At 19.0% G+C, this 59432-nt stretch overlaps 1 protein-coding gene and 1 pseudogene across 1 annotated transcript; both read right to left on the bottom strand.

Annotated features, from left to right (window-relative positions):
* Window positions 1–12966: 12966 nt before the first annotated feature.
* Window positions 12967–44619, bottom strand: LOC128963661 (glucose dehydrogenase [FAD, quinone]-like). Its single transcript, XM_054310175.1, has 3 exons — window positions 44281–44619; window positions 39364–39553; window positions 12967–14282 (listed from the first exon to the last, which is right to left on the bottom strand). Exons 1-3 carry the CDS (start codon window positions 44617–44619, stop codon window positions 12976–12978), a joined length of 1836 nt encoding a protein of 611 aa, XP_054166150.1. The 3' UTR covers window positions 12967–12975.
* A 14556-nt stretch (window positions 44620–59175) lies between these two features.
* The window catches only part of LOC128963821 (glutamate receptor ionotropic, kainate 2-like), an 18569-nt pseudogene continuing 18312 nt past the window's right edge, over window positions 59176–59432 (bottom strand).

The raw sequence follows: 59432 nt of genomic DNA, 5'->3' as shown, positions 1-59432 counted from the left end.
TATATATATATATATATATATGAAAACAACTTTAAATATAAAATAATCATAGAATTTATTATTTATATAATAATAATAATATAAATTGATTTTATTTAGCATGCTATCTAATAATTAACATTGATGTCCCCTTAAAATACATATTATAATTAGTTTATAAGCTAAAAATAAGCTAATATTATCTAATTATTATTAAAATATGTTTTATACTGAAATAATTATTTCAGTTTATTGATAAACTAATTAAAAATTATTTTAATAAGATTATTGCACTTTATTTTTACGTTCGGAATATTATTCATACTATTTACTTAAATTAAATTGTTATGACCACTGTTTAAGGTTAGATCACTACTAAGCTGTCTGATGTTAACAACCAGTAAGTATAGTATCTGGGAACTGTAGGTAAAAAGGGATAGACGATTGCAAATACAATATTAGGACAATTGAAATACAATAACAATGCATACAAAATAGGTATATATATATACAGTATATAAATACTGCAAATTTTTATTAATTAAAAAATAATTTCAATATATTTTGTTAAGTTAATCTAATGGACACTACAATATAAAAGTAATATAAATATATTAATGTATTAATATATAATAATATATTATAAAATACAATATATAAAAAATCATAATAATTGAAATATATTTATAACTAACAAAAAATAAATTAAATAAATAGTTTTCTAGTTTTTTGGCTGTTATAATACAACAACTGTATACTACTATATAACAAATTAATATAATAATAATAACTCAGATAATAAAAATTAATTTTTTTATATAGTTTTCAAAATTATATAATAACTAAAAGACTAAATAATTTCAATAAAACTAATTTACACAAAAATTAATTATGTTTGCAATTAAATATATAATTAATTTTAATAAAATATCATATTTATTAATTCATACGACAATTTTATTGATTTATAAATTTATTTTAATTTTAATTAGAAATTATGTCAATAATCTTAATATTAAAGATTTAATTGAAAACTTTGAACACTATATTCAATGCAATTATCTAACATTTTTTTCATCAATTGATGATCAATACTATAGACGACCGTTTAGTTGGAAACGTGTGTCGATATTAATACTATTGAAATTATGTTGTATTTTAATAATTATTAAATTTCTAATAAATGGCTCAACTAATGATCCCTGGGTATTGGCACTGGTAGGTGATTGTACACACATATTGGGCAATCGTTATCTATTATCACAGATGTCGGCATTAATACTGATTAGTTTAACGATTATCAATACAAACTGGTTATATCAGGATTGCTATAATGAAAATTATTGGCATTTTTGGTCAATAATMTATTCATTGAAATATAGTCGACTAAAGTATCCATTGGCCGATAAATATTTTAAATATTATAAATTATTAATTAAATTATTAATTATTAATTTTTTCAAACTAAATTGCCCGATACTAATATTAGTAACTAATATAGTATATCTAGTTTTAATAATAATTACCTTATTGATTTACAATACAACTAATCAATTAACAATATCAATTTTGTTAACTAACATTGTATTTGCTATCATATTCCTATTAGTTATTATAGATTATTATCATTATGTTTTCTATATATTATTTATTACAATTATTTCATTGGTTTATTTGACGCTAAAATTTATGGAAATAGCCAACAATTTACGTCAAATTACCATAAAATTAGGACCAATTGAAAAACTATTGACAATTATTGATGAACATAATTATGTAACCAAACTAACTGTCCGGGTTAACCAATATTTATGTTTTGCCTGTTTTATCTATATTTATCTATATCTGACAACAATTATATTTATTTTGTACGGTTTGAGACACAATGAAATCAATTTATTGATTAGATTTTTAATGATATTAGGACTTATCGTACAGTTTTTGTTGGTATGTATACTAACCCTAACAGCCATACGATTGTATCGATTAGCTCACTGTCCACTCGGACTGATGCACTCGTATCTGAATCGTTGGCCACACCGACAACGTATATCACTSAGGATAGACTACATATTCAGGGATTTATTGAACGTTTATCTTCCAGTCCAAAGATTACTATTTATTGTTATAATTTTTTTCCGATTACTAGTTTTATTTGTTATAAATTTATCATATATTTTGCAAAAATGTATATGAAATTTGTAAAAACATTTAATTAGTTTTTTTAAATATTAATACATTAWTATAATCTAAATACTAATGTAAATGCATTAAACAAAAAATTAAACAATTTTGAGAAGTATATATACTGTATATATATATATATATAACAATACAGAATATTCTTTAGATAGTTATTGCCCTATAATTACATTATTTTACTTATTATTATATATATAAATAGATATAAATAYATATATATATTGTAATATAATATTTACTTATTTACATAATTAGATTATAACAATAATAAATATTATAACAGCCATACGATTGTATCGATTAGCTCATGTCCATTAAATAATTGATGTACTTTATTTAATCGTTAATTCACACCGATTTTCAAAAATATGTCACTCAGGAATATTATATATATATCTATATATAAAAATATTGAACGTTTATCTTCCGGTCCAAAGATTATGTTTATTGTTATAATATATTTCCGATTACTAGTTATATTTGTTTTCAATATATCGTATATTTTGCAAATATGTATATTTTATTTGTTAAAGCATTTAATTAATTAATTAATTAATTGATTGATTGACTAACTAACTGATTATTAATACAGTATTAATTTAATTATTAAATAAAATTAAACATAAACATGTTTTTTTTAAAAATTATTCATGCAATTCAACGATTAGTATATTTTTTTATAAAATATTTCAAATGATATATGAAAAATATATATTTATAATATATTTATTAATAAATAACCAGTTAAGAATGCTAGAAAGCATTATTAGAAAAAAAACTTGAATATCATAAATATGTTGAAACCAAATAGTTGGTATAATTATATAGTATTAATTTATATAGTAATAAAAATAAAAAACTGGTAAAATATACATAATTTAAATAATGTTATTGTTGGTTATCAAATGAATAGTCGGTATGACAAAATAAACTCAACCATAGTCATGTATATCAAATGACTAATGACAAAAATAAACTATATATTTAGTCATCTATTGTCGTATCAAATGATATTTATATATTAAATTAGTCATCAAAATAAACTAACTATAGTTATGTAATATTATCAAATTATTTATGACAAAATAAACAACCATAGTATGTATAAATCAAATGACTTTAATGACAAACAAAATAATCATAATCATAATATTAAATGATTTAAATGACAAAATAAACTAACCATAGTCATGTATCTCAAATTTTTGAATGACAAAATAAACTCAATATATAGTTATGTATGGTATAAAATGACTCGGTATGACAAAATAAACTCAACCATATTTGTATTATCAAATGATTAAATATACAAAATAAACAACCATAGTCATGTAGGGTATCAAATGACTCGGTATGACAAAAGATACTCACCATAGTCATGTAGGGTTATCAAATTATCTCTGTATGACAAAATAAACTCAACTCTAGTCATGTAGAGTATCAATGATTAATATAATGAAATAAACAAATATAATCATGTTTGGTATTAAATGATTTAGTATAACAAAATAAACAGTTAAAATCATACTTTTGCTGCCATTTTTTGAAAAAATAATATAATTTTGATCTATTATATCTTATTTTTAATACTATATACAATTCTAAGCGCTAAAATTTACCTTAATTTTTTATACATCACCATTTTTTTAAAAAAAATAATTTTAATTTATTATATCTTATTTTTGATGCTCTATACATTCTAAACGTATAAAATTTTTACCTAAATTTTTTTACTTTGTATTTTTAAAAAAATAAAAATAATTTTAATTTATTATATCTTATTTTTGATGCTCTATACATATTCTAAACGTTAAAATTTTTACCTAAATTTTTTTTTATTTTGGAAAACTATTTTCTATTATGTTCCTGAAGAGATATCAAAATTTTAATGCATATTTTTATGCTTGCTTTTGATGCTCTATTCAAATTTATACTTAAAATATTTTTTCTTAAAATTTTCTTTACTTTGGCCGCCATTTTCTATATGATCCCGAAGAGATATCAAAATTTTAATGCAACTTTTCAATACATTATTAGTAGTCCTCTAACCGAATCTGAAGTCAGAATTTCAAAATTCGCAAAAAAATTGCTACACACACACACACACACACAAAAAAGGCTCGTATAGATTTCAGAAAACAAAACTTTTCAAGTTTTTTTTGAAAATATTTGACTTCTAGTTGTATACCATTAGTATCTATTATGATAATAATATATTTATATATATATATATATTGCAAATTAGTTAATAAAATTAATTATAATTGAAATTAGAAATATATAATTAATATTATTAAGATTGTATATATATATATATATATATTATATATATGTATTAATTCATATGATAATTATTTTGATTTTTACAAATTTTTGTATTTATATTTTAATTAGAAATTATTGTCAACTATTGTTAATATTATTAAAGATATAATTGAAAACATTATATTCAATACAATTATCTAATATTTTTTGTTTAGCCACAATTGATGATTTAATATTTATGATTTTAGCTTGATAATTTACTATCCATTGGTTTATATAATATTTATTTATAATTCAAAACATATTCAATATATGTATATTTGTTATTATGTTTAAGTGTTAGGATCCATATATATATATATATTATATTATAAATATGTTTTTTTTAATATATTATTAGAAACTTTTTCATATCAATCATCTATTTGATGCAAAAAATTTTTAGGAAATAGCACAAACACAATTATATATATTTATATATGAATATATTGATTAACAAACTTATAGGATATATATATATATATTTATAATTTATTATTAATGTATGCAACTGTGTGTTATGTAATATTTAAAAAATATTTTTATATCTATAGATTTTAAAATATATAATATTATTATTGATTATAAATATATATATATATCGTTATAAAACCTGTATGTTTTGTAATTGTTTTGTGTTATTATCATTTATATTGTTTATTGAAAATATATATATATATATTTATAAATTATGAAATTTATTATATTAGACTAATAATAATATTTATTATTTTTAAAGTTACACAAAAAATATCTTATGCACACAATAAAATAATTATTTATAAATATATATAAAAAAATAAACTTAAATAAAAATAAACTGTKAGTTAAATTYAATTTTCAATAATCACCCAAGTACAAGTAGTATATTATTTTTATTARGATAACAATAATATATATATATATATATATATATATATATATATATATATATATATATATATATATATATATTTAAATATATTATTCATGCAACTAAATGATTAGTAAATTATTTTTTAATAAAAATATTTCAAAATATATATCTATTAATAAATATATATATATAATATTTATTAATTAATAAAAAAATATTTGAGTTCTAGTTATTATTATTTTAGTTATAATTTGAGTTTAATTGAATTTTTTACTAAAATATTATTATAAAACTAAATTATAGTATATAATAAAAACTTAATTTTAGACTCATTATTTATGCAATCTAATAATTAGTATTGTTGATTTAATTTAAATAATATTAATAGTCATAAACTAAAAATCTATTATTATTATTAAATAATTAATATTTAATAAACTAATAAATTTCAATATTAAATATATAAAAGGGCCTTACATTAATCTCGGGCATTTTTGCTATAATTCTTAAACGAACTGAGATATATTAATTTTGTAAAAAGTGTATTAAAAAGTGATTTACGCGTGATATTATAAATTATTTAATTTTTAATTTTGATCACGTGATCATATTTATTCTTGGACGTTTGCAAACCACTATGTTATAACCTATACTATAAATGCTAGAATAAAATTTCAATAGTAAGTTTGTAAAGCTTAAACTGAAAATTTATGGGAAAAAAAATTTTTAAATTAATACTATTGTTTATTCTGAAAACAATATTTTACTATGATAAATAATTTTTTAGATAATCAAATTTAATTAAAAATTGCATTATCGAAATATAATGTTGTGTTTTTTATTGTAATTTAATTATCTAAAAAAATATTTAACATAAAAAAATTTTGTTTTCAGAATAAGCAATAGTATTAATATCTGTCTAATAAGTGTCTACTGTTCATAAATAACGGCATTTTATTTTCCACAATTTTATATAATGTGTTTTTCCACAAGTTATTACAATTCATTATATTTATTTTGTACGGTTTGAGACACAATGAAATCAATTTATTGGTTAGATTTTCAATGATATTAGGACTTATCGCACAAATCGTGTTGGTTGCTATACTAGCCCTAATAGCTATACTATTATACCGATTAGCCCACTGTCCACTTGGACTGATGAATCGTTGGCCACACCGACAACGTATATCACTGAGGAATAGACTATATATTCAAGGATTTATTGAACGTTTATCTTCCGGTCCAAAGATTACTGTTTATTGTTATAAATTTTTTCCGATTACTAGTTATATTTGTTATCAGTTTATCATATATTTTGCAAATATGTATATGTTATTTGTTAAAACATTTAATTAATTAACTAATTTAACTATAATATATTATAATTACACATACATATATTTAAACACATTTATACACACACACACATATATATATATATATATACATAAATATAATTATTGTTTATTTTTTATTCAAAATATCATATATATTAGCACTGGTAGGTGATTTTACATATATTTATGGTTATGGCTGTATTAATATATTATATTATTTATTAAACAAAGTTAATAAAGCTATGAAATCTATTTAATCAATATTAGACTAATAATAATTTTTTATAGTTACAAATAAAAATTATCTTATGCACAYACACAATAAAATAATTAATTATAAATATTTATAAAATAAAGTTGAAATTATATTTTTTTTAGTGACAATTGTTAGTTAAAATTAAATTTTCAATATATCACCAAYGTAAATTAGATAATTAAAGGTAWATTATAAAWAAATTTTATAGTWAAACATATTTTTATTAAAYAATTATTCATGCAATATAATAATTAGYTTTATTGTTTTTAAATAATATTAATAGAGTCATAGCAAAAAATATTTTATATTATTATAAAATAATTAATATATTAATAACAATTAATTTTAATATTTAATAAGTATTTGACATTTTTTATCGTAAATAAATTTTTGACATTTTTATAGAGAATATATGTTTGACTTTTTTATTGTAAATAAATATTTCATATTTCTATTGTGAATAAATATCTAACATTTTTATGTTATAATAAATATTTGATTTTTTTTATTGTGAATAAATATGTATATAATTAAATTAGTTATGATTAAATTTAAAAAACTAATTAATTTAATTAAAATTATTTATGTATTAATTCATAYGACAATTGTATTGATTTATAAATTTATTTATAATTCAATTARAAATTATGTCAATAATAATAATAACATTAAAGATTTAATTGAATTATTTGAACACTWTATTCAAAACAATTACATAACATTTTTTTCATCAATTGATGACCAATACTATAGACGACCCATGAATTGGAAACRAGTTTCGATAGCAATAGTATTGAAATTGTTTTGTTTGTTAATTATTATTAAATTTCTAATATCGGTTTCAACTGATGATCCCTATCTATTGGCACTGGTAGGTGATTGTACACAAATATTGGGCAATCGTTATCTATTATCTAATATAGCGGCAATGGTAATTGCTTGYRTATTGTTTGTCAATACAAACTGGTTATATCAGGACTTGAATGATAAATATAGACATTTTTGGTCRATAATSTATKCATTGAAATATAGTCGACTAAASTATCCATTAGAYGAWAAACTATTTAATWATTATAAATTATTYATTAAGTTAACWATATTTTATTTATTAAATTTTTTTTGTCCGTTTCTAATTTTAATTRGCWATATATTATATCTAGTTTTAATAATAATTACATTRGTTAATTATAATTTARTTAACAATTTAACAATRACAMTATTGATTAGTAAYATTTTTATGGCTATTATATTTATGTTAGGTYTCAAACATKTTTATAAAYTTATTTTTTATCTATTATTTCTATTATTTATRTCGATTAWCTATTTGATGCTTAAATATTTGGAAATWGCYAAMAATTTTYGTCAAATTATCATAAAATTAGGTCCAATTGAAAAACTAATGACCWGTATTAGGGAACACTATTATGTAACCAAACTAACTGTCCGKKTTAACCAATATWTATGTTTCGGTATTTTTGTCTACAATTATATTTATTTGACAACAATTATATTTCTATTGTATTGYTTACAACACAATGAAATCAATTTATTGATYAGATTTTCAATGATATTAGTACTTATCGTACAATTCCTGTTGGTTACTATACTAWCCCTAACAGCYATACGATTGTATCGATTAGCCCACTGTCCACTCGGACTGATGCACTCGTATGTSAATCGTTGGCCACACCGACAACGTATGTCACTGAGGAATAGACTATATATTCAGGGATTTATTGAACGTTTATCTTCCGGTCCAAAGATTGCTRTYTATTGTTATAATTTTTTTCCGATTACTAGTTTTATTTGTTATCAGTTTATCATATATTTTGCAAATATGTATATGTTATTTGTTAAAACATTTAATTAATTAACTAATTTAACTATAATATATTAKTAGATTAATCTAAACACTACAAAATGCATTAATAAATAACACACATATATATATACACACACACACACACACATATATACACACATATATATATACACAACACACACATTACACACACACACACACACACACACACACACACACACACACACACACACACACACACATACATACACACACACACACACACACACACACACACACACACACACACACATTTCACACACACACACACATAAATATTTTTATGAAAAGTTCGTAAAAATTATGAAATTTTTTTATATTAAACCAATAATAATAATAATAATTTTTTATAGTTAAAAAAAATATTTTATGCACATACAAAAAAAATAATTAATTATAAATATATAAAAAAATAAACATGAAATTATATTTTTCAATAACAATTGTTCGTTAAAATTTACTTTTCAATATATCACCAATGTAGAATTAGATAATTAACGTTATATTATATAAAAATAAATAAATAAAATGTTAAACATATTTTATAAACAACAATTACTCATGTAATCTAATAATAAGCAGTCATTGTTTTTTTTTTTTAAATAATATTAATATAGTTATACATAAAAAAATTATTTTTTATTATTATCAAATGATTAATATCTAAATAACTATTAATTTTTATATTTAATAAATATTTGACATTTCTATTGTAAATAAATTTTTGACATTTATATTGTAAATAAATTTTTGACATTTATATTGTAAATAAATTTTTGACATTTATATTGTAAATAAATTTTTGACATTTATATTATAAATAAATTTTTGACTTTTTTATTGTAAATAAATACTTGATATTTCAATTGTGAATAAATATTTAGACTATTTTTTATTGTGAATAAATATTTAGATTTTTTTTATTGTGAATAAATATTTGATATTTTTATTAAATTAATTATGATTGTATTTAAGAAATTAATTGATATTTTAAAAATTATTTATATCTTATTTCAAGCGACAATTGTATTGATTTAYAWATTTATYTATAATTCAATTAGAAATTATGTCAATAATAATAATAATAATAATATTAAAGATTTAATTGAATTATTTGAACACTTTATTCAAAACAATTACATAACATTTTTTTCATCAATTGATGACCAATACTATAGACGACCCATGAATTGGAAACGTGTTTCGATAGCAATAGTATTGAAATTGTTTTGTTTGTTAATTATTATTAAATTTCTAATATCGGTTCAACTGATGATCCSTATCTATTGGCACTGGTAGGTGATATTACACAAATATTGGGCAATCGTTATCTATTATCTAATATAGCGGCAATGGTAATCACTTGTGTAATGCTTATCAATACAAACTGGTTATATCAGGATTRCAATAATGAAAACTATCGACATTTTTGGTCAATAATCTATTCAATGAAATATAGTCGACTAAAGTATCCATTAGATGATAAACTATTTAATTATTATAAATTATTCATTAAATTATTATTGTTTTGTTTTTTCCAAATATTTTGTCCGATACTGATTGTAATTTCTAATATAATTTATCTAATTTTATTAATAATTTCATTAGTTAATTATAATGCAATTAGCCATATAACWATATCARTATTRRTTACTAACATTTTATCGGCTATTATATTATGTTAGCTCTCATACATATTTATMATTATATATTTTATATATTATTTCTRAYAATTATATCAATTATCTATTTAATGTTGAAATATTTGATAATTGCCAACAATTTACGTCAAATTACCAKAAAATTAGGACMAATTGAWAAACTAATGGCTTGTATTMGKGAACACTATTATGTAACCAAACTAACTGTTTGGGTTAATCAATATATTTGTTTTGCTATTTTTGTCTACAYTTATCTTTATTTGGCAACAATTATATTTMTATTGTATTGCTTACAACACAATGAAATCAATTTATTGATTAGATTTTCAATGATATTAGTACTTATCGTACAATTCCTGTTGGTTGCTATACTAACCCTAACGGCTATACTATTGTATCGATTAGCCCACTGTCCACTTGAACTGATGCACTCGTATCTGAATCGTTGGCCACACCGACAACGTATGTCACTCAGGAATAGACTACATATCCTCGGTTTTATTGAACGTTTATCTTCCGGTCCAAAGATTACTGTTTATTGTTATAATTTTTTTCCGATTACTAGTTATATTTGTTATCAGTTTATCATACATTTTGCAAATATTTATATGTTATTTGTTCAAACATTTAATAAATATTAATTAATTTGATTGAACTATAATATATTTTTATTACACATACACATACACATACACATACACATACACATACACATACACATACACATACACATACACATACACATACACATACACATACACATACACACACACACACATACACATACACATACACATACACACACACATACACATACACATACACAYACACATACACATACACATACACATACACATACACATACACATACACATACACATACACATACACATACACATACACATACACATACACATCATATTATTTTATATAATGGCAGTATTACTATATTATATTGTTTATGAAAAGTTAATAAAGTTAATTATTTATAGTTATCAAAAAAATATTGTGCACACAATAAAATAATTAATTATTAACATATAAAATAAAATAAACATGAAATTATATTTTTGATAACAATTGTTCGTTAAAATTAACTTTTCAATATATCACCAATGTACAATTAGATAATTAACGGTATATTATTAAAAAAAATATAGTTAAACATATTTTATAAACAACAATTACTCATGTAATATAATAATAAGCAAAAATTTTTTATATATTATTACCAAATAATCTAAATAATTATTAATTTTTATATTTAATAAATATTTGACATTTTTATTGTATATAAATTTATGACATTTTTCTAATGAATATATGTTTGACTTTTTTTTATTGTGAATAGATATTTAACATTTTTATTTTAAATAAATAAATATATATATATATATATATATATTAAATTAATTATGATTATATTTAAAAGACCTAATTAATATTTTAAAAATTATTTATATCTTTTATTAACTGATTTTGCACTTATTTCTATATAAATGTAATTAGAAATTAGTTTAATATTATTAATTTTTCAATTTTTAATGTAACAAAAAATAAATGATTTATTGATCAAAAATAAAAATAAATTGTTGTTTTGTCATATAAGTAAATTACAGTATTATTTACAATTATTTATTACTTATATAATATATACAGTATATACTGTATATAATGTATTCAATATAACAATTCAATATTAATAGTTTTTATAATTTTATTTTATTTAAGTTTACAAATATTTAAAATTTATTATTATTTGTATTTAAATACGAATATAGTATTAAAAATTTATTAATAAACTTGTTTTAATAATAATGATAATGAAACTAATAATATAAATGTCTAACTAATGTATGGCACCAATTGACATAAAATTTTTATTTTTTGAAATTAAAAACAATTGTATTTTTTAAAAAAAAATATATGTAATAATAATTAAAATTATTATTAAAAATGTGATATTTATTATTATTATTATTATTGAAAAATATTAGACTTATGAAATTAATTAGTTAACACTTATATATAAAATATATTATTACAATACATAATAATAATAATAATAAATTATTATTACAATATAAATAACTTATTGTGAATTGTCATACTATAATGTAATTAATTTTTAGTTATTTTTTATATCTAACAACAAAAAAMATTTCTAATAAATATATATTTTAATGTAATCTCGAAAACAATGATATAAACAATATTTATTACTAATTATTTAAAACAAAAAAAATATTTATAAATTAATTTGTATGAAAAAACACGATAAAAATAATTATTGTAATTAATTAATTAAATTATTTTTTTAAAAATATTATTTATATAATATATCAATATATCTAATTGTAGTTATTTTTTATTGACTAAACATTTCACATACTAGTGTACAGTATATCTAACCTCATAGCCAGAGCTCATGTATGTTATATAATATATGCACAGAGAGACACCAATTACAGGTATAMAATACACACCCACACACTCAYACACACACACCGGTATACCTATAAAATTGCRGCCAATTTTAGATAATCGCTTGATTTTTCGGCTCTAATAAAATCAGCGGCCCGTTCGGCAATCATAATAACCGGTGCATTGGTATTACCGGATACAATCGTAGGCATAATACTGGCATCGACTACCCGCAGGCCACGTACACCGAGTACCCKKAGTCTGGGATCGACTACGGCCGTCGGATCCCATTTGGCGCCCATTTTACACGTACCCGACGGATGATAGATAGTGGCCGTATAGCTGCGGGCAACRCAGGCCAGGTATTCGTCGCTCAGGTAGGGATAGGAYTCGCAKCCGGGAAACATTGTCCKRAATAGTTGRGACCCGAACTTCCGAAATGGTGGTCCAATACCGACAGCAATGGATATTTTCATACCTTCGACCATCGAGTGTATGTCGTCCGGATCGGTAAAGTACTTCGGRTCGATAACYGGATGATCGTACGGATTGGGTGAYCKCARGCGGATATAGCCGCGKGATTTYGGCCGCAGTAGTACCGGATCTAACGAAAACGAGTGACTGGTCGAGTAGGGTTTGTATACCTGGGCGTAGACTTCRTCCGTRAGSCCRGCATAATGTGTYAGACCGCGACCGCCGTCAGTGGTTACCGTTGCSGAYGACAAATGTATTTCAAAGTCTGGCCAATCGTCGGTCAGATTGGCGTATTTGGTGCTAACAAATCCYAGGCCTTCGACACCGCCCAGTGATGTTAGCGGTCCRGTACCGGCCGTAAAATATTTGGCCATATTTGCACCGTTAAACGTACGYTCGTGGCTGAACGGTATSGGCTGATTGATTTTGAAGTGTATACCCCCGGCATAGATATGATCCTGTAGATTGTAGCCAACGGGCAAGTTGGCCACCACTGGAATGCCCATAGATTTCAGATGATCAGCCGGTCCTATACCGGACAACATTAGCAGCTGCGGTGAATTGACAGCACCGGCCGCTACCAGAATTTCGCGATTGGCGTAGACAATGTAGGACAGCGAGAAACGGTCAAATTGGACGGCCGTAGCCCGACGATGATCGTCCACAACGATACGGGTGACAAAGGCAAAGGCAATTACGTGCAAATTGGGCCGCGATTTGGCCGGTATTAGGTAGGCCTTGGCTGTCGAACATCGGGCACCCGATCGKAGTGTGCCCTGCGGTACGGCAAAACCACTTTGAACGGGTCCGTTGTAGTCGATGGTCGGATAGCCGAGTAGTTGGCCGGCACTGGTAAATGCATGGGCYAACGGGGTCAGGTAGGGTGGCAACGATACGGACAGGTAGCCGCCAGTTCCGTGATAGCCTATAGTATAGTATTTTGAATGGAAAATATATATATATATTAGAAATTAATATTATTTTATTTAATTAATTAATTATTCAATTTATTTTTTTTAATCTTATAATAGAAAATTATATCAATTATATTTGTTAAATACTGTATAATAAATACTATAGTTTTTTTTAATAAAAAAAATTTAAAATTATTTATAGATAAATATGATTTTTTTTTATTATTTTTTGTTTTTGTTTATTATAATTATAGTTAAGTAACTTTTTAAAAAGTGAAGTTTTTATTTATTTTTTTAAATGAAAATATATATATATCTATTTATTGCAAATTAAGTGATAATTTGTTTGTTTGGTTTTATCATTGGATGTATAGGACTAATGTAATACTCATCATATAAGTCATCATTAGTTTAATAAATTGTGCGCAACTGTACAGTGTGTTTACTGTACTTAATTATCTGTACTGGAGTTTGTCTATAGTTTTCAATAATAGTTTAAAAAACAAATTTTGTGTTAATTATTTATAATTATTAATAATTAAATATATATATATTGTATAAATCATATATTGTTTTGGTAATATATCATATAAATGTGTGTGTTTTATAATTTATTAAATATATAATGTAGTAAAATAAAACCTTAAAATAAATGTATATACAGTATATATAAGTTAATATACAGTATATTAATATTAGTATAAAAGTTTTTAACAAACAATTAGTATTTTAATTTGATTTAAGTTTGATTGTAATTATATTTAGTTTTTTTGTGAACATATATTATATATATACACATACAGATAAAATACTAATAAAATATTTAAATAATTATAAATATTATTATTTGTTGTTTTTGTTGCTGTTGTTGAATAAATTTATTTTAAATTGAACTTTCAATATATATATATATATATATAAACTAATAATTACTAGAAAATTAAATATATATATATATATATAAATTTCCTATAAAAATATTATTATGGTTAATTAAATATATTATTTTTAAATTACTATTGAAATTTATTTCTATTATACAGTATATATATATATATATATATATATAATAAATTTACAATACTAAAACATGAGCACTGGGTGTATATATATATATCAATACATTAATAAAATTAATTTATATTATGATTGGATAGAGAGAGAGAGAGAGAGAGAGAGAGAGAGAGAGAGAGAGAGAGAGAGAGAGAGAGAGAGAGAGAGAGAGAGAGAGAGAGAGAGAGAGARAGAGARAGAGAGGACTGGTATGTTTTCCATACATTGTTTAGATAGGATAAAATATTATAGTTTTTATAATAATTGAAAACCTGTACAGTATTTTCAGTTTGCAATTTTCAAAAAACTAAATAGTTTTCAAACAACTATTTATCTATCGAAACTAATAATAATTTTTTAGGCAAATAATATATATATATATATTCAATTATATATTCAATATATATACTGTATATATATATGAAAAACAAATATAAAATAATCATAAAATTTATTATTTATATTATTATTATTATTATAAAAGTTGATTTTATTTAGCAATTATTCATGCAACCTAATAATTAGCATTGATGTCTTAAAATATAATATTAATAATTATAAGCAAAATAAAAAAATATTATTTTATATTATCTAATAATTAAAATAAGTCGAAATAATTTTTTAAATTTTAAATAATAAAAATAGATTTATACTGAAATCTATTATTTCTACTAAAATATGATATTAAATTAATTATGATTTTTAGATAATTGCACTTTAGTTTTGAAAATTATTCATACAATTTACTAATTAAAAATAAATTATATTATGATTTAATAGAAAATAATTATAAAAAAAAATACTGTATAAGAAAAAACCAAAAAATTATAGTTTTAAAATTTATTTATAACTAACAATAAACTAGTTTTATATTTAGTCTGTTTAGACAATAGAAGTAAAAATTATTAATAATAATAATAATAATAAGTCAGATAACAATTTTATAGTTTTCAAAATTTATATAATATTAAAAATAAAAATACAAAAATTTCAATAAAACTTTAAGAGTTAAAACTTAAAAACAAAATAATAATAATAATTATGATTGTAATTAGAAATATAATTAACATAATTAAAATTACTTATGTTTTAATTCATACGACAATTGTATTGATTTACAAATTGATTTATAATTCAATAATAAATTATCTMAATAGTCTTAATATTAAAGATATATTTGATAGTTTTGAATACTATATTCACAGCAATTATATAACATTTTTYSAAACAATTGACGACCAATACTATAGGCGAYCATTGAATTGGAAACGTGTTTGGATATCAATACTATTGAAATTATGTTGTATTTTAACAATWATTAGATGTATTATTATTTCAAATACTACGGATCCCTATCTATTGGCACTGGTAGGTGATTGTACATATATACTGGGCAATGGAAATCTATTATCTTATATATTAGTAATAATATTGATATGTTTAATGTTTGTTATGATAAACTTTATATATCAATTATTTTTGAAACTATTTATTTTCAATTATTTCAAACTATATTATCCGATAACTTTCTTAATGGGAAATATAATACATTTARTATTATTAATAATTTATTTATCTAATCAAACAATACAATTATTATCTAATATATCAGTAATTATTATCATTATCACTATATGGACTAGTATTACTTATATWACATTCAAACATTTTATTAAATTTACATGCTATTTGTTTGTTATTTATATATTACCCATAACCTATTTGTTAGTAAAATTTTGGGAAATTTCTAGAAAATTTCGTAAATTAATTTTCGCATCAAAATATTTTGCTGGCATTAGACAAATCCAGGATATTATCCGTGAGCACCTGTATGTCAGCCAATTGACTGTTTGGGTTAATCAATAYTTATGTATTTTTATTGCCATCTATTTCTATATCTATTGTTCAATAATTGTATTTGTATTTTATCTGATCCGACACAACGATATCAATGTATGGATGCGACTGTTTATGATTGCAAGTGTTTTAGTACAGTTCAATGTGTTTGCATTAATAACTATAATGTCTATATGGCTGTACCGATTAGCCTATAGGCCACTTGAGATGATGCACTCGTATGTAAATCGTTGGTCACGTATGTCATCACCGATTGATAGACTACGTGTCCTMCGGTTTATTGAAYGTCTATCCACTGGTCCTAAGATTGCTATCTATTGYTATAATTTATATCCGATAACTAGTTTTGTTTGCTATSAACTTATGATTAATTTTGTTAATATTTATTTCCTATTTATTWMWACATTTGGTTAATATATATATAAATATWTACTATATATATACTTATTAATAGGCATTGAACTTATTATAAGWTTTTTTTAAAAAAAATTGTATTTATTATTTATTTCCACTTTTGATTAAATATTTGACTAAACAATAAACTATTTTGATTTTAATATTATAGACTAAAWTTCAATATTCAATAAACTAAAAATATTATAATATACTGTATATATATATAATATATATATATAAGTACTAAAATTTATATTGAAATGTTTTTAATTTTTTTGTAATAAATATAATTATATTTATATATATATATATATATATATAGAATATTAAAATAATTTTATATTTAATTAAATTATTGCATTTTATGTMTATTATAATTATTCATAGTATGAATTTCATAACATTTTATTAATTAAATTATAGTATAAGTAAAATAAAATTATGAAATACTATACATAAAAATTATGAAATATTTAGTCAAAACAATACAAGTAAATTAATAATAAGTCAAATAACAATATTATAATATTGAAAAATATTTAATATTATTAATGAATATATTTATTTTGAATAAAATTACTTAATTTTAATTTCCTAAAAGATAAGTTATAAATATTAAATTATTTATGATTGTAATTAAAAATATAATTAATTTTAGTAAAATATTTAATATCTTAATTTATACGATAATTTATATTAATTAATTTATAATTTACTGTAATTTTTATTATTATAAATCAATTTCTACTTTTTTGTTGTTGTTGTTATTATATTATAATATAATTATATATATATTTATATTATTTTAATTCATATATAAAATAAAAGTTAAAATAATCGTCTATTAAATATTATTTTGACTATTATTAATGCAATATAATAATTATAATATATTKAATAAAATCAATATTATTTTTTGAARTATTAAATTTATWACAATAAAAATCGTTATAATTATAGTCAACTTATTTTCGTTAATTAAAACTTAATATTTATTTGAAAAACATTATAAAAAAATATAGTAAAAATAATTTATATTTAATTCATTTTTTTAAAATATTAAATTAAATATTTTTAAATATGTTTAATATAATTAGTTTTTGCATCAATTGTATTAAATTAWTATACGTTTTACTAAAAACTTATAGTGTATTTGTTTATCTAATTATTTATKCATATATTAGAAACTATTTCAATAATCTCGATATTAAATATATAATTGAAACTATTGAACAGTTTATTCAATCAAATTATATAACATTTTTCAAAACAATTGACGACCAATACTATAGACGACCATTGAATTTGAAACGGGTGTCGATAGTAATTGTTTGGAAATTATGTTTAATCATAACATTTAGTAGATTTACAATAATTGGTTCAACTGATAATCCCTATCTRTTRGCACTGGTAGGCGATTGTACACATATACTRGGCAATGGCTATCTATTWGCCTATATAACATCAATACTATTGTTTAGTATWATACTATCGACACTRAACTGGTTATATCAGGATTGTAATSAAAATTATCAAAAATTTTGGTCAATAATCTATTCAATGAAATATAATCGACTAAAATATCCATTAGTTAAGTCAAAACATTAYARATATTATCTAATATTTGCMAAACTATTGACTATAATATTGTTAAAATTTTATTATTATTTAATAATTATCGAAATAACACTATTGCAYATTTTAATGTCTATTTATGATTACAATAATAATAATAATAATAATCAAAAAAACTTATCATGGTCAATTAGTTTACTATTAATTATATGGAATWTACAAACATTAGCCTGCTCAATTCAAATAGTTTCAACAATTTGCTATTCAATACTAATACAATTTCTAACAATTGGCTATTTATTAGTAAAATTTTGGAAAATTTCCCATAAGTTTCGTTTAGCCTATAAATCATTAGGTAATCATCGATTAYTRTTRAATATTWTWGTTGAACATCAATATGTTTGTCAATTAACRCAATGGATTAACAAATATATTTGTTTTTTCATTTATATTGTTATTTATTTGAATTTTACAATWTKTGTATTATTTTCTATAATACCAATCAATATAACAATCAAATTACTAGTCTATCGATACAATTATTTTCGCTAACTATTATGTTAAGTCAATTATCGTTGTTTTTCCAGTATTTTTTTATTTATATGTTTGAACCGTTTAGCCCACTGTCCACTTGGACTGATGTACTCGTATTTGAATCRTTGGCCCATCGACCTATGCCGTYACCGATTACCGACAGACTACWTGTCCTMMGATTTATTGAACGYCTATCMACTGGTCCTAAGATTGCTATCTATTGCTATAATCTTTATCCGTGTAATAGTTTKGTTTGCTATCAACTTATTGTCTATTTTATAAATAGTTATTTTTTGTTTATCAAAATATTTGGTTAATATTTTTATTGTTATCTAATAACTATTATCTATATATATATAATAATTTTTATTATACTATAGTTTCTATAACTGTTCGGAACTGTATTTACTAAATACTATTTAATATAATAAATAATTTTAATTATAAATTTATTTTTTGTTAGATATTTATCAATAATTTCTTTATTAATAWATAAAATAATTTYTAATTATTGTAATTATCAATATTTGTCTATTAATTATAATATATAATTATAACTAATTATAAATATATTTAATAATAATAATTGAGAATAACTATAATTAAATATTATATATGATAATTATTTTATATTATTATTATTATTATTATATTATTAGTCATAAAAAAYATTTGAAATTTTTAAAAAAYATTTCATTTTTTTTATTTGTTTTGGTTGTTATTGTATTATTACTAAACAATATATCAGTAATTAATTAATCAATATATTAATAAAAATATAGAATTATTTTTTATAAGTATTTTTTTAAAAAGCAAATTATTATTATTTTTTTTTGACTATTATTAATGCAATAATTATAATATACTGTAAATTAATTTGAAAATCAATATATTTAGCTAACTTATAGTTAGATAAACAWATTTATTTRTATAATTAGAAAATAATTTTTTTAATTTCATAATAAAAATCAATTACTATTAAATTTATTTTCTATTATTTATTAYGTACAATAAGTTTTTAAGTAATTAAATAATTTATTGTAGTAAAAACAATACTATAGATATTTAATTTCAAAAATTTAAAAAAAAATTTAAAGTTTATGTTTACTAAAAATATGTATTGTTTTTCTATATTAAAATTWAAACTATTTATTAATATTGTTTTCTGTGTAAACTATGTAATAAATCGGATTAAATTGTATTAATTTGTTATTGTATTGAAATTTTGACATTAATTATAGATTTGTTAATTAGTAGCACTACTGATRATGATTGGCTATCTATTGGCACTGGTATGTGATGTGTAGTACTAATATACTGGACAATAGATATTTTAATCATAGTATCAAATATTGATAATAGTAATATATATATATATATATAGTAATTATTATATTAATTTATTTAGTTACTATATATATATATATATTACTATTAACTAAATAAATTAATATAATAATTACTATAGTAATTCAATACTAATTAAATCATAAGTATATTTTCTAATAATATTTTTGTTTACAAATTAATTGCAGCAATTATAAAAAAAAAWTTTACCATAAAATAAAAATATCATACAATTAAATAATAAATACAAAAATAAAATAAAATTCATATAATAMAAGATAATATCATAATAGATTAATTACTAAATAATAATAATAATAAATATATTGAATTATTATAAATAATTTTAATGAAATTTCTATTTTGTTTTACTATATTTGTTGAATTATATTTTATATAATTTTTATTATATTAGATTAATTGATTAGTATTTTTAACAATTATAAAAAATTAGTCAAATTTAATACATAATATCATTAGTATAATAAAAAAATACTTTATTATTTCTGGCAATTATATAAATTGTGTTTAAATATTTAGAGAATAAAGTAATTAAATATATTAATAATGTATCGGATATTAAGTTAATTTTTGAAAGCATTGAACACTATATTCAATACAATTACATAACATTTTTTTCAAACAATTGAAGACCAATATTTAAAATTATGTATTGAATAATAATAATATAATTACAATAAAAAAAATTTTTTTTATCTGTTTACTGTATATCATATTATTATTTTTTTAAATTTTATTTTTGATTAACTTTCCAATATAAACAGGGTCTTAAATAGACTATTATGTTTTTTATAATTTATTTTGAAGTAACTGTAGTTTGAATAAACTAAAATAATTATTATTAATTAAAGATTATTATAGTTTAATATCTTAATATCAAAATCAATATTTTCAAAGTTCATTACTTGTATTAATAGTTTGCTAATTATGAAAATATCATGCAATTAAATAATTAAATTAATAAATATATAAAAATTATTTTATAGAGAAAATAATACAAATAATAATTTATTTGATACAAAGTGTAGTTAAATATTATAAATACTAAAATAATTATTTACAACAACACCACAAAAAAAATCATTTGTCATTTCTATATTTTGTAATAAATGTTTTATTAATATATTAAATATATAGTTAAACTGATTTTATTATAGCTATCTGATACTAATAAAAAAAATAATAATAACATTTTATCTTTAATTAAATCTTTAAAAATTTATTTGCTCAAAATAATATTATAAATATGTCAAATATAATACATAATACTATTAATATAATCAAAGCTATTTTATTATTTCTGGCAATTTATATACAAATTGTGTTTAAATATTTACAGAATAAAGTAATTAAATATCTTAATAATGGATTGGATATTAAGTTAATTTTTGAAAGTATTGAACACTATATTCAATACAATTACATAACATTTTTTGATACAATTGACAACCAATACTATAGACGACCCTTAAGTTGGAAACGATTAACGATTGTTATTGTATTGAAATTGACTATAATTTTATCAATTATTAGATTCATAATTAGTGGCACTACTGATGATCCCTATCTATTGGCACTGGTATGTGATGTAGCATATTTGTTGGGCAATGGATATCTAATATCATACATAATGATTATATTATGTTGTTTTATATTAACAATATCGACAAACTGGTTATATCAGGACTGTAATGAAAACTATCAAAAATTTTGGTCAATAATCTATTCAATGAAATATAATCGACTAAAATATCCATTAGTTGGCAAACATTATAGATATTATTTAATATTAGTCAAACTATTAAAGGATTTTGCGTTTAATATATTTATTTATACATTTGCTTTATATATGATATTATTACATTTAATGGCATCTATTTATGATTATTATTATCAAATAGTAAACATATCATTGATATCATTGATTATATGGAATATTCTAACCATAATATGTGTAATACATTCAACAACTATGATATTATATGTTTTAGTTATATGTTCTCTAATAGTTGGTTATTTAATATTAAAATTTTGGGAAATTTCTCATAAATTTACCCGAATCTATAAATTAGGTAACAGTAGACAACTATTAGATATTATTGCTGAACACCAATATATTACACTATTGACTGAATCGGTTAATAAATATATTTGTTTTCTGGTTTCGCTATTTATTTATCTATATTTTTCAGTTATTGTATTGATTTTCTATAGTAATAGTCGACATAATCAGGAATTAAACCAATGGTTGCCATTATTTTGCAATTTAGTTGCTTTCAGCCAATTGGTTGTGTTTTCTAGTTATTCATTGATTATAATATGGTTGAACCGTTTAGCTCATCGGCCACTACCAGTCCTACACTCGTATGTGAATCGTTGGCCAAACCCAAGTATGTCACCTATGGATAGACTCCGTATTCAGGCATCCATTGAACTACTAACTGATACTACGATTACTATCTATTGTTATGAATTATTTCCGATTACTAGTTATACAGTCTATGAAATTATCATATATTTTGTTAATATATATTTTCTGTTTATTGGCACATTTGGCTAAAATTAGAGTAAAAATGCCATAAACTATATATATATATATACATAATTAAAAAATATAATATTGTATATATATATATATATATATATATTTAACAATTATATATTGAATAATAATAATAATAATATAATTACAATAAATTTTTTTTTGTCTGTTTACTGTATATCATATTATCATTTTTTTTAAATTTGAATTTTGATAAACTTTCCAATATAAACAGGGTCTTAAATAGACTATTATGTTTTTTTTAATAATTTATATATTTATTAATTTACAATTTTTAATGATATAATTTCTTAATAGAAATTTTATTTTTATTACTTTTACTAACTAGAAAATTAAATACATTAACAAAATTATTATTATCATTATTATTACTATAGACTAAGTTTACTATAGACTCTAGAAAAAGTTGTATCAATTTTTATAGCCTGGATCAGTTTTATACATGTTTTTCAACAAACATTATATATTATATATTAAATTATAAAACTATTTATATCAAAGTTTATTATTCAATTATAATCAAAATTGTTATCTAATTAAAAAAAAATCATTTTTTATATACATTTTATAAATGAAATGTCATTTTTTTATATAAAAATTATAGACAATTATTAAGAAGATTCAGTGTATAAATCATAGTTTATTTATTATTATTGATAATAAACTATTGATATTATTAGTAGTACTGGAAATTAATTATTTTTTTTGTTGATAAAAAGTCAATGAAATTACAATTACTTTATTTTCATACAAAAAAATCTAAAATCAATGTTAAATTTATTACTTATAGTTTATTTGCTAATTAATTATAATAATATTTATTTATTATAGTTTCAATCTCTTAATAACAAAATCAATATTTTCAAAGTTCATTACTTGTATTAATAGTTTGCTAATATTTGATAATATCATGCAATTAATTAATTAATTAATTTAATAAATATATAAAAATTATTTTATAGAGAAAATAATACYAAATTTATTTGTTACTAAGTTTAGATATAAATATATTATAAATAATGGAATAACTTATTTACAATGGGCAAATAGAAAGTTTCTAATAAATTCCCCATGAGAAAGTTTCTAGAAAATTTCGCAAAAAATAAATTTCTATAGAAATTTAACTTTATTGTGGATACTATGGGATTCACAATATCTATTGTAATACTATATTAATGAGACGAATACTATACATATAATATTATACTACATGTACAAAACTACTATATAAAATGTGATATATATATATATAATAATTATAATTACTTTATAACAAAATTAACCATGGGAATCCTCTATAGATAGAAATTTCTTTTATAGAAACTTTCTAGAAATTTCTCTGATATTTTGTATATTTCTCTTTTTTATTTGCCAACACTAACAATAATACCAACAAAAAAAATCATTTCTCTTTTCTATAATTTGTAATTAAATGTTTTAACTGTTGTTTAACTATAATAATTACTATAAATATATTTACTTATTTAAATAATATTATAAATATGTCTAATTTAATACATAATACTATTAATATAATCAAAGCTATTTTATTACTTCAGTTAATTTATATACAAATTGTGTTTAAATATTTACATAATAAAGTAATTAAATACTTGAATAATGGATCGGATATTAATTCAATTTTTGAAAGCATTGAACACTATATTGTTTTAAAAATAATAGTAATTATATATAAAAAAAATTTAACAAAATCTAATAAATTTTAACTAATGATTTTTTTTTTGATTAATAAAAAACAAATCTATTAGAAATTTTTTTCTAAATAAAAAATTCAAATAATTTTTAATGATTTAAGAAAATATTTACCAGGCAATATTAATATCTAACTTTTAGACTATTTTATTATTTATTTATTTTTATTTTTAATTTACTGTATAAATAATAGCTTTAAACTATTGATTTAACATTTTATATTTTAATATTAATTTATCAATAATATTTTATTTATATTTTAATGACTTAATCTAAAATCAATATTCAAAATTTTTGTTGTTTACTTATATTAATAGTTTGCTAATATTTGATAATATCATGCAATTAAATAATAAATTTAATAAATATATAAAAAAATATTATTTTTTATAGAAAAATTATAAATACTAAATAAATTATTTACAATACAAAAAAATTCTCTCTCTTTTTCTATATTTTGTAATTTAATGTTTTATTATTAATATTTAAAATTAGACAGAAATATTTCATAATAACTATCTGATACTAGTAAAAAATAATAACATTATATCTTAATAATAAAATTTAAAAATAATTAATTTATTTGTTAAAATTAATATTGTATTATAAATATGTCAAATATAATACATAATACTATTAATATAATCAAAACTATTTTATTTCATCAGTTAATTTATATAACAATTGTGTTTAAATATTTACAGAATAAAGTAATTAAATATCTGAATAATGTATCGGATATTAAGTCAATTTTTGAAAGCATTGAACACTATATTCAATACAATTACATAACATTTTTTAAAACAATTGACGACCAATACTATAGACGACCCTTAAGTTGGAAACGATTATCGATTGTTATTATATTAAAACTAAGTTTAGTTATACTATTAATTAGACTCATAATTATTTGCACTACTGATGATCCCTATCTATTGGCACTGATAGATGGGATGGTGGACATACTGTACATGTATATCATATAATATCATAAAAAAATAATATATTTATTAGAAATAAAATTTTAAATAACTAAATCTAAAATCAATATTCAAAGATCATTATTACTTTATATTAATAGTTTGATAATATCGTGCAATTAAATAATAAATTAACTAAATATATAAAAATATATATATTTAGAGAAAATAATACTAATTTATTTTTGATACTTTGTTTAAAAATATTATAAATACTAAATAAATTATTTACAACAATAATATAATCATATTTATATTTTCTATATTTATTTTAGTATTAATATTTATAATTAGACATAAATATTTTATTTTTATTAAAATTAATTAATTTGCTCAAATTAATATTATAAAAATGTCAAATTTAATACATAATACTATTAATATAATAAAAATTATTTTATTTCATCAGTTAACTTATATAACAATCGTGTTTAAATATTTACAGAATAAAGTAATTAAACATCTGAATAATGGATCGGATATTAAATCAATTTTTGAAAGTATTGAACATTATATTCAATACAATTACATAACATTTTTTGAAACAATTGACGACCAATACTATAGACGACCCTTAAGTTGGAAACGATTATCGATTGTTATTGTATTGAAACTGACTATAATTTTAACATTAATTAGATTCATAATTAGTGGCACTACTGATGATCCCTATCTGTTGGCACTGGTATGTGATATCACACATTTGTTGGGCAATGGATATCTAATATCATACATAAATATGATATTATATTGTTTTTTATTAACAATATGGACAAACTGGTTATATCAGGACTTGAATGAAAACTACCAAAAATTTTGGTCAATAATCTATTCAATGAAATATAATCGACTAAAATATCCATTAGACTCAAAGCACTACAGATTTTATCTAATAGTTGTCAAACTATTAAAGGATTTTGTGTATAATATATTTTTTTATACAATTGTTTTATATATAATATTATTACATATAATGGCATCTATTTATGTTTATTATTATCAAATATTAAACATATCATTGATATCATTGATTGTATGGAATATTCTAACCATAATATGTGTAATACATTCATCAACTATACTATTATATGTAGTAGTTATAGTATCACTAATAGTTGGTTATTTAGTATTAAAATTTTGGGAAATTTCCCATAAATTTACCCGAATCTATAAATTAGGTAACAATAGTAGTAGACAATTACTAATTGATTTAATTGCTGAACACCAGTATATTACACTATTGACTGAATCGGTTAATATATATATTTGTTTTACAGTATTATTAGTTATTTATCTATATTTTTCAGTAATTGTATTGATTTTCTATAGTAATAGTCGACATCAGCAGGAATTAAGTCAATGGTTGCGACTATTTTTCTTGATAATTGTTTTCTGCCAATTGTTTGTATTTGCTATGTATTCATTGATTATAATATGGTTGAACCGTTTAGCCCATCGGCCACTGCCAGTCCTACACTCGTATCTGAATCGTTGGCCACAAAACCGACTGATTCATAGATTACGTATTCAGTCATCCATTGAACGACTATCTTATACAACAATTGCTATCTATTGTTATGAATTATTTCCGATTACTAGTTATACAGTCTATGAAATTGTTATCTATTTTGTTAATATATATTTTCTGTTTATTGGCACATTTGGCTAAAATTAAAAATGCAATCAAATATTTATGTATAATATATATATATATATATACAGTATATATTAATTTCTCTTTATGTAAATTATTTTTTAAATGATATTTTTAAATAATATTAATTTAAATAAAATTATAATTTATAAATAATCAATAATTATTTTAATTATAATCATATATATATATATATATATATAATATAAATAGTTGTATAGTATTAGCAATAAAGAGTTATTTACAAAAATATTAGAGAAATTTCTAGAAAATTTCTAGAAAATTTCTAAAAAATGGTTACCATGTTTAATTTTGTTACCTAGAAATTTATTATCTTGTAACAATGTATTTCTAACTTTATATGTATCCATCAAATATATAAAACAAAATATTATTTAATTATTTAATATTAAATTATTAAATATTTGTTTTTAAAAAATTATTAAATGTAAATTTTTAACTAAAGATTTATCACAAAATAGTAATAATTACTAATAATTTATTAATAATATTTATTATTATTATATACTAATTATTTGATTTGATTTATCTGTATAAATTATTTAACACTATTGATTTAATAGTTATTAAAACTTGGTTATTGGCACTGGTAGATGATTGGACATAAATACTGTACTAATGTATCATATAATAAAAAAGATAATATATTTATTAGAAATATATAATATTATATTTTAAATGACAATCTAAAATCAATATTCAAAGTTCATAATTACTTATTATAGTAATAGTTTGATAATAATATCATGCAATTAAACAATAAAGTTATTACTAAATATATAATAATTTATTTAATACATAGTTTAGAAATATTAGAAATTTCTCTATTTCTATATTTTGTAATTAATATTTTATTATTTAATATTTATAATTAGACAGAAATATTTTATATATAATACAAAAAAAATATTATTATACTTTTAATTAAACATTTTCATTTAAACTTATTTTTATTATTATTTTGATTTACTGTTTAAATAGATATAGACTATTGAATCTTATTGGCACTGATAGACGATTGACATGTATATCATATATAATATCATACAAAATAATATATATTTATATTTTTTATAGTTTCAATGTCTTAATATCAAAATCAATTTATTTCACAAGTTCATTACTTATATTAATAGTTTGCTAATATTTGATAATATCATGCAATTAATTAATTAATTAAATAATTATATAAAAATTATTTTATAGTGAAAATAATACTAAATTTATTTGATACTATGTTTAGATGTATATTATAAATACTAAATAAATTATTTATAATAACAACACCAAAAATTATCTCTATATTTTGTAATTAAATGTTTTATTATAAATATTTATAATTAGACAGAAATATTTAATAAATAACTGATACTATTTTTTAAATAATAACATTATATCTTAATAATAAAATTTAAAAAAAATTAATTTATTTGCTAAAATTAATATTATAAAAATGTCTAATTTAATACATAATACTATTAATATAATCAAAACTATTTTATTACTTCAGTTAATTTATATACAAATTGTGTTTAAATATTTAAAGAATAAAGTAATTAAATACTTGAATAATGGATCGGATATTAATTCAATTTTTGAAAGCATTGAACACTATATTCAATACAATTACATAACATTTTTTGAAACAATTGACGACCAATACTATAGACGACCCGTTAGTTGGAAACGGCTGTCAATTGTTATTATATTAAAACTAAGTTTAGTTATACTATTAATTAGACTCATAATTATTTGCACTACTGATGATCCCTATCTATTGGCACTGGTAGGTGATGTCACACATTTGTTGGGCAATAGATATCTAATATCATACATAATGATAATATTTTATTGTTTTTTATTAACAATATCGACAAACTGGTTATATCAGGACTGTAATGCAAACTATCAAAAATTTTGGTCAATAATCTATTCAATGAAATATAATCGACTAAAATATCCATTAGTTGGCAAACATTACAGATATTATCTAATATTAGTCAAACTATTAAAGGATTTTGTGTCTAATATATTATTTTATACAATTGTTTTATATATAATATTATTACATTTAATGGCATCTATTTATATTTATTATTATCAAATAGTATCCATGTCAATTATATCATTGATTGTATGGAATATTCCAACCATAATATGTGTAATACATTCATCTCCTATACTATTATATGTAGTAGTTATAGGATCACTAATAATAATTTATTTAGTATTAAAATTTTGGGAAATTTCCCATAAATTTACCAAAATCTATAAATTAGGTAACAACAGTAGACAACTATTAGATATTATTGCTGAACACCAGTATATTACACTATTGACTGAATCGGTTAATAAATATTTATGTTTTATGGTTTCGCTATTTATTTATCTATATTTTTCAGTTATTGTATTGATTTTCTATAGTAATAGTCGACATAATGAGGAATTAAATCAATTGTTGCAATTATTTTTCTATTTAAGTGCTTTTTGTCAATTGTTTGTATTTGCTAGTTATTCATTGATTATAATATGGTTGAACCGATTAGCTCATCGGCCACTACCAGTCCTACACTCGTATGTGAATAGTTGGCCCCTAACTATGTCGTCACCTATGGATAGACTCCGTATTCAGGCATCCATTGAACTACTAACTGATACTACGATTACTATCTATTGTTATGAATTATTTCCGATTACTAGTTATACAGTCTATGAAATTGTTATCTATTTTGTTAATATATATTTTCTGTTTATTAGCACATTTGGCTAAAATCAAATAATACAATCTAATATATATACATAATAAAAAAATATAATATTGAATATATATAAATTTATATATATATATATTTCAAATTGTGTATAAAATTTATTACTTATAGTTTGTTTGCTAATTAATTTTTATAATAATAATGATAATACTAAAAATAACTAATACATACATTTATATATAGTACTGTATTATATATAGTATTTAATACTAATACTAAAATAATTATTATTAGATTCAATATTAATAATAATAATAATAATAAGTACAGTAAAAGCATATAGTATTTTCTAAAAAGATTTTTTTATCATATAGTTATTGCATTAATTACAAAATAATTTGATATATATATATATATATATATATCCATCAAATATATAAAACAATTTATATTATGTACACAACAATATTAAATATTTATTTTAATAAATAGCAATTATTTAATTTTAAAAATGACAAAATCTAATAAATTTTGATTAAATTATTTTTCTAAAAATACAAATAATAAAGTATAAAATTATATATAATTATATATAAATTTCTATTTAATTTTATATTCAATATATGAAATACAGTATAAATCTTTTAGACTAATATTATTGTTGTTTTTGATTTACTATATAAATAGATATAGACTATTGAATCTTATTGTCGCTGATAGATGATTGTCATACAGTACATGTATATCATATAAAATCATATAAAATAATATATATATATATAAATATATATTTATTATAGTTTCAATGTCATACATTTCAAAATCAATTTATTTCAAAGTTCATTACTTATATTAATAGTTATATTAATATTTGATAATATCATGCAATTAAATAATTTAATAATTAATTTAATAAATATATAAAAATTATTTTATTGAGAAAATAACAACTATAATAATTTATTTGATACTAAGTTTAGATATATATTATGAATACTAAATAAATTATTTACAATACAAAAAAATCTCTTTGTAAATTTTGTAATTAAATGTTTTTATTATTAATATTTATAATTAGACAGAAATATTTAATAATAACTATCTGATACTAATAAAAAAATAATAACATTATAAATTTTTTAAAAATTAATTTATTTGCTATAATTAATATTATAAATATGTCTAAATTAATATAAAAAATATCTAATACTAGTAAAAAATAGTAACATTATATCTTAATAATAAAATTAAAAAAAAATTAATATTATAAAAATGTCTAATTTTCTACATAATACTATTAATATAATCAAAGCTATTTTATTATTTCAGTTAATTTATATACTAATTGTGTTTAAATATTTACAGAATAAAGTAATTAAATATATTAATAATGGATCGGATATTAAGTTAATTTTTGAAAGCATTGAACACTATATTCAATATAATTACATAACATTTTTTGAAACAATTGACGACCAATACTATAGACGACCCGTTAGTTGGAAACGATTATCGATTGTTATTGTATTGAAACTGACTATAATTTTAACATTAATTAGACTCATAATTAGTGGCACTACTGATGATCCCTATCTATTGGCACTGGTATGTGATGTAACACATTTGTTGGGCAATGGATATCTAATATCATACATAATGATAATATTATTTTGTTTTATATTAACAATATCTACAAACTGGTTATATCAGGACTTTAATGTAAACTATCAGAAATTTTGGTCAATAATCTATTCAATGAAATATAATCGACTAAAATATCCAATAGTTGGCAAAAATTACAGATATTTTTTAATGTTTTTCAAACTATTAAACGATTACATAATTAATATATATATTTATTTATGTGATTCATATCTAATATTATTACATTTAATGGCATCTATTTATATTTATTATTATCAATTAGTAAACATATCATTGATATCATTGATTATATGGAATATTCTAACCATAATATGTATAATACATTCATCTACTATACTATTATATGTAGTAGTTATAAGCTCTCTAATAGTTGGTTATTTAGTATTAAAATATTGGGAAATTTCCCATAAATTTACCAAAATCTATAAATTAGGTAACAATAGACAACTATTAGATATTATTGCTGAACACCAGTATATTACACTATTGACTGAATCAGTTAATAAATATATATGTTTTCTGGCTTCTCTATGTATTTATCTATATTTTTCATTAATTGTATTGATTTTCTATAGTTATAGTCGACATAATGAGGAATTAAGTCAATGGTTGTTATTATTTTTCTATTTAATTGCTTTCAGCCAATTGATTGTGTTTGTTAGTTATTCATTGATTATAATATGGTTGAACCGTTTAGCTCATCGGCCACTGCCTGTCCTACACTCGTATGTGAATCGTTGGCCAAACTCAAGTATGTCACCGATAGATAGACTCCGTATTCAGACATTCATTGAACTACTAACTGATACTACGATTACTATCTATTGTTATGAATTATTTCCGATTACTAGTTATACAGTCTATGAAATTATCATATATTTTGTTAATATATATTTTCTGTTTATTAGCACATTTGGCTAAACTCAAAAAATACAATCAAATATATATTCATAATAAAAATATAATATTGTATATATATTGTATATATATATATTGATATATATAAATATTTAAAATTGTGTATTGAATAATAATAATATGATTAAAATTAATTTTTTTTGTCTATTTACTATGTTTATTATGTTTTTTAATAGTTTATATATTGTTTAATATATAAAACAATTATACAAATTTTAAATTATATATTTACTTAATAGAAAAGTTTATTACTTTTGCTAACTAGAAAATTAATTGCATTAACAAAATTATTATTATTATTATTATTATTATTATTATCCATGTCAATTATTGACTCTACAAAAAAATTGTATCAATTATTATAGCCTGGATCAGTTTTATACATGTTTTTCAACAAACATTATATATTATCAATATATATATTAATTTATAAAAATATATATCATATATCAGAGTTTATATAATCAAAATTATTATCTAATTAAAAAAATGCATTTTTTATATACATTTCATAAATCAATTGTCAATTTTTAATATATATATAGAAATTATAGACAATCATTAAGTTGATTCAGAGCATTATTATTAGTAGTACTGGTAATTAAATTTTTTTGTTGTTGATAAAATGTCAATGAAATTATAATTACTTTATTTTCATTAAAAAAAATCTAAAATCAATGTTAAATTTATTATTTATAGTTATAGTTTGCTAATTAATTTTTATAATAATACTAAAAATAACTAAATTAATAATTATTAATTAAAGATTCAATAATAATAATAAGTACAGTATTTTTATGTATCAAATAATTATTACATTAACTACAAAATAATTTTCATATTTTTTCAGCAAAAAAAATATCATACAATTAACTAATAAAAAAATCTATTTTTTATTATTTATATTTAATTTTTATATCTAAATCTAAATCTATATATTAATACTTATTATTAGATTTAATAATTAATATAAATAATATTAATACATATGTAGTTACAATAAGTAAATGATTATTTTTTTTAAACATATATATGATATAATCAATATATCAATATATTGATAAAGTTTTCATCAAAAATATTTTTTTTTAAATTAACAATTATAGTTATACATTTTATACTTAACATATATATACATATGTATATATAGATCCATCAAATATATTATATACACTACAATATTAAATATTTATTTTAACAAATAGCAATTATTTATTGTAAAAAATAAAAATAATTACTAATAATCTATAAAATTATAAATATTAATTTCTATTTAATTTTATATTCAATATTTTACAGAATAAATCTTTTAAACTAATTATTATTATTTTGATTTACTGTATAAATATATATATATAGACTATTGAATCTTATTGGCACTGATAAACAATTGACATACAGTACATGTATATCATATATAATATCATATAAAATTATATATATATATAAATATATATTTATTATAGTTTCAATGTCTTAATATCAAAATCAATTTATTTCAAAGTTCATTACCTATATTAATAGTTATATTAATATTTGATAATATCATGCAATTAAATAATTTAATAATTAATTTAATAAATATATAAAAATTATTTTATTGAGAAAATAACAACTATAATAATTTATTTGATACTAAGTTTAGATATATATTATGAATACTAAATAAATTATTTACAATACAAAAAAATTATCTCTTTTTCTATATTTTGTAATTAAATGTTTTATTATTAATATTTATAATTAGACCGAAATATTTCATAATAACTATCTGATACTAGTAAAAAAATAATAACATTATATCTTAATAATATAATTTAAAAATAATTAATTTATTTGTTAAAATTAATATTGTATTATAAATATGTCAAATTTAATACATAATATTATTAGTATAATAAAAGCTATTTTATTACTTCAGTTAATTTATATACAAATTGTGTTTAAATATTTAAAGAATAAAGTAATTAAATACTTGAATAATGGATCGGATATTAAGTCAATTATTGAAAGCATTGAACACTATATTCAATACAATTACATAACATTTTTCAAAACAATTGACGACCAATACTATAGACGACCCGTTAGTTGGAAACGAATATCGATTGTTATTATATTAAAACTAAGTTTAGTTATACTATTAATTAGAATCATAATTATTTGCACTACTGATGATCCCTATCTATTGGCACTGGTAGGTGATGTCACATATTTGCTGGGCAATAGATATCTAATATCATACATAAATGTGATATTTTATTGTTTTTTATTAACAATATCGACAAACTGGTTATATCAGGACTTGAATGAAAAATATCAAAAATTTTGGTCAATAATCTATTCAATGAAATATAATCGACTAAAATATCCATTAGATTCAAAACACTACAGATATTATTTAATATTTATCAAACTATTGATGGATTTGATGACTAATATATTATTTTATCCAATTGTTTTATATATAATATTATTACATCTAATAGCATCTATTTATATTTATTATTATCAAATAGTATCCATGTCAATTATAGCATTGATTGTATGGAATATTCTAACCATAATATGTATAATACATTCATTTACTATATTAGTCTATGTTATAGTTATATTCTCACTAATAGCTGGTTATTTAGTATTAAAATTTTGGGAAATTTCCCATAAAATTACTAAAATTTATAAATTAGGTAACAGTAGACAACTATTAGATATTATTGCTGAACACCAGTATATTACACTATTGACTGAATCGATTAATAAATATTTATGTTTTCTGGCTTCTCTATGTATTTATCTATATTTTTCACTAATTGTATTGATTTTCTATAGCTATAGTCGACATCAACATGAATTTAATCAATGGTTGCAATTATTTTTCTATTTAAGTGCTTTTTGCCAATTGTTTGTATTTGCTTTGTGTGCAACAATTATAATATGGTTGAACCGTTTAGCTCATCGGCCACTGCCAGTCCTACACTCGTATGTGAATCGTTGGCCAAACCCAAGTATGTCACCAATCGGTAGACTCCGTATTCAGGCATCCATTGAACTACTAACTGATACTACGATTACTATCTATTGTTATGAATTATTTCCGATTACTAGTTATACAGTCTATGAAGTTGTTATATATTTTATTAATATATATTTTCTGTTTATTAGCACATTTGGCTAACAGTTTTTAAAAAATTCAATCAAATATATATATATTATATAATATATAATTGTTTTTAATTATATTTATAAAAATTATTGTTTAATTAAAATAATAAATTTTCTGTGTGTTTACTTTATATATATATGATTTTATCATAATTATAAAATGATTATTGTTATTTTTTAATTTTCAATTTAATTAATACTTTTCAATATAAACAGTGTCCAATTAGACTATAATGGTTTTTATAGTTTTTTATATATATATATAAATTATACAATTTTAAATAATATATATTTTATTATAGAAAAAAATCCATTACTATTGCTATATTGTAAATTAAAATTGTATTAACAAAATTAGTAGTATTATCTAAAATTAAATTAAAACAATTTTTTTATCAGGGTTCATTATTCAATTATAATATAAATTATTTAGTAATTTATTATTAGTTTTTATTATTGATTTTTTTAATTAAACATATGTCAATGAAATTATAATTACTTTATTTTCATACAAAAAATCCAAAATCAATGTTAAATTTATTACCAATAGTTTATTTGCTAATTTATTATTGTAATAATACTAAAAATAACTAATATATTTATATATACAGTACCTGTACAGATATACAGTATATACTATTATATATATATTTAATTAAATTATCAATAATAATAAGTTTAAATGAAAACATACAGTAGTTTTTCAAATAATATTTACAGTGATTAGAAAATAATTTGATTTATTTCCATAAAATAATATCAGAAAATTAAATAATAAATCAAATAAAAAATATATTCAATTTATATTCAGTAAAAAATAATATAATAGACTAATAATTATTAATTAACAATATATGAAATTGTTATAAATAGTAAAAAATATAATAAAATCTATTATATATATTATTATTATTATTTTGTTAGTATTTCTAAAATTTTTATATTGATGAAATAAAAATCATAAAATAATACTTTTAAAATAATTACTATAAATATATTTACTTTATTTAAATAATATTATAAATATGTCAAATTTAATACATAATATTATTAGTATAATAAAAGCTATTTTATTACTTCAGTTAATTTATATACTAATTGTGTTTAAATATTTAAAGAATAAAGTAATTAAATATATTAATAATGTATCGGATATTAAATCAATTTTTGAAAGCATTGAACACTATATTCAATATAATTACATAACATTTTTTGAAACAATTGACGACCAATACTATAGACGACCCGTTAGTTGGAAACGATTATCGATTGTTATTGTATTGAAACTGACTATAATTTTAACATTAATTAGACTCATAATTAGTGGCACTACTGATGATCCCTATCTATTGGCACTGGTATGTGATGTAACACATTTGTTGGGCAATGGATATCTAATATCATACATAATGATAATATTATTTTGTTTTATATTAACAATATCTACAAACTGGTTATATCAGGACTTTAATGTAAACTATCAGAAATTTTGGTCAATAATCTATTCAATGAAATATAATCGACTAAAATATCCAATAGTTGGCAAAAATTACAGATTATTTTTAATATTTTTCAAACTATTAAACGATTATATGATTAATATATTTATTTATACATTTGATTCATATATAATACTATTACATCTAATAGCATCCATATATGCCTATTATTATCAATTAGTAGTAAACATATCATCATTGATATCATTGATTGTATGGAATATTCTAACCATTATATGTATAATACATTCATCTACTATACTATTCTATGAAATGATTTTAAGCTATCTATCAATTAGTTATTTAGTAATAAAATTTAGGGAAATTTCCCATAAATTTCCTTTAGCTAACAAATTAGTTAACAGTAGACAACTACTAATTGATTTAATTGCTGAACACCAGTATATTACACGATTGACTGAAACGGTTAATCATTATCTATGTTTTACTGTATCAATGATTATTTATCTATATTTTTCAGTAATTGTATTGATTTTCTATAGTAATAGTCGACACAACACTGAATTAAATCAATGGTTACGACTATTTCTATATGTAATCGCTTTCAGCCAATTGATTGTATTTGCTATAAACTCATCGATTATCATATGGTTGTACCGATTAGCTCATCGGCCACTGCCAGTCATGTACTCCCTATTGAATCGTTGGCCAAACCCAAGTATGTCGTCACCGATGGATAGACTACGTGTTCAGGCATTCATTGAACGACTAACTGATTCAACGATTACTATCTATTGTTATGAATTATTTCCGATTACTAGTCTAGCATTATATGAAGTTATCATATATTTAGCAAATATGTATTTACTGTTTATTAACAYATTTGGTTAAAATTGACTGATTATTGTAATACTATATTGTTATTTAAATATAATACAGTACTATATATATATATATATATATATATATAAATTTACTATACATATGTATATATATATTTTACTTGTTAATATGTACTGTATATTCATGATACTGTTTATATCAATAAATTAATAATATTTATTATAATATAATAGAAATAGAAATTTTAAATTATATTTTATAGATTTTTTTTATAAATTGTTTTTAATTTCAAATATTATTAACCAGGTTCATTTTAAAAAATTAAATTAATTACCATAACAACAACAGTGATTTTTTATATTAATTTATACATCAAATTGTGTTAATTATTTAATTTTTAAAAATAAATATTATGACTATAAGTAGTTTTATACTTGTGATGATAAATCATAGATATTATTTTGGGCACAGGTAGGTTATTGGCATATAAAGTACATATAGATTTTTATCAATGACTATTTTATTTGCTTAATTTGCTTTTAATAATGTTTTGATTTTATATTGTTTTCAAACCGCGCGCCAAACAAATTAATTAATTAATTATAAAAAAACTAACCGTTTTTCATGAGATGCGGATCGGTTTGGTCCTCGGATTTGATAAAATAGGGCATAACTTCCGGCCAACTCCACCCGTGGGCACCCGATTTGGCCCATTGGTCATAATCACGTTTGTTGCCACGGGTATAGATGTTGGCGTTTAGTACACTAGACCCGCCCAATACCCGTCCTCTGGGCCATAGGCTTCTCTATATTTACAAAAAATAAATAAAAATAAATTATTAATATATTTAATTTTTAAAAATAAAAAATAATTGTAATTTAATGTACAGTAAATTAATTGTAATTTTATAATAATATATTTTTTTGAATTATTAATAACTAATTAACTAAATATAAAATTATAATTGAAAATATATTTATGTATTATAAACTTACTAATTATTATTAAAACTAATTTTTTTAATTAAAAAATTATTAATAGTTATAATTATTATTATAATTAATAGCTATTATTATTATTGTTATAACTAGTTATAAATAAAACACACAAACAAATAGCACAATTAAATCATTAAAAAATCACAATTAATTTATTAAAAAAAATTAAATGTCTATTAGTTAGTGGGAGTTAATATAGAGTTGCACTTATAGCTACAAAATACATTATATTGAGCACAAGTATGTATAAAAAGTCAATGAAATTTAGTTAGGGTTACAAACTTATATTTTTTTTTATTTTAATAAATTATAATAACAATTTCAAACCTTGGTTATATTTATTATAAATATATAATACATTACAGTTTATAAATATTAGAAATTATAATTATTAATTATACAATTAACACAATATGGTTAACCAAATTAAATACTAAACTAAATTTTTAAGATAATATATTAGTATTAATATTATAACCATAATTAAAATAATAATAACTTAATTATATATATAAATTGTTTAATAGTATTTTCTTTTAGTTAATAAACTTTAATAATAATAATTAAGAAAAATAAGTAATAATAATAATACAAATAATATTTTTTATTTTATTGATTGTAACCCAATTAGAGACAGAAAAAATATTATATGATATATTAATAATTAATAAACAAAATAATTTTTTTTATTAAAAATAAAATATTATAATTTATAAATTATAAGTTCAATAGTTTTTTAAATTCAATGTCAATACACTAATTATATACAATTGTATAAAATTATTGATTAAATAAATATTAATAGTTTTTTTTAATTTTAAATATATATATATATATATTCATATTGTTGTTGTTGTTATTGAATATTTAAAAAAAATATTTAGCATATATTTAGCTACTATATTATTGAATAGTTTTTTGTATTTATTTGTTTTTTTGTATTTATTAATAGATTTATTTTTACTTAAATACATTTAAATAAATAATCAATAAATTTTTTTTTGAAAAATATGTTAATTTAAAAAATGTAATTGAAAAAATATATTGATTATTATTATTATTATTATTATTATACTGTAGCTAAATAAACTAGAAATTGTTATTTTTACATAAAATATAAATAAATAAAATGTTTATATAAATGCATAATAATAAAAAAAATTACTTATTTCAATAAGTGTCCTAATTATAAATTTAAATAAATATTTTGATTTTATTATAAATATTTAAATAAATATTTTATTTTATTAAAAAAATACTTATTTCAATAAACATATACTGAATACACTATATATTGAAATTAAGTATTTTTAATAAATAAAAAATATCAAAGTTTTAATAATTGTTTTTTTTCCTAAAAAACTTGACTTAATTTAATTTAATATAGATACTATATATCAAATCTACATGCATATAAAAACATATATAAATTATATACATATATTTATAGCTTTTTAAAAATAAATGTGTTAAACAAATTTATAAATAATAATTATAATTATAATAAATTGTTGACCGTTTGATAATCTTTTTTTTGTTGAATTTACCTATTGTTTAACTAATATATATTATATATATATATATTATTTATCTTTATAATTGATGTATAACTTAATAATAATAATAATTATGATTATCAATTGATAAACAAATATTTTCAAGAGTGCCCACATAGTGTACTAATTTTTTTTATGCATACTAAACATATATTATTTATTATTATTATTATTATTATTATATTAATATATTATTAAATTAGTGCAAACTTTAATTTTAACGGTTAATCAAATAACAATAGCATAGGAAAAAAAATCTTAAGATAAATAATTAAACTTATTTTTATAATACCAAAAAAATATAATACAAATAATATACTGTATAATTGCACCCAAAAATTATTAAAAAAAAAACATTAATACAATCACACATCAAACTGATTTTGATAACTGTAACTGATTTTAATCATTAACTTAAAAAATATGTGTGTATTATATTTAAAATACATATAAATAACAAAAAAAATATTTAAAAATAAATTTCTAAAAATACTTTATTTGAATTATTAAAATAAAAATTTAATCCTATTTTTTTCTGATACAGTTTTTTATTTTAATAATATATCAACAAAAAAATTAATTATTATTAAAAAACAATTTTTATGTTTTGTTTCACTTACTATAATAATAATTAAATGAGAATTTGTATAAATTATTTTTTTATAAATAAAACATTTGACAACTAATATGATTTTAATTAATTATTTTTAAAAATTTATTTGCATATTATTAATATTGTATTATTACTATAATAATTATATATCTATTATGTCAATTTTCTAAATATATTATATATAAATTTTGACAATTAATTAGTAAATTGCGTGCAAATATCATAAATAACTTTATTTTATTGATTTAAATTCATGATATAATAGCGCAACAACAAAAAAATAATATTTTTGCATAAATTGTATTAATTATGTGAAATAATTATGTAAAGAGATTTGCATATAAAATGTATAATAGTTTACAATATAAATAAATTATAGTATTATTTAATTATATCATTTCATATATCTATATATTATATACGATTTTAATGATTGTGCGATAATATTGTAAATAAATAATTATAATTTATGACAAAAAAGTATATTTATTATTATTATTATATTATACTTAAAAAATAAATGTTGCTATAAATAAATAAATTTCAAATCTAATACTACAAATAAATTTATGAGTTTTATTATTTGTATTAATTGTTTGTATTTTAAACTATTATATTATACATTACTTAATTTTTAAAAAAATTACCAAAATATATACATCTATTATCAAAAAAAACTTAATAACATATTTTGTCCTAATAATATATATTAAAAATATTAATTTTTTTGTATACATGACTTATAGTTAAATATTTATTATTTTTATAAATAATATTTTAAACTAAAATATTATTATTATTTATTTTTGTAATATATAAAAACGAGTTAAATAAATTAAAAATGTTTTTATCTTATAATAAATACATGTAATATACATTTTTTTATGTGATATCTAATATCAAAACAAATAAAAACAAAAATAAAAACATTAAACATTATATATAAAAAAATATTACTTTAGATAAATCATATAAAACGATGTCATGAATTTTGTCTTATATTTTTTATTTTTTTATTTTTTAAACTTAATAATAGTTTTATGCAAAAATATTTTCAAGATATACGATATTATATTACAGTTATTATAATATAATTTATTATAATTATGTAAAAAAAATTTTGACACTCATATAACATGCATATAAACAGTGAAAATCTACAAATTAGTTTATGACAATCATATTTATAATAAATTTTTTTTATAGATTTAAATATATACTGTTATGTGAAAAATACTACACAAAATATTATATTATAATAATATGTTATATACGGTAATATCATTGAAAATTTCTATAAAAATAGATATTACAATACATTGTACATATAATTTTTTTATCAATTGTTACCATTGTATTGTATATTATAGTACTTGTAAGATAATAATAATAATTTATAATAAGACATATAATTTAGTAGACTATGTCCACCGGCATGAGTGGGTGAGTGTGTGTGTGTGTATGTATGTGTATGTATGTGTGTATGTATGTGTGTATGTATGTGTGTATTATGTATCTATTATGTGTGTATATATGTGTGTATGTATGTGTGTGTGTCTGTATGTATGTATGTATGTATGTATGTATGTATGTATGTATGTATGTATGTATGTATGTATGTATGTATGTATGTATGTATGTATGTATGTGAGTGTGTGGGTATGTAATGATATGAACAGTGGGTCTCTTATTATTTATAATATATATATATATATATACTGTTTTATGAGTTAACTAAATGCATGGCTAAGCTATTAAATAATCCAATGGTTATCCATTAGTGGTCATTGAAATTGAGAGCTATTTTTGTTTAGACATTAAAATTAATATATATATTAAACTACTGTATTGTTATCTCATATATATTACTTTAAATGAAATAATTTATTACTTTATAAAAATATAACTCCCTTTTGTTTGTGACAAAAATAATTATATAATTATATATTTTATCTTAAAACTAAAATCTTGAAATAAATTTACTTTTAATTATAATTATTTTATTAGATTAAATTAAATAATACATTTAAAAAAATATTGTTTATATAATAAATATTATATATATTTTAAGTACATTGATATAATCAAAAATTTTTTGAAAAAAATAAATAAAATGTAATTATTATTATTATTATTATTATTATTATTATTACATAAAAAAATAAATTAATTTCAAATTAATTTCTAAAAAAATATACAGTATATTATAGAATACTATTAAATTTATTTCTAAATTATTATTATATTTATTTTTTAATATATAAATAGATTTTTTTATTAGTAATTTAATTATTTATATAAGTTATATAACTAATTATATATATATATTATAGTCATATATATATATTGTTAGAAAAAAACATACCTTTTCCTTATGTCCAAAACAAGCGGCCTCTTGAGGTTCGGTACGATATGACCAGTCCATGGGTGTCTGCTGTAGGCTCTGGTAGGCAATRGGTATATCACTGATTAGATTTTCACTGCCGCCAGCCTCCAGCAACAGTACCCTAACCGTTGGATCTTCGGACAGTCGACTGGCCAGTACCGAACCGGCACTGCCAGCACCGACAACAATATAATCGTAGTCCCGGTCCCACGAGTCCCGTTGGACGGGCATTATATTGTCGGCCCGTTTCATAACAAACAGTGTCATCAGCGGCAACATTGCCGGCATTGACAGCGCAACCATCGATGCAATACCCATATTGTGTATATATATATATATACCAGTGTTTAATATATCACTTTTAAAAACAGGGATAAAATTATATATATATATATATATCAATCACTTAATCCCAATATCCAAATGGCTTAACACAAAACAAAACAAAAAAATAATTTAATCCAATGGTTAGTATAATAGATGGTAAGCACCGGTAGGTTGTTGTTGATGTTAAATGACATTAAGTTTTACATTATGTAATAGTTGTTTAAAAATGTTTGTTTGTTTGTTTGACTATCTATTATATCTATCTATTTGTTTGTGTTTGTTGTGTTATAATAATCACATATTTGTTACCATAAATTATTTAATTATTATTATTATTATTATTATTTTGGTAAACACTTTACAACAAGTAATAATTAAATTGTTAGAAAATTTTTTTTTAATAATAATAATAAACTTTATAATTAGTTGTTTAAAGTAGTAATAGTTGTCATTAATTGTTATACAAATATATACACACAAAAAATCCGGTAGTTTTTAATAATAATTATAATAATAATAATATTAATAATATATTTAAGTAAACGCTGTTTTAAAACACACACACAAAACAAACAAAAAATTATTACAATAATTGTTGTAAATATCTATCAAATAATTAAATAAACTAAATAAACAAACAAAACACTGATTATGTGATTATTATTATTATTATATAATATAAAGTTTAATAACAATTGTTACACACAAGTACTGAATATATATATATATTATTTATTATAACTTTTTTTGTTGAAAATAATTTTTTATATAAAATAAAAGTTTTGTCACAATTTATTTATTTAAAAAAAAACTTTAATAAATCTTTTATGTTTGAGTTAACAAATTATTTGAGTTTCACTAATATTTATTAATATTTTATTTAAATCATTATTTTTAATGGACAATAAATTTTTAAAAATTTATTTATTAAACTAAAAAAACAGTCACCGATATAATAATAATAATTATAATAATAATAAAAACACGTTTTTTTTATTTAAAATAAAAAAAATAAATGACTCGCGATATCGTCAATACATATAATATTTTTTAGAGTCGATCGCACATTTGGGAGCACAGGTACCTAATACCTGTCCATCAAAACTAACTATAAGACCAGTTGTTTGTTAAGGGAGCTATTGTTGTATTACTTGAGGGTACGAAAAATAAAACTTTTTTTAGGCACAGTTATGTCTCTTAGTTATCTATTAATGATGTAGTAGTAGTCGTAGTGTTGATGGCCATATGTGCCACAGTTTTTATATACAGTCAACTAACTAATCATCAAACATATACATGGGGCTCAGGTATATACACACTGTATGTACAGTATATCTATCATAAATTGAGTGTACAGTTACACTAAATACAACTACATTACTACTACTAAAATGTTGAACTTGACCGGACCCACACTGGAAAAAATAGTTGTTTTTTAGAGAGAGAGAGAGAGAGAGAGAGAGAGAGAGCACACCTCATACTACTACTAACATACCTGTGCTCATGAGATGCTAAATGTATGTATATATATATATATATGTGTGTGTGTGTGTGTGTGTGTGTGTGTGTGTGTGTTTGTATGTGTGTGTATGTATGTATGTATGTGTGTGTGTATATATGTATGTATGTTTGTATATATGGAAGTGTGTATATGTATGTGTGTGTGTTTGTATGTAAGTGTATATATGTGTTCGTACAGTATGTATGTGTAAGTGTATGTGTGTTTGTATGTATGTGTGTGTGTGTTTGTATGTAAGTGTATATATATGTGTGTGTACAGTATGTATGTGTAAGTGTATGTGTGTTTGTATGTAAGTGTGTGTGTGTGTATGCATGTAAGTTTGTATGTGTGTTTGTATGTAAGTGTGTGTGTGTGTATGCATGTAAGTTTGTATGTGTGTGTGTGTGTGTGTGTGTGTGTGTATTACTTAAATAAGTCGGTTAATTGTATATACAGTATATATATATGTTATATAACACATAAACTGTATATATATAAGTCCTGTCATATACATATATATTTTTTGTGAAGGCATTCAATTGAGTGTTTAATTTTATTTTTCAAAAAATTTTACTGTAAGTCAGATAAAATAAAACCAGTCCTCTCTTTTAGGGTACAGTTATATTATATATATATATATATATATTATATAATATTATATAATAGTATATAACCAAAATTGATTGAGAAATATTTAGTATAATTTCTTATTGATAATATATATATATATATATATTATTGGTTCACTAAAAACTATTTTGTTAAGTAAAATATATATATATATATATATATATATATATATATATATACTGTATATATATATATATATATTGATTTAGACCTGTTTATAGCATAGTTATAAAAATATATACATAAATTATATTAGTGTATATAATACTGTATATACAGTATATTTAGAGCACATGTAGTATGTATTTGCAATTTTTTATGCATATCCCAGTTGTCATCAAATTTATTACATTACAAAAAACATATATATTATATATAAATATATTATATTGTTGTAAATATATTAACACATAAATAAATAATAAAATAAAACTTTGTGTGTGTGTGTCTTCAAAAAATTGTTTTCAAGTGTTTATTATTTTTTTCAATAAAATTTATTTTTTAGTATATTATCATATATTATATTATACAGTATATTATACAGTATAATAAACATAGTAAACAATAACAACAACAAAATTTAACATTTTAAACTTTTATATGATAATATACAAATATGAAACCTAAAAAATTATTATTTATATTCAAACAATAAAAATAATACATTTTCTTCTGTATAGTATGTATGATATGCATGTAGTGTACAATAAATTAATTAAAACTTTATTATTAGTATTATTATAAAACTTGAATTAACTTAAAAAACAGTTTTTATTTTGTGTAATAATAATAATAAATTATAAATATATAATAAAACAGTTTTTTGTTGTTTATATAAGTAAATTACATGCAGACAAATACAATGGAGTTTTTATTTTCAAAAATGTTTTTAATTGTTTATAATATTTAATAAAGAAAAATAAAAGAAATATTATTATGTATTATATACGCTGTTTTTATTGTATATAATGTATACAATGTATGCTTTATTTTAGGCATAAAATATCTAATATATATATACTACAGTATAATACAGTATAAATTTATATACGGTATATAAAAAAAAGTTATAAATTATAACAATAAAAGACTAGTTTTACTATAATATTATATATATATATAAAAAACTGAATTATTTAAATAATAATTGTTTAGCTTTTTTTCTCTCTCTTTCCTCTAGTTTTGTAATATATTCAGTGAATTATTGTATTATTATTATAATAATAATAATAAATATATAGTTTTTATATCTCTAAGGCGTTGACATTACAGTATTTTTTTCGGAAACTTTATATAAATTATATATATATATATATAAACTTTATTTACTGTATTTTTGTATATAGTTTACTGTAAACTACAGTATCATATGATATCATAAATTATTAACAAAAAAACAGTTTTTTTTATAAATAACTCATTATATTACTGATTGAATGTTTGTATATATATATATATATATATATATATGTATATATGTATGTATGTATGCGTGTGTGTATGTATTATATGTGTGTAAGTTAACAATTTAAAAAACTATATATTAAACTATGTAATTGATATCAATTTAAATGTCAAATTATGGGCTAAAATACTATATATTATTAACTGTATATTTGTTTTTTTTATTAAAAGTTTTAATAAATTTTCACAATTTTTTTCCATAAAAATCCCATTTAATAGAGAGATAGACTCAAAAAACAGTTTGATTCCGGTTTTTAGTGTTTTTTATTTATTTACTATAATTATACAGTAATTTACAGTATATACTGGTATATACCTGTAATTATTTATTTATTTTGTTTGTTTTTTCACTTTAAAAAAAATAATTTTCCGTTTAAAAGCTATTTATTGCATGTATGAGTAAAATGTAAATTATTTTTTTGAAACACATGAAAAATATATATTAAATTTTTTATTTAATAATTTGATTAACAGTTTAGATAATATTATAATATAGCGGCACTTATATGTACTGTAGATAATTGTTTTTTAAAAACTTTTTTTTTTTATTGAAATAACTTTATTGAAAAATTATCATAAAAATCTATTAGTATAGTCACCCAAATTTATTTATTATTATTATTATTATTGTTAATATAATTTTTAATTCAATCATCCATTACATCATATTATTATTATAAAATACATATAATAAAATTATTTTATTATTATTATCATACATTAGATGCTATATTTGTAAATTAAATGGTATTTTTTATTTTATTTTATATCATATATTGTTTGATAAACTAAACTAAATTTATTTATAATTTTTTTACATTATATTACTATAGTATTATATCATAGATTTTACACACAAAAAAAATATAAATAAAATTTTATACACGGTTTTGATTGTTAAAGTTAATTAAAAAATTTTGTAATTATAATTGCATTGTATGTATAAAAAAAATATGTTATAATAATTATTATCTTATTTTTTTATTAAATATATTTGTATTAGTAAATTACAAAAATCATAGTAATATAAGTCATGGAAAAAATCTTAATAATCATCTTAAATAAAATGTGTTAATAATAATAAAATAATATATTATTTAAGCAAAACTAAAATAATATTGTTTATATATTATATAATAATTTTAAAAATAACTAATTTGTTAAACAATTGGTGCCAAACAAATGGATAAACTATTTATTTATATTTATCTACATTTTTGTGGTATTTATTTTTTATTTAAAACTTGAATTATATATATGATATATAATTGCCATTTTAGTAAAAAAATATATATAACTTATCATTAAATCAGATAATCTTTATAATAATATACATAATCTTTATAATAATATACATAATCTATATAATAATAATATAATAGATAAACAAAAATAAAAATTAATTTCATATTTCACTTAAAAATAATATAATATTTTCGACACTAATATAACACACAAAAAAGGGTCAACAAGTGTAACACAAAAATAGTTTAGTTTATATTTTTTTTATAGAAAAATATACTTAAAATACTTATAAAAAATAATAATTTCTAAAAATATATATTAATATAAACACTTAATGTCTAATCTATCAAAAAATAATAAATAATTAAATAAATAGAAATTATTTTTTATTAAAAAAATTTTATAATCAGATATACATTATTTGAATACAGATATTAACTAATAATAATAATATTTTTTTTAAATAAAAAGTTATATACCGTTACTTTTTTTTATTTGATGCATAACTAACTGTCCTCCCATTTAATATAATTTTTTTTAAATGATATAAACTATTTACAGCAAAAAAATAGTTTTTAAATAATCTATAATCTTTTACTAATTTTATGGGCAATTATTAATAATATATATAATAAGCACTTATTTTTGTTGTAAAATATTTATATATCTAATAAATGGGTTAATTTAATAATATGCTATATTATTATTATTATTATTGTTAATATTATTATAATAATCATAATATTTATATACATTTTTTTCAAAAGCGATGACTAGTCCTAATACTAGTATATGTGTGGCTCATACCTACAAAAAAAATTAAGATCAATCAATGTGTGTGTGTTTGGGGGTCAGTCATGTTTAAAATAAATTTATATTATATGTAATTCAATAACTAAATGAATCCAATCACTCATAAAAATAAACAAATTTTGTTTTAACCTCAAAATAGCATAATATTTAATATACAATAATATACTAGTATTTATATAAATTATAAAAAAATAATATATTTTTTTCTAATGTGTTAAATTTAATTTGATTTGATTAACACTAATTACAAGTGTATAATAATAATAATAATAATAAAAATATGAGAATAAAATAACAAATTTTTTATACACCAAAAAATAAGTGATGAGACTTTTTTGATGATTGATTATCCATTGAATTATTATATTTATAATAATAAAATAATAATAATAATTGTTTATACATTTTTTTATCATAAAGTTATTTACAGTACAATCAACAACAAAAAAAACCCAATTGTGTTAATTGGAAACACTATATAAAATAATTATGATTTTTATATATATAGAAAAAGTTGATATAAAAATTATTTTTTTATATATGAAAAGTTAAAATATAAATTATTAAATCTATTTTTATTATTTTTTTGGTGTCAATAAGTGATAAAATAAAATGCCCACAAAAAAAACTGTTATTTAGTTAGTTATAGATTAACTATATAATTGTTATATCTATAAGTAATATCATATATATATATATATATATAGTTATTATCCAATATTATTTATTATAATTATTTTTATTACTCTAAATACCAGTGCACTCATTAATTAACAAAATTATATATTAATCTCAATTTAAATAACTGAAACTTAAATATAGTTTTTTTTACTTCAACAACAAAAAAGGGAGTAATTATGTTAATAATTGTTAATGACTTTCAATAATAGGGTGTCAGTCATATACAGTCTATTCCCAAACTTCAAACAAAAAAAACTTCATTTATTATATTATATATATAATTGTGATATTTTTAAAAAAAAGATAGATATCTAAAAATATACCACTTATTTGTGGGAAGCCATGAAAAAAAATCAATGGGTAATGTTGTTTAATAATACTAAATAAAAAAAAACTCAATCACTTATAAAAAATAGTGTATTTTTTATATATAATATAATATAAGTTTTATAAATAAGTTTTATTCATTAATTATTTTACATATAGTCTATATATTTTTAGTGTATATATATTGTATATATTTATAAACTTTTCCCACAAAATAATAACTGATTAGAAACTAATTTTAAATACAAAAAAAAATTCACTTTCGGCTAAAAAAAACTTTTGGAGTATTAAACAAAAATTATTTTCAAAAACTATTATTAAGTAATTAATAATAATATTTATTGAATTGTACTATTAATAGTATAAATTATTTTTGTTTTCTCAAATAAAAACACTTAATATTTTTTTTATTATCTAAAATAATATTTATTATTTAAAAATTTTGTATTTTTAAATAAATTTAGCTTTAAATTTGTAAATTATTTTAAATATATATATATTTTATTTTTTACTAATAAAAATCATATGATGCTATTTGTAACCAATTAAAATAAATGGTTAAACACAAAAAATAATTTATTTTATTTTTTTAAATTTTATTTAAGATAACAAAAAAAATAAGATATAATTTGTTCACTCATTTGATACAAATTTTTTATATATATATTTAAGGAAAGTCATAATAAATTAACATAACTGTGCTCTGAATGAGGATAGTAAATAAGTTAGTGAGTGAGTGAGTTAGTTAGTTAGTTCAGTCAACTTTTATATATATATTATTTTAGCATTAATTTTACTGTATTTTTTTTTTGGTTGTCTTTTTTTATATTATATCAAATGTGATGGTTATACTGTATGCTATACACGTATGACATCCCCAACAACAACAACTACTACTACAACAACAAAAGTATAGCAATTGGATGTCAAAGTCATTAATACAGTTTTACTTAAAAGTATAGACACACACACGCACTCACACACATACATACACACATACATATACACACATACATACACACATACATATACACACATACATACACACATACATATACACACATACATACACACATACATATACACACATACATACACTCATACATATACACACATACATACACATATACATATATACACATACATACACACACACACACACACACACACACACTGCATATATATAAATATATATATATATATACAAGTGTTTTAAGGTTTGGTTAGATATTTTTGTGTCCAATTTCTATGAGCTTTACTTATATATATTATTGTGAGTTATATACATACATATATTACAGTATCTAATCTGACTGTCATTATTATTAACTAACAAATAAAAAATATATATATAAATAGATACATATATTAACTGATTATTATTTACTCCACATATGCAAAAAAAATTAAGATCATATTTAACACATATAAAGAAATTTATTCATAAATTATTCATTGAGTTTTTTTTAAAAAAATAGATATTTATATATTTGCATATATTTTGTTTTTTTAGTATGCATTTTGTACTCTTAACAAAATATATGGATAATAATAATAATAATAATAATACAACTACTATACTATTACAAAGTGATATATTGTTTTTTTGTTGTTAAATAGCATAGTATAATCATATATATATATATAGTATAGTCACTAGTGTGTATGTATGTATGTATGTATTTATGTATGTGTGTGTGTGTGTGTGTGTGTGTATGTATGTATGTGTGTGTCTGTGTGTATATGTATATATATATATGTCTATGTATTGACAATACAATGATTTGTATTGTTTTAAACAAACAAACAATAAAAATAAAGTATATATATATATATATTTGAATGACATTATGTATGAAAACTTTTTCAAAACCTATAAATATATACTGTTTTATATATATATATATATATATATTGTATTGTTGATTATTGATATACAATATTATAGTATTGTATTAGTACTTTATTTAAATATTTTGTAAATTTTATTTATTGTAGACTAATAGTTATAAATTATATTGTTATAAATGTATTGTATATTTATTATATAGAGAAATCAAATTTGTTTAGATTATTATATAAACAAAATATATATAATAATTGATTGCTTGAAAAATATCGTTTGATACTAAATTTATGCAAACATTTATCCGTTTGAATAATAATAAAAAAACAATAGGTTTTATTTATTTATTATAGCTAAAAATAAATTGGTATATATTTAGTATTAGTATTATTAATACTAATAATATTGGATTTTAAAAAACTCATTGTCTCAACAAAAATATAATACAAAATCTAAAATAATAGTCTATTTTTTGAATAAAATAAATACTGTATTAATATTAGACAACTTAAAAATAAATATAAATATAGAAAATAAATACATATATTTTTTTTTGTTTAAATCGATAGCTTAAATGCTTATTTTTTTAAACTATAATTTATTAATATGTACTTTTTAAAAAAATATTAGTAAAAGTTATAAATATATATATAAATATTTTTAAAAAAAACTAAATATAAGTAATTTATATTGTATTGTTTAGTGATATACAGTCTATACATAGTATAAGATAAAAGATATTATTATTATTTATCATTTATAATACTTTAATAATAATACAGTAGTTTAATAAGTAATCCTAATATTTGTTTCAAATTTAAACAGTTATATTATCATATATTAATATAATGTATTAAAAATTTTTAAAACCTATATTTATGAAAATCTAAACTAAAAATAAATATATTGTATATATGTATTAAAATTTTACTTTTTTGATTATATGTAATTTATAATCTAAATTATGTTATGTAATAATTTCTATTTTATTTTATATTTATATACTATATATATATATAGTAAACTAATTATATATATATATCGATAACATAGTAACTGTATATTTATATTTAAAAAAACATATTATATATAATTAGCACATAATTCCTATGCAATTATATATATATTATTTCAATTACTATTATATAATATTTTTTTTAAAAAAAGTTTAGTTTGCATTTAATTTAATGGTAGACTGATTTTTAAATTAAATTAATGTAAATGTTTTTATTTTCAAAAATAAAAATAAAATAAAATTTACCCTTAAGTATAAATCAAAAATGTATTTTATTATCGAAAATTATTATTATTTTTTTTAATAGCATTTTGTTTATATAAATAGATATTTTATTTTAGTTATTTATTTTTTGATATAGGGTTAGTCTTATTAAACATTAATTTATTCAATATTTATTTATAAAAAGCAATATTACTTTCAATGTTATAATATATATATATATATATATATATATATATATATATATATATATATATATATATATATATATATATATATATTGTTGTTGTAGTTATAATTCAAAGTGATTTTTTTAGTATAATTTATGCACAAAAAAATTATTTTAAGAAACATTTAAAAATAAAAACTTATCGATGAATCAGATCTGATAAGTGATACTTAATTGATTGACTAAATTAATATAAAAAAAAATATCAACTAATATAAAAAATAATATAAAATTTATAGCAATTTATTTATATATATATATATATTATCTGATTGTTAATAGTAATACTGATAATTAAAATGACAGTAATATTATTACTTAAGTTATTACTGTATTTTTCTTTATCTATAATTAATATTTAAATATATAATAATTATTAAAATAGAAATTAATAATATTTTTAATTACTATATTAAAGTATAATATTAATGTAATAATTTGTTTGTTTTATTTTGTTAATTAATAAAATTATTTATTTAAATTTATACTAAAATAGTTCATATAAATTAATTAAGTAATTTACTATACATTTATACATTAATACAAATTAGTATTTAAAATAATTTTTTACTTATATTTATTGAAAACATTTATTACTTGTTATTAATAATATTAAAATAATAACTCAACTAAAAGAAATATTTATTAATAATAATAATAAACATAAATAAATTAATATAACTTACAAGATATATATATAATTACAAATTATTATTTAAAATAATATTTTACTTATATTTATTCAAAACAATTAGAAACATATAGAAAATTATATTAAAATAATAAAATATTTATTAATTAATTAATTAAAAAAAATTACTAATAATTAATTAACCAAATGTTCCGATAAACAGTGTATAAGTATTTAGAAAATAGACGATAATTTCATAGCATTCATAGCTAGTAATCGGAAATAATTGATAACAATAGATACCAATTGTCGGTCCAGTTAGTCGTTCAATGAATACCTGTAGACGTAATCTGTCTATCGGTGATAACCTAACTGACCAGCGATTCATCATCAATGAGTACACCAATGGCAATGGACAGTGAGCTAATCGGGTTAACCATATCATACACATGGCATATGTACTAAGCAAACAAAATTGAACCAGTACATTTGCTAAATTAGATGTACGTAACTGAATATTGATTTCCTGGCGCCGATTACTATAGAAAACTAATACAATAATCGTATAGTATATGTAAATACCTAAATATAGACTAAAACATAGATATTGATTGATACGGGCAGTCAATTGCTGAACATATTGATGTTCAGCAATAATTTCGTGCAATAGTCTAATGTTTGGATTAATTTTGAAAACTAGTTGTCGACGAAACTTACGGGAAATTTCCCAATACTTGAAAATCAAGTAAACAATTGTTAGATATTGTATGACTAGTGTATAGCTAATGATTGCTATGTAATGTTTCAAACATATTAGGCTTAGAATATTCCATATAATTATTATAATATAATTATAATAATTATTATTATTAATAATTGACATTGATAATTTTTCATGATAATCATTATAAGCAACATAAATAGATGCTATAATATGTAATAATGCCATTTGTAGGCCAAATATTATATAATAATATTTCATCAATAAATCAATCAATAGTTTTGAAAATATTAGATAATATCGGTTAAGTTTGCCAACTAATGGATACTTTAGACGATTATATTTCATTGAATATATTATTGACCAAAATTTCCGATAGTTTTCCCTACAGTCCTGATATAACCAGTTAGTCGATAATAGTTGAAAACAAATCAATAGTATGGCCATTATGCTGGACAATAGATAACCATTGCCCGATATGTGTGTACAATCACCTACCAGTGCCAATACCCAGGGATCATTAGTCGAGCCACTTATTGTAAATCTAATAAATGTTATGAATAGACATATTTTTCTGGCAATGGATATTATCAGTCGTTTCCAACTCATGGGTCGTCTATAGTATTGGTCGTCAATTGTTTCAAAAAATGTTATGTAATTATTTTGATTAAAACATTCAATATTTTCAATTATTTGTTTGATGTCTAGATTATTATTATTGTTGTTGAAATATTTTCCTATAAAATAATATAAAATTTTAATAATTTTCCTAATAATTAAAGCGTATAGTATTTTTAAAAAATTAATTATAATCTTTAATATATTCATAATTGCCAATAATTATTGCTTATTTAGTGAAAAATAAATTATATATTAAATTATATTTTTATGATATTATTGTATTATTAGTGTACTGTATATTGTTTTATATATAAATGAATATTAAATTTCTATAAATATTTTATATAAATTAAATATTTTTAAAAAATATTAATTTATAATATAAAAATAGATTACTATTTAAGTAACTTATATTTATTTATTTTTTGCTAAATATTTGTTTAAATATATAAAAATATTATTTGTTTGTTAAGTTTGAAATTAATTAATTGTAGTTTTTATTTGTGACTAATATAATAATATATTTATACAAAACATATACTAAAATATTTATAAAAAAAATTGCATTTTTTTTAATTACAATATTGCATGATCTGTATTATACATTACAATATGTATAATACAAGTAATTTATCATATAATGTCAAGTGTCTTAAAAAAATATATTATTTTTTTCAATTTGTTATATTTATTTTACTAAAATTTTAATAATTAATTATGTCTTATATTTTTAGAAATTTTTTATATTAAACTAAGTAATATTATTATTTTTTTTTTAAAAATTAAAACAAAATTTTTGATATTAAATTTCAATTTATTTAAATAATTTGTTTTTATTATTATTATTATTAGTAATAAATTAATCTAAATATTTTACAATTAATTAATAAACATTAATGCAAATAATTTTTAAATTTTTTAAAACATAATAATCAAAATTACAATTATTAATAATAATAACAATTCTATATATATATATAAATTGATGAAAATTGATTGATTTTAAATTATTTTATATACAAAATGATATAAATATCAATATATTTATTATATTATACAGAAATTTAAATCAATTATTAATGTTATGAATTATTTAAATAAATATTTATAAATTATAAGCAATTTAAAAAAACAAATTAATATCAAACACTCATATTTATGTTATGCATTCAAAAGTTTAAGTCGTGATTATATATAATAATAATTAATTATAAATTCAAAACTTTATTTATATTTAAAAAAAATTGTTTTATGTTTTATACTGTAATTACATTACATTACATATTAATGTGTTTATTGTGAAATATTTATTACTTAAACATATTTTGTATAATCATTTACATAATATATTACTGACATAGAAACACAAAATAAATAATAATTATCAATATATATATATATATATACCATTGATTTATATTTATGATTTATATATATATATATATATATATATATAAATTATTAATGATTTAAACATAAGTGTGAGTTTTAACAATAAAAATCAATTAGTAAATTATTTTATRWTTTTTTTCTCTTTWAATTTTTTTTCGATGTATATAATTATTTGTGATTATAAATTGTGTAACAATTTTGTTGTTGTTGTYGTTRTTGTATAAACATGTTATTGAATTAYAGTAAATACAGTACAATATTAATATTATTATAACAATTCAAGTTTTAATCAATTTAAACACTGTATATATATATATATGATAACAATTGTAAAAAACAACAAATATTATTTATTTTRTGGTAACATTTTTTTCTGGTATCATAAAAGTGTTAATATTAATTATTTAAATATTAATTGAGTTTTTTATTTTAAAAATTTGAATRTGATTTAAATAACAACATTAACAAAATAAAACATTTAGAAATAAAATTAATTATTGATTTAATTTATTATATTATTATTATTACTATTTGATTGCCAAAAATGAAAATAATTTTTTATATATTATTATTATTATTGAATATATATATTGAATATATGAGTTTTATTAATATTATCAAAAAAAATTATTGTTTTTTTTAAATATTATTATTATTATTATTTGTTTTGTTTGTTCCTATGGCTCGATGTCAGTCACAGTTAGCTAATAATTTTGACTAAAAGTTTTTATTTTTTATTTTTTAAAATTATTAATAAATTGAAAATTATTTTTCATATATATATATATATATATCTATATATATATRATATMTATATMTATATATATATATGATAGCAAACATACGGCACACACACACACAAACATAAMATAAAATYAATGCATAATAAATTATAATTAAAATTATATATATATATATATTTACATTATTTATATTATTTTAAAAATTATTAATTATTAATATAAATATTAARGTATAAAGAARTTTTATTATATATATACATTGAAATTATTGTTTGTTTGTATCGGAAATGTTTWATTTGTTTTATTATTTTGTTAATAATTGATTTTTTTTTTATTTTAAACATCCGATGCCTTATAGTTTGAGGACCGGTAGCTGTTATCTATTAGGTTATGATTATCAAAAATGTTATTATTATATTTGTTGATATCATTGACACCATCACMWCACTATAGACATACTTGTGCTGYTGTTGTTGTTGTTGTTGTTGGTGATGACTATACGGATCATTAGTATAGATATCGGCGGTCATTGATTTTATAGTACCGGTGCCAGTAGTAGTAGTAGTGGTAGTGGTAGGGTTGAGCTTATTATCCTGTTGTTGWTGTTGTTTGATATACAGAAGCTGCTGCTGCGACTTTGATAGTCAAGAGTAGACCTCTTTGTTCATATCCTGGTAGCCGGTAAGCGGCATAAACGGTAGGCCATTGCCCGGCTGTATAATA

The sequence above is a fragment of the Oppia nitens genome, unplaced genomic scaffold (genome assembly GCF_028296485.1).
Source record: "Oppia nitens isolate AA-2021 unplaced genomic scaffold, nextdenovo-longstitch-racon4-pilon3 scaffold7_pilon_pilon_pilon, whole genome shotgun sequence".
In the NCBI taxonomy this organism is placed as follows: Eukaryota; Metazoa; Arthropoda; class Arachnida; order Sarcoptiformes; family Oppiidae; genus Oppia; species Oppia nitens.
Note: the sequence above shows the minus strand (reverse complement) of the source record. Positions and strands in the feature narration are given on the sequence as shown.